Raw genomic sequence first — 72,089 nt, forward strand, 5'->3', positions numbered from 1 at the left:
TCTAACTTGCATCATTATCTTAATATACTTTGCTGAAAAGCATATCTAGATAGGCTCAGTAGCTGCTGATTGGTTGCTGCACATAGATGCCTCGTGTGATTGGCTCACCCATGTGCTTTGCAATTTCTTTAAAGGGACACTGAATCCAATTTTTTTCTTTTGTGATTCAGATAGAGCATGCAATTTTAAGCAACTTTCTAATTTACTCCTATCAGCAAATGTTCTTCATTCTCTTGGTATCTTTATTTGAAAAGCAAGAATGTAAGTTTAGATGACAGCCCATTTTGGTGAACAACCTGGGTTGTTCTTGCTGATTGGTGGATACATTCATACACAAATAAGCAAGTGCTGTCCAAGGTTCTGGACTTTATTTTTCAAATAAAGATAGCAAGAGAACGAAGAAAAATTGATAATAGGAGTAAATTAGAAAGTTGCTTAAAATTGCATGCTCTATCAGAATCACGAAAAAAAATTGGGTTCAGTGTCCCTTTAATAAAGGATATCCAAAGAATGAAGCAAATTAGATAATAGAAGTAAATTGGAATGTTGTTATAATTGCATTCTCTACTACAATCATGAAATACATTTTTTGGGTTTAGTGTCCCTTTAATGTGTTTCCAGTGACTTATTATTCCAGCTTCATAGTACAAAATGTGAGGGGAATTATTTATTTATGTTTTGTATATGAAATAGCTAAATGCACTAATTGAAACCACCACCCATTGAAATAAGCTATCTATAGCACTATAAACAAATGCATCATTATTGTAAACAAAAAAACAATGTTTATAGAGATAATTTGAAAATTCACTTTTTAGTACCTATCCAGACTGAAAACAGAAAGCAGATATACATCATAATTAAACTAAAATGTAGAATACTGTACTTGCAATGGAATACACTTTATTCCAAACTTGGCGTAAACAGTAGCTTGTGCATCCAACTTGCAATGTTTCAAAACAATTGTTTTTTGGCTGCTTAAGAAATAAAGACTGTTCTTGTAGAATGAGCTTAAAGCCTCGGTGGAACAGGTGCATTCAAGCTGTTGAGTGTGAAGTTATGCTAGAAGCTTATGTTTCACTCCACCTTTTGCAGGTGCATGATACCAACAATCTAATGCTAAAAAATATACATTGCATAGATATCTAATGTTTTTATAGGTCTGATCTGATTTGTAAAATTCTAATTAATTTATTTTGTAATCATAGATTAAAGGGACAGTCTACTCCAGATTTGTATTATTTAAAAAGATAGATACTGTATCACCCATTCTCCAGTTTTGCATAACCAACACGGTTATATTAATACATACATACATATATTAATATGCTTGTTACCTCTGTGATTATCTAGTCTCTAAACCTCTGCTGACTACCCTTTATTTCAGTTCTTTTGACAGACTAGCATTTTAGCGAATCAGTGCTGACTCCTAGGTTACTCCACATACCACATGATTAAGGACTTGGGTCCGAAATATTGCATATATATATATATATATATATATATATATATATATATATATATATATATATGTGGAAAAAGATATGTGTAGGTATGGCGCTGAAGGTACACCCTAAAAATAAATCTAAACAAGAGTGTATAACTTGCTGCCTTCGAATGCCTATCCAGTGTGAAATGTGCCCCCAAGTACTATTCACCTGATAGATATAAAATGTAAAAAATAGGGTAAAGGGAAAAGGGAATTTATTCAAATGGCGCAACACTCTGGAAAAGAACCCAATGTGTAGTGTATTCTACAGGAGGGGGTAAGAGGACCATAAAGTGTAGTGTTGGCGCTGCTAGAAAGTATACTAGCACCAGAGAAAGATATTGTTAAAAAATAATAACAATAGTATTGCTCCTACACGTGTATGTAAAAATTTATGCCTCACACTTGTAATGATATAGTGTAAAATAACAAGGGATGTATTAGATCAATGGAGCAATATGTGTGTGCTAGTGCTAATATTAATATTAATGCCGCAGAGCTACTGAAAAAAATTATTCATGTAATTAAACAGTAAAGCATATATAACAGATATTGATATAACACTCTACCGTTAATAAAATAATAACTGAGATCACAAAAATCTGGCTTAAATACTAGCTGATATGACTTAAATAAATATAAAAGCAACAAAATGTCTATACAAATGTGACACAGAAATAAAATTGTTAACGTCCAATAATGAATGTAAACTCCTATAGATATAGATATAGTCCAAATCAAATAAGCAGGACTATAAGTTGATAATTCCTCGTTCCACAACGTTCCCATTGGGAGCCTACTTACACTCCTTCACCTCAATCACATGAGGTAAGTGCCGCGTAGTGTACAGATAAGTCTCCTTCCCGGTGTCGGCTGCAAGATAGAGGTGTGTCTTCTTTCAATACTGATCTCTCATCTCACCGCTCTTTCCCGTAATAAGTGCAATCATGTAAGAAAAAGGACATGCAATAGTGCAACACTGTATAGTAATATCACACTGTTTATTAGAATATAAAGATGTACGCTTACATCAAAAGACCTCAATAATATGAGGTAATTAAAAAACTTTAAGAATGTACTTTTACTCGAATGCGGGAACACGGTGCTAGTAGAATATGCACTGAGTGCAAACATAGCATAAGGTAAGATACAATCCTACACTACACATTAGGTTCTTTTCCAGAGTGTTGCGCCATTTGAATAAATTCCCTTTTCCCTATACCCTATTTTTTACACACACACACACATATATATATATATATATATATATATATATATATATATATATATATATATATATACTTTTGGCTGAATAACGGGTAGCTAACGAATTTTGCACTAAACAGGGTGCAAAACTAACGTAAAAAAAAGTTGCGTTATTTCACTCTCCATATTGCTGCCTTTACGAGTTACTGAAAAGCCTCCTTGTGCTGTGCGATATGGTGGCGTTAAGCTCCATACCGCACAAAATCCAAGGGCTGCTTTGACGTGCTCGTGCACGCTTTCCCCCATAGACATCAATGGGGAGAGAGTGTTAGAAAAAAAACTAACACCTGAAGTGCGGAATGAAAAATCTCCGTAACGCAACCCCATTGATGTCTATGGGGAAAAAAAAGTTATGTTTAAACCTAACACCCTAACCTAAGTCTAAACACCCCTAATCCGGCGCCACCAACATCGCCAATACCTAAATAAAGTTATTAGCCCCTAATTTGCCACCCCCGACATCGCTAATGTGACACATAAAATATATGTGCACAATTGTATAATGTTTTATGCAATTTTCATGTTTCATATTGAAAGATGTTTGTTAAATTGTATTTGTTTTATATGGTGCTTGTAATAATTTTTGTATGAAAATGCAACTCTCTGTTGTGAGAGCATAGGACACCTATTTTGTAATAATTTACTATGAAAATGCAACTCTCTGTTGTGAGAGCATAGGACTCATATTTTGTAATAATTTACTATGAAAATGCCACTCTCTGTTCTGAGAGCATAGGACACCTATTTTGTAATAATTTACTATGAAAATGCAACTCTCTGTTGTGAGAGCATAGGACTCATATTTTGACAAGGACTTATGATCCTGAAGGATTGTGGGAGATCATGCTTGGAGCAATGAGACTGTTTTTGTTTTACCTCATCAGACATCCCAACCTGCAAAAACTCATTTCAGGGAGGTGGCCTCTCCTGCTACTGCGCCCCCCCCCCAGTTATATATTGGACACCTTGAAACCCTAAATAAGATAGACATAATTAAAGTAGCTTCCCACTAAAGTCACATTAAAAAAAAAGTAGCTTTATTACACAACCACATACAACAAACCTATTTTTCTGTGATCGTACGCTTGTTGAATGCTTAAATATTTTAGAATACAAAGTTTAAGTACGTGCAGTAAATAAGGTAGTGTTTTATTTTATTAAAATCAGTGGGACTTTTTGGTTACTGATGCATGCTTTGAGGGTTCTATAACGTCCCAGCAACTAAAGGCATTCCAATGGGCCACATTGGATCATAGTACTTGGAGTTTTTGGGAGATTGCACTCCATTTGCTAGCATCAGGGAGCCGCTATTACAATCAGGGAGACTCCCTGAACTTCAGGGAGACTTGGGATGTCTGCCTCTAACCATTGATGATTCTGTGAAGTGCACACCCATTCTCCTTATTATTTCCTGTTTTAACAGGTATGCCTAAAGAAATACCACACAAAACACTTCAGGTGTAAAAGAGATATTTTATGTACAGCTTTATTACATGTGCAAAATTTCAGATGGGAGAAAATAAGAGAGATATGTTAACATTTCTGTATTTAATGAATTAGTTGGTCTGTAAATATGTCTGAGGTAATCAAAATAAGATTGTAAGGCTCCAGTTACTTCTAAATTATTTTATTAATGTATTATTTATTCCAGTTACTTCTAAATTATTTTATTAATGTATTATTTATTCCAGTTACTTCTAAATTATTTTATTAATGTAGTATTTATTGCAAAATACGTTTTAAATTATTTTATTAATGCAGTATTCATTGGTGTTAAATGCTATATTAATGTTAATATAAAATGTGTATTGGTAACAGCACTGTCTGACATAGAGTCAGTTATTTACAGTTAAATGTACTTTATATGCAGATAATCTCAGATACATTATTGTCTTCTTTTAGAAAAGATTTTATTACATGTCCTATTATGTATGACATTCCCTTGTATAGATAGCAGACATCCCAACCTGCAAAAACTTATTTCAGGGAGGTGGCTTCACCTGCTACTGCGCCTCCGCCCCCCCCCTCCCAGTTATCTATTGGACACCTTGAAACCCTAAATAATATAGAGACTTATCATTAAAGTAGCTTCCTACTAAAGCCACATTAAAAAAAAAAGTAGCTTTATTGCACAACCACATACAATAAGCCTATTTTCCGCTTATTGAATGCTTAAATATATGCTTACCATAATTTTTAGAGGTGAAACTGGGATCACCTGGTGCGGTGCCAGTGGGGGTGTGGTCAGGAGCGTGGTCAAGGGGGCGTGGCAATTACCGGTCCTTTTAAAGTAGTAGCTTTTATGTGTGTAATGTTTTGTGGATACTCTACCCTTCCTCAGTCAAACAAGTGAATCACACAGTTTAAATAGACCATAACACCACCCCCTAGTGAAAAAGGCACCATTACGTTGTCATGGCAAATAAATCATTAATCTAAATCTCAGATGCTAAATAATGCCAAACATCAAGCATAATTATCACTTTCATAATTATCAATTTCACAATTTTTTTTTTTTATTTTTTATTTTTATTGAGGTTCTTTTCAAGGCAAACAAATAGAAATTGTCAATACACAATAACAAGAAGTATGTTTACAGGGTAAACTGCTAACAGATCAAATATAATTAAACAAGTTGCACTTCAATATGAACGGTTATCAATTTCACAATTTAATATCTGCAGTGTAATATGTGTTTTATGTGTCTAATTAAGGAACAGAGCCAAATACTGATAAGGCATAAATACAACATTGAATGAAAGTAAAAAAGAAACACATACCTGCTAAAGCTGTTTAAGAGGCTACTCTATACCATAATGCAGGAAGATTATAGCCAAAATGCTATGCTGCATGAAGTAAAGCAAGATCCAGGCCAAAAATCCTTCCTGTCTGTACTTCCTAGTCATACCCATATGATTCCCCTAAAGGTGTATTACCGGAAATGTCACCAGGGGTCGGGAGGGGGGGGTGTTAATAGGGTTGCCACCTCGGCCATGTTTTCCTGGACACTTATGAGTTACGCATGCTGCAGGGTGTGCAGGGGGGAACATGTATTGTGCTGTTCATTAGCACTATTCATGTGATGTCCAGAAGCACAATACATGTTCCGCCCTGCTTACTCTGCAGCATGTGTAACTCTTAAGTGTCCAGGAAAACATGGCCGAGGTGGCAACCCTAGGTGTTAAATTCATGAAAAATAAACAAAGTAGCACTACAAAATTAAAAAAACCCTATGCTGCTCACTCAGCCTGTATTACTAAATGTAAACTTTGAAGGACACGAATGTTAAAGGGACAGTCTAGGCCAACATAAACTTTCATGATTCAGATAGAGCATGTAATTTTAAACAATTTTCCAATTTACTTTTATCACCAATTTTGCTTTGTTCTCTTGGTATTCTTAGTTGAAAGCTTAACCTAGGAGGTTCATATGCTAATTTCTTAGACCTTGAAGCCCACCTCTTTCAGATTGCATTTTAACAGTTTTTCACCACTAGAGGGTGTTAGTTCACGTATTTCATATAGATAACAGTGTGCTCGTGCACGTGAAGTAATCTGGGAGCAGGCACTGATTGGCTAAACTGCAAGTCTGTCAAAAGAACTGAAAAAAGGGGCAGTTTGCAGAGGCTTAGATACAAGATAATCAAAGAGGTAAAAAGTATATTAATATAACAGTGTTGGTTATGCAAAACTGGGGAATGGGTAATAAAGGGATTATCTATCTTTTAAAACAATACAAATTCTGGTGTAGACTGTCCCTTTAAGCTAAGCAGGGCTGTATGTAACAAAGTACCAGCATCCAACTATGCTGGAGAGCCACAGTCCAGTCATTTTGAATAATGTGTCTAGGTTTCAGGTGGTCTGAAACCCGGACACATGATTTGAAACCTGGAGGTGGCAACTCTACTGGGACAGAATGAACAACTGGGTGGGACACTGGGACAGCGCCTCCAAACCGGGACAATCCCAATAAAAGTGGGACTTCTGGTAAGCCTACTTAAATATTTTAGAATACAAAGTTTAATTACGTGCAGTAAATAAGGTAGTATTTATGTTTAATTTTATTAAAATCAGTGGGGGCTTTTTGGTTAATGATGCATGCTTTGAGGGTTCTATAACGTCCCAGCAACTAAAGGCATTCCTTAAAAAAAAAAAACTTTTCCGGATTTGGGCCACATTGGATCATGGTACTTGGAGTTTCAGGGAGATTGCATTCCATTTGCTGGCATCAGGGAGCCACTATTACAATCAGGAAGACTCCCTGAACTTCAGGGAGAGTTGGGATGTCTGAGATAGGAATGTAAAGTTTGTGAGATTGATTTACATGAAAAGTGATAGAGGAATACTGTAGGGAAAAATTAATATGTGCATGTTTAATATTTATGATAAATAAGCACAAATTACATGTTACTTGGTTATTAAGATTGCAAAACTTTATTGTTTGAATGTAATTGCAAAACTTTATTGTTTGAATGTAATTGCAAAACTTTATTGTTTGAATACAATGGCAAAACTTTTATTGTTTGAATACAACTGCAAAACTTTATTGTTTGAATACAACTGCGAAACTTTATTGTTTGAATACAATTGCAAACAAATATATGTTTAATAAATATAACCACTGAGGATTATGTGAAGTACACACCCATTCTCCTTATTTCCTGTTTTAACAGGTAACATTTAATCTGCTTACTGGCCTCCTGAATGGGGTCTGTAGCACTGACACTAATAAAAGTTATTCTGCCGCTCTCCGACATCGCCACCACTATAATAAAGTTATTAACCTCTATTCCGCCGCTCCCCGACATCGTCGCCACTATAATAAAGTCATTAACCTCTATTCCGCAGCTCCCTGACATCCCCACCTCTATAATAAAGTTATTAACCCCTATTCTGCCGCTCCCCGACATCGCCGACACTATAATAAAGCTATTAACCCCTAATCCACCGCTCCTCGACAACACAAAACTATAATAAAGGTATTAACCCCTAAACCTTCGGCCTCCTACATCACCGCCATTATATAAACCTATTAACCCCTAAACCATCAGCCCCCTTACATCGCAAAACACTAAATTAAGCTATTAACCCCTAAACCTAACACCCCCTAACTTTAAATTAAAATTACAATAAAACTCTCTTAAAATTAATAAAAACTTACCTGTGAAATATAAAAAAACTAAGTTTAAGCAAAAAATAACCTAACATAACTATTCTAATAAAATTAAAAAAAAACTACCAATCAAAAAATCTAAATTACAAATTTTAAAAAAACGAACGCTACGAGAAAAAAAAAAAAATCTAAAATTACACAAAATAAACTCTAAATTACGAAAAATAAAAAACACTAAGCTTACAAAAAATAATAAACAAAATTATCAAAAATAAAAACAATTACACCTAATCTAATAGCCCTATAAAAATAAAAAAGCCCCCCAAAATAAAAACACCCCCTAGCCTACAATAAGCTACCAATAGACCTTAAAAGGGCATTTTGTAGGGCATTGCCCTAAGTTAAACAGCTCTTTTACCTGTAAAAAAAATACAAAGTCCCCCCAACAGTAAAACCCACCACCCAACCAACCCCCCAAAATAAAAAAAACCTAAATCTAAAAAAAAACCCTGAGATACCCATTGCCCCTAAAGGGGCATTTGTATGGGCATTGCCCTTAAAAGGGCATTCAGCTCTTTTTCATTGCCCTTAAAAGGGCATTCAGCTATTTTGAAAAAGCCCAAAGCCCTAATCTAAAAAAACAAACAAAAAAACACCCAAACCCCCAGCAAAAAAACCTAACACTAACCCAGAATATCTACTCATGGTTCCTAAAAGTCTGTACATCTATCTCCATCCAGATGACGAGAAGTCTTCATCGAGGTGGCAAAATCTTAATCCATCCTGGGGGCGTCTACTATCTTCATCCCGGCGGCGCGGAGCGGAGCCATCTTGGAAGCCGAAGACATCCTGCGCAGAGCGTCCTCTTCATACGCTTAGCTCCATACAATGAAGTTGAATGCAAGGTAGCTGTTTCAGACACAATTTAGGGATATTAACTCCACTATGCAGAATTGAGCATAGTAATAAATAACAATATAATGGATGTGGAGTGTGTTTTTTATAATAAAGGATTCAAATAATATCTTTATTGATAACCATAAAAATCTCATAAGAAGAGAGAAAGGATTAAAATGCAAATCCCTTGTATTGTCTGAAAAAGAGGGTTACATTCCTTAATGCCCTCCTGCACATTCGCTAGACCAGTGTTTTTCAACCAGTGTGCCGTGGCACACTAGTGTGCCGTGAGAGATCCTCAGGTGTGCCGCGGCAGACTGACAACAGTGCAGGGGTGTCCCTCTTTCAAATTTTGAAATATTGGGAGGTATGTGACAGGCTCATCAGACATAATTTACAACCATGACATTAACATTCATTCACAGACAATCATTACGATTGTTTGTGAATGAATGTCAATATGTCATGTATAGTTTGTAGGAGGCATGGCATGACAGCAAAGTACAGTGTGTGTGTGTGTATATATATTATAATCTATATATATATCTATATATATATTATATATATATATATATCCTGTATTAGGCTACAATGTGTGATTTTGTAAAATTTTGGGATGGTGGTGTGCCACAGGATTTTTTAATGTAAAAAAGTGTGCCACGGCAGAGAAAAGGTTGCAAATCACTGCGCTAGACAGACAGATAGATACAGGGAATGAAAAGGTTAGGAAAGGGTTAAAAAGTGACCAGGGGCTTATGCCGTAATATGTATCTGTGAGAGGATACTTTATTTCAGTTATAATTATGTTAATATTAAATCAGTCTAGATATTCTGCTTCTAGATGCTGTTGCTTCTAATATCCACTATGAAGAGAAATCCCTGTCAGATATATATATATATATATATATATATTTTTTTTTTTATTTTAAATGTTTATATTGAGGTTCAGGTACATGCATACCAATTGCTTATGTCAGAAAACATACAAAATACAATTGTGGTCGAGAAACATTATATACAGTATACATTTGCTACATGTCGACAATATTACATTACATGCCTCCTGCTGTCAAAACTATATACCCTCCGGACGTCCTCTGAGGTCATGTTAGGAACTCCTATCACTAGAAAGAAATCAATGAAATGCAATGGAAGGTAAATGTGTGCCGTAGGAGATGCCACATAAGGGTCTCAATTAGGGAACCTCAGCATGTTTTTCTTATAACTATATGTCTCAGAGACTTGAGCTTCTGAAAAGCAGAGATATGAAGTAAGAACATATAGGGGGGAAGGGGAATATTGGTAAGGAAGTTTCATAAGACATCTAGAATAATATTTTGGGGGACAGGTCTATAGGATACATTTTCCTTGGTTAACTTTTCGTAAACTCTAGAACGGGGGGGGGGAGATCTATGGCTTATAATATCTAGCTTAAAGTTAGTGCATTACATAGATTTAGGAACTTCTGGACTCACACAAGGTTCTACTAGGGGAACTAGAAACTAATGATTAGGTCAGTATTTCAGTATTTAACCCAGACTATATAGTGGCATATAAGGATATATACAATATGGACCCTGATGATATGATGTTATACATTTTGTGTGAAAAATCCCTAGCTATAATCATATAGCGGGAGTCAGTGCACATAAAAGGAAGGAGCAGTAAATGTGGCATAATGTGAGTAGGAAGACACATATGGTGTTTAGATAGGCTCATCTTGAACTAAATACAGTAGGGTCAGATCTTAGTGTGGACTAATCAATGTGTTTGATGGGCTAACCTTTGATACTTATAAAATATATTAACGCGGAAATATAATCGGCAGTGGGGTGCATCCCTCTAAATCTGAGATAGCCTGTAACAGGTTGAGGGAGATGAATAATGCATTGTCAGTATATTTATAAGAATCTTAGCAGTACTCTCCAAATAATATGTGAGTATATGGCAGGGTTATAACTGAATATATTTAACAATCTTTCTTTAAACTGAACCCACAATCAAATATGCATATACTAAGACAATAAAATTAATATAAATACCTGAATTCTTTATTATTAGTAAATATCTATGAACACATTGAAATATATTTGTAATACCAGAATATGAATCATTATTATATGCGTTTAAAAACTATTAAAATATGTTATGCAAAATTCATAGAAGTTTACCCTTAAAATTAGCCTTACTTACAATAGCCTTTCATTCAGTTAGCACAATGAGATTAAAGATCTTTAACTGCTAACATCCAAGCAATACAATTTTAACAATGCTTATTTAAACAATAGGACAGTATATATACTCTAATTGAAACACTAGAAATGATAATATATTTGTACTAACAATCAAACTCTGAGTTATAACTCTATCTTTGCACAGATAAAACAAACTTAGCATTAAGGATATATGTTTAACAATACACAGACTATGGATATAAACAAAAATACAGACCACTTTCTCTAATCTATCAACTGTAATTTAAACTGCAGTGATTATGCATATATTTGTGTTAAAATATTAATTGCAACCCTTTTTCTTTTTTATATATATACGTTACCAAAATGACCAAAATTGATAGTTCAGTTACCAAAAACTCCTTGTTTCATCTCAGAAGACAGCTAAGTAAATTTTGCAATCAATGAAAAAAGTCAGTCAGCTTGCTCAGAATGATTGTATTTCGAACACCCAGCAGTAGTTATCACTCAGTTAGCAGCCTGTGTGTTTTTCCCTCTCTTGCTTGCCCTTAACGGGTCAGCCTGGGGCTGTCCGACGGTGGCCCTCCACTTCTCGGTTGCAGGGAGAGGTAATCCCATCTCTCCAGAGCTTGGGGCATCCTGGGGGGTTCCTGCTGGCGTTTAACCCCTGCGCCCTGGGCGCAGGGATAGTCACATAATGCAAAGTCCCAAACAAGTCTGCTAAGGCCGGCTCCCAAACAATTGCTGCTCCACAAGTTCCAGTGTCCTTAAGTTCCATGGCCAACCTGTCTCCCTTTGTGACACTCTGTTGAGTACCGGCTGACCCACCCACAAATAAAGCCAGTGCCGGTTTCCCAGCTGTATTCCCACCCCAGACCAGAAGGGGAGGTTGATCCTTGGTGGGACAGGTAAAGCTTGGGTGCCCAAACATGTGGCACCAACTGTATACACTTTTATCCTCCTTGCCCAATGCAACGCCTGCCCTCAGTGAGAAATACTCCAGGACAAGAAAAGGGTAGAGACCCTGCCAAGCTACTGAGGGGAGAGTCCGTCGGTCTCTTCTCCCGAGAAGGAGATCAACCGCTGGGGAGGGAGGTCTGCTACCTCCGCTTCATGGGAAACTGTGCTGCCGCTGGGGAGAGAGACCAACTGTCTCCTCTCTCAGAAAGGGATTCAGCAGCTGGGGAGAGATATCAATACCCGTCTCTCCCTGCAAGGGTTACTCTGTAAGGGGAGGGCGGACGACTACCTCCGGATGGCTCTGCCGCTGTGGAGAGAGACCGACTGTCTCCTCTCCCGGCTCCTGGCTCTGCCGCTGGGGAGAGAGACTGACTGTCTCCTCTCCCAGGAAGGGGTTCTGTTTACGTGGAGGGAGGATGACTACCTCCGCTCCCAGGGGATGGCTCTGCCGCTGGGGAGAGAGACCGACTGTCTCCTCTCCCGGTTCCTGGCTCTGCCCCTGGGGAGAGAAACCGACTGTCTCCTCTCCCAGGAAGGGGTTCTGTTTACTGGTAGGGAGGGAGGATGACTACCTCCACTCCCAGGGGATGGCTCTGCCGCTGGGGAGAGAGACCTACTGTATCCTCTTCCGGCTACTGGCTCTGCCACTGGGGACAGAGACTGACTGTCTCCTCTCCCAGGAAGGGGTTCTGTTTACGGGGAGGGAGGATGACTACCTCCGCTCCCATGGGATGGCTCTGCCGATGGGGAGAGAGACCGACTTTCTCCTCTCCCGGCTCCTGGCTCTGCCGCTGGGGAGAGAGACCGACTGTCTCCTCTCCCAGGAAGGGGTTCTGTTTACGGGGAGGGAGGATGACTACCTCCGCTCCCAGGGGATGGCTCTGCCACTGAGGAGAGAGACCGACTGTCTCCTCTCCCGGCTCCTGGCTCTGTCGCTGGGGAGAGATATCTACTCTCTCCTCTCCCGGCTCCCGGCTCTGCCACTGGGGAGAGAGACCGACTGTCTCCTCTCCCGGGAAGGGGTTCAGTTTACAGGGTGTGAGGATGACTACCTCCGCTCCCAGGGGATGGCTCTGCCGCTGGGGAGAGAGACCGACTGTCTCCTCTCCTGGCTCCTGGCTCTGCCGCTGGGGAGAGTTATTGACATCCATCTCTACCTGCAAGGGGTTCTCTGTAAGGGGAGGGAGGATGACTACCTCTGCTCCCAGGTTTCCTGGAGCTGTTACAGGTGCTGGGCAGAGGCCGGCGGCTCTCTGCCCTGTTGTGAGCACTTCTGCTGGGGTGGCTACCTTTTCCAAGTCTATAAGCTCAGAGCCAGACTGCTGATCAGATCCAGCAGCCCTGGTTCCCTTTTTCTTTGCTGCCACTCCTCCACAGTCAAGCTCCATGAATCCCAGAGGGCTGAACCCCAGATCTGTATGCCCCTGGCACGTTGCTTAGCGAGATCCAGCAGCCTCTTGTATTCCTTGACCAGTGCCTCTTCCTGGTCAATTATAAAATCCAGATCATCCAGCAGCCAGGTCTCCTCCAAGAGATCCAGCAGTTCCTCTTGTAGCCCAGAGATATCCTCCAGACCCTGGTCTGTCTCACTCCCAAACTGTGGGTCCTCTGTCTTTTTTGTAAACAGCAATCCAGGGCCGTCGAAGCCAAAGCCCTCTGTGGGGGAGCCTTCCTCCAACCATGGCTGCGCTTGCATAGCGAGCCATTGGAGGGCCCGATAGCTGTCCTACACCCACATCTCTTGCTGGATCAGTCTATGTAGAGCAGCTAGCCATTCCTTCTTTGGCTGTTCTCCCAGGAAAGGCAGTCTCACGGTCCACCGAACCCGGAAACTCGTCATTCGTGGGGAGGACCTTTTCATTTTCCTGCTCCTGTTGCAGAGCCTCCCACCAGAGATCTCGGAGGGCAAGGTTCCTCCATGCCAGAACATCCTGTTCCGAACAAGGATCATTTGTTCCGGTCAGCATCTTTTGTACTCTTCCTAGGAATTCTGCCTCCATATTTACCGGCTACTGTGGTACGTCTCCTCTGTCAGCAGAAACTGTGTGAAAGAAGCAGATCCCACCGCTGCCAGCCAATGTGACCCCTGGCTACCCCGACTGGGTAGCTTCACCAAAAGGGGTCCTGCTTCCTCCCTGCCGACTGCAGCTATGTAGCTGGCAAGTGACCACAGCCTGTAGCCACCCCTGATGCCTGACAGCACCAGTACTCAGGGTCCCACCCTGTGGCAGACTCCAGCTACCCAGATTAGGTAGCTCTTCCAGCGTGTCCTTCCTCTGCCTGGAACAGGCTGCTATGTAGCTCAGGAAAGTGATTTTAGCTGGAGATCACCCAAATAACTAGACAGACTAGCTTTCAGGTTAAACAGGAACTGATTTTATTGTAAAACATACACTCCTTTTATACACACAGCTCATCTTGATAACACAAAGGACAATCCCACTATTTTCCCGCCATTCCCACCCCTCCAGACTGGCCGGCACCTCCATAGGAGTCACAGTCCCACATAATCTCAATACCTATGGGTGGTGGTTTCGGGGTGATCCCGGTGGAGTGGCGGCACTTTCAGGGTGTCATTGTAAAGTTCTCTGTCTCCAGATTTCACAGTCCAAAAATCAGCATGATTCGTTACTGGGGAGCAGAGTTACAGTCCGTTGAAGTGATGGGGTTAGGGGTGTTCAAAATCCCCGGTTACCAAAGGAGCTACCCTCCGGTAATTTGCCAACCTCTTGTCCTCCCTAGGGGCTACTAATCCCCAAAAAAGCGGAGCTCTGGGGCACATGGTTGCTGGAGCGACCAGGGGTAAAGTTAGTGGGTGTCCTGCTGTCCTGTGGCCGACCGGGAGTTCCAGGAGCCTGGACAGTCTGAGAGGGGTTAGGCGGCTGTCCGTTGTGAGGCGGCCGACCGGGAGTTTCAGTAGCCTGGCCAGCCTAGGTGGGTTTTCCTGGTCATACACAAGCTCTTTTCTAAACAAGTTTGGAACACAAAACCATGCAACCAAAAGCTTCCAGAGATTGTGGTTGCTATGAGGAGCCCAAAACCACTGAGAAACAACAGGGGTGAGGTTGTAGGGGGGTGGGGGGTAGCCTTAGCTGTCTGGTATCCGTGACAGTTATATTGTAATTTAAAGTTATGGGGTGTTAGGTTTAGGGGTTAATAGTTTAATTTAATGTTTTGCGATGTGGGGGGCCGGCAGACTAGGAGTAAATAACTTTATTATAGTGGCGGTGGAATAGGGGTTATTAGGTTTATTTAATAGTCGCAATGTGGGTGGGTGGCAGATTAGGGGTTAATAAGTTTTAAATAGTCTTTGCAATGCGGGAGGGTGGCGGTTTAGAGGTTATTAGGTAGTGTTAGTGTACTTTGTAACAGTTTAAATATGAGTTTTGTGAAACATTTTTGTTGCGCAAAACTCATAACTATTACTCTCAGATGGTGGTATGGATCGTGTTGGTATAGGCTGTAACGCAAGCATTTAAGCCTGAACGTACAACCTGTAATACTGGCGCTATGAAAATCCCACGCAAAAACATCATTTTTTTGAGTGCGGAATGGACGTTGCATTACAGGCTAAAATGCTTGCGGTATATGCGTTACTGTCCATTACGCTGGAATTGCCCCGTAACGCAAAACTCGTAATCTACCTGTAAATTTATATGAGAATTGGTGGTGCTGCTGCAACCTCTTTCATTGCTCTCCTAGGTAACTCCACGGGAGTGAGCACAATGTTATCTATATGACACACATGAACTAGTGCTGTCTAGTTGTAAAAAATTGTCAAAATGCCCTGAGATAAGAGGCGGCCTTCAAGGGCTTAGAAATTACCATATAAGTCTACCTAGGTTTACATTTCAACAAAGAATACCAAGAGAGCAAAGCAAATTTGATAATAAAAGTAAATTGAAAAGTTGTTTAAAATTGATTTCCCTGTTTGAATCATGAAAGTTTAATTTTGACTAGAATGTCCCTTTAAATAAATTGTCTTAGACATCCCCCTGAACCACTCCAGATTATAAAAATACAATCTATTTATCTTTCACTTAATATTAGTCCATCAGAGGGATATTTGTAATAAAGCTTTCCCCCCAGTAACCCATAAACAAATTGGTATAGCTGAGAGCAAATGTTATACCCTTAGAGGTACCTTTTTTATTGAAGATAAAAAAATAATTATATTACAAAAATAATTGCCACAGAACACATACAACTTAAAATGTATTCTTTCAGTTAAGTTTTCTCTTTTTGTTTTTACATCATTAATACATGTTCTCAAGAGAACTCACTCACTTTAAAGATTTCAGCAAACTCAAACTTTTCTTTGGGAAATAATGTTCAATTTAGACTCAATCTCTGGTATTATGGACCTCCCTGATGACTTTACTAAGTTCTTGTTAAAAGTAGGGATTTTTTTAGGCTTTTGTGAAACAGAAATATAATTGTCTTGACATTTTGCAGACTTTTACAGAACTAAATAATAATTTATCTGCTTCTTTTTATGTAACCCATCCTTTTTCAGCTGCTTTTACTGTTAATCTTTATTTCATTAAAGGTTTACAACAGGTTCTTTGTAAAATTATGTTTAAATCTATCTTATAAAGGCAACATCATGCAGTATATATATAGCTAAAGATTGCAGTCTGACTCTGTTCCTGACTTTAGCCTGCAGAGCATCTCCAGCACAAGTGGTTCCAGCTGCCAAATACATTAATTTCCAGGTAACCTTAAAACTTGATAACTATGGGGGCAGGCTTTGGCATACCTTGAATAGAGATGTACCTAGACCTTATTGGGTGACATGGAAAATTCTGTGGCAGGGTCCACAATTTTATCTGCACACTTTCTACCAGTTTGCAATCAGTAGAAGCTGATCCGACATCAAGTTAGGAGAAGAGGGGACTGCTTCTATGCTATGAGTCATGCTCCCCCTTTCCTTAGTCAATGCCAGAGGATTTGCTCTTGTTTACCCTTCATTTGGCTTATTTTTTATATATATATCAACACTATGTGAGTGTGGCCTTCTTGGCCTTCTTGGAAAACCTTACAACATATTGTAAAGGCAAATCAACACACTTTCCTTAAACTGTGGGGTAATTTTAGCAGGGGCACACAGAGGGGCGAGACATGATACAGGTGGAACCCAAACACCACCAGATCTTACCACTAATGACTACAGAGCCAGATTGGACCCCTAGAGTTGCATGTCCTTTCTCTGTGACCCCTGAAGTTACGCCACTGCTTTTAAAGAAGCTCATCTAAGAATACCAAGAAACTCCCTCTCTGGAAATGTTTCAAACAATATATCAGAGTTGATGAACATTATAAAGTTTAATAGATCCCTGAATGATTTACAGATGTAATGCTGTCATCAAATAAAAATAAAAGGGATATTAAAAAAAAAAATATATATATATATATATATATACACACACATACACACACATATATAGTACATATATATATATATGTGTGTGTGTGTGTGTGTGTGTGTATATATATATATATATATAAAGTATAATCATTTCCATGTTTAAACTTTAAAGTATTGTAAAGCTATATTCAATCACAGCTCTGTTCTGCCTATGGAATACATTATATGCTGTTTATGCTGGTCTTGCATTATGTGTGACAAGTATGAGCAGACATGTCCTTTATCAATACCCTACATCACCTCTGTTGGCAGAAACAGAAAATATAGTATAAAGTATAAAATTATGGCACAAAGCACATAACAAAACATAAATATTTCATTACATAAAAACATGTAAACATAATAACTTTATTCATTAAATAAATTAATTTATAAGTACCTTATTGAAGTGTATTTTTAATTATCATTATGTAAGTATTGTTCAGCTGACAATATCTTATTGTAGCTACATAATAATAAAAAAAAATGTTCATTACACTTTCACCACTATCTTAGGCAGTTACCATCAATATTGTGCAAAAGCTTGGAGGCGCTGGTCCACAGAAGAGGACTCACATTCAGGCTCAACTGGTTATTAAGATAGAGTTGGGTGTTCGGTTCCTTAGTAAAAAAAACAAGCATTTCACTTGTAAGGTAAAAAAGGTTTTTATTGCTCATACCCGTTGCTTTCATACCTTAATCATATATATCATCCTATATACCCTATTGCCTTTTAAGTTTTAAGTTTCATGGTTGTATATATCATATTATTCATACCTTTCTCTTATATGTTTAGCAATTGATTATATTAATAATTTGATAAAAAATACTCCATTGGACAGCTACAAACATGTGACATAACCTCCGTACAACGGCCCTGTTTGGCAACTGAACACTGCTTCACTACTCGATTGAGAACATAGTCAATGTAAGATCAAGACGCCTCCTTGATTTGATTGGTCAAATGTTTTCATCAAATTTTTCATTTAATTTTATATGGAATGTTTTCCTATTGCTTGTTTCTTTGAATACATACAACTGTTGATGTACATAATTTCTGCTTGGCAATATTGATTTATATCTATTATTAATATATTTACTCAAAGTTCGTTGGCAACTAGAAATAATTAGAGATAGAGATACGGGTGTAAATCCAGGTATGTCATTTTGTGACGTCATGGATTGTGCTACAATTAATCTTATTTTAAACTGCCTGTGTTAGCGGAAATGTATATGCACTTTGTCAGCATACTTTTAATGATTTTAATCGCTCTTGAGAAAGACGGACTGTTGCCGTTGAAACGCGTGAGCAATAAAAAACCTTTTTTACCTTACAAGTGAAATGCTTGTTTTTTTTACTAAGGAGCAGATCACCCAACTCTTTATCTTAAAGGGACACTCAATCAAAATTAAGCTTTCATTATTCAGATAGAGCATGCAATTTTAAGCAACTTTCCAATTTACTTCCATTAACAAAGTGTGCACAGTCTTTTTATATTTAAACTTTTTGAGTCACCAGCTCCTACTGAGCATGTGCAAGAATAAGTGTGTATGCATTTGTGAATGGCTGATTGCTGTCACATGGTACGTGTATGCATTTGTGATTGGCTGATGGCTGTCACATGGTACAGGGGGAGTGGAAAAAGACATAACTTTTAAAATTGTCAGAAAAAAAAAATACTACTCATTTGAAGTTCAGACTAAGTGCTATTGCATTGTCTTGTTATCTTGCATTTGCTGATTATGCAAATCTACAGTGTTGACTGTCCCTTTAATAACGGTTGAGCCTGAATGTGAGTCCTCTTCTTTGGACCAACGCCTCCAAGCTTTTGCACATTTTCAAATTAGTCAGGGAGAAAACTGAGGGACGGCTGCGGTCACAGCTTCAGAGGAGAGTATTCATTTATTCATACATTTCTTCCAGGGCCGTCTTTAACACAGGGCAAAAGGGGCAGCTGTCCAGGGCCCAGTTTCTGTTGAGGGGCCCAAGAGTCCTTAAAAACAATAAAAAAAAATATTTTTTTTATGGTTCATACCAGACTGCTGATGTGACATGGAGAACACACACATTCAGTCATAATACTGTCACAGTCAAAAGTACTCTGCTTATATATTTTTTTTTTAAAAACTGTGCCAGACCGTGCCGGTGTCATGTGACATGCCAAGATATTGCCATGTGCTGTTTTAGATGTGCACAGCACAAAATGCAAAGCCCTAACTCGGCATCCAGCCATTCCCACTGCATCATAAAAGGTCCTACTGGGGTTACCACTGTTACCAGGTAACTGCTCCGGTGGTAGGGATTGTTTCTGGGTAGGGCTGACTGTAGGCGCATGCAGCAGAAAGCTGGAGCAGCAAGCACGTGAGGATTTGAGCATCTGTGCAGCTGCATAGGAGGATGATGATCTTAGCATTTTGTAACTAAGATCCACTGCTGTTCTCACAAGGGCTGAAGAGTACAGGAAAACTTCAGTTGGAGGAACAGTTTACAGGCTAAACTGCATTAAGGTATGTTCAGTCTATTTTTTTCTAGACAGACTGTGTTATTTCTAGAAAAGGCTGGCAATATCCCTATGAGGGAAAGGTAAGCTGTATTCAGTAAAAGAGGATTCCAAGCTTGCATAAAGGGCTCATAGTTACTGCTGACACTAATAGGAAAAAAAAGTTTTGGTTTAATTACAAATAAAACGTTTTTTGAGGGACTTTAAGGGGTCTTTGTGGCTTGTTTAAGGGTTATTAACCCACATGGCTAGTTTAAGAAACATCGAGTGAGGTGGGTGGGGCCTATTTTCAGTTGCACAGTTTATTTACCTCAGAAGCATCCAGCTACTTTTCCAGAGATTCCTGCTGTATTTGAGGGCTGTAAAGAGGTTTTTTCCCCCACAAATCATTCCTAAAGGGCAGGTAGGCGCCAAAGCATTTCCTAAGTCGTTAGACTTTTCATCCGGGGGAGTGGGAGCTCCATCCGGAGGTATTTGCCCAGCTGACTCAGCTATGGGGCACACCAGAATTGGATCTGATGGTGTCCCGACAGAATGCCAAACTTCCGCGTTACGGGTCCAGGTCCCGGGATCCCCAGGCTGTACTGATAGATGGTCTAGCAATGCCCTGGTCCTTCAATCTGGCCTATGTATTTCGAATGTTTCCTCTCCTCCCACGTCTGGTTGCCAGAATGAAGCAGGAGAGAGCTTCAGTGATTCTGATAGCGCCTGCGTGGCCACGCAGGACTTGGTATGCAGACCTGGTGGACATGTCATCTGTTCCACTGGGGACTCTGCCAATGAGGCAGGACCTTCTAATCCAAGGTCCGTTCAAGCATCCAAATCTAATTTCTCTGCGTCTGACTGCTTGGAGATTGAACGCCTGATTCTATCAAAGCGTGGTTTCTTTGAGTCGGTCATTGATACCCTGATTCAGGCTAGATAGACTGTCACCAGGAAAATCTATCATAAGATTTGGCGCAAATATCTTTGTTTGGTGTGAATCCAAGGGGTACTCATGCAGTAAGATTAGGATTCCTAGAATTTTGTCTTTTCTCCAAGAAGGATTGGAGAAGGGATTATCAGCTAGTTCCTTAAAGGGACAAATATCTGCTTTGTCTATTCTTTTACACAAACGTCTGGCAGATGTCCCAGACGTTCAAGCATTTAGTCAGGCCTTGGTCAGGATCAAGCCTGTATTTAAACCTGTTGCTCCACCATGGAGCCTAAACTTGGTTCTTAAAGTTCTTCAAGGGGTTCCGTTTGAACCTATGCATTCCATAGTTATTAAGCTCTATCTTGGAAAGTTTTGTTTTTAGTAGCTATCTCTTCGGCTCGAAGAGTTTCTGAGTTATCTGCTTTACAGTGTGACTCCCCTTATCTTATTTTCCATGCTGATAAGGTGGTTTTACGTACCAAACCTGGATTCCTTCCTAAGGTTGTTTCTAATAGGAATATCAATCAGGAAATTATTGTTCCTTCGCTGTGTCCTAATCCTTCTTCAAAGAAGTAACGTCTGTTGCACAATCTTGATGTGGTTCGTGCTTTAAAGTTCTACTTACAAGCAACTAAAGATTTCCGTCAAACATCTTCATTGTTTGTTGTCTGTTCTGGTAAGTGGAGAGGTCAAAAGGCTACGGCTACCTCTCTTTCTTTTTGGCTGCAAAGCATCATCCGTATGGCTTATGAGACTGCTGGCCAGCAGCCTCCTGAAAGAATTACTGCTCATTCTACTAGAGCAGTGGATTCCACATGGGCTTTTAAAAATAAGGCTTCTGTTGAACAGATTTGTAAGGCGGCGACTTGGTCTTCGCTTCATACTTTTTCCAAATTTTACAAATTCAATTCTTTTGCTTCTTCGGAGGCTATTTTTGGGAGAAAGGTTCTACAAGCAGTGGTGCCTTCTTGTCCCTCCCTTCATCCGTGTCCTAAAGCTTTGGTATTGGTATCCCACAAGTATGGATGAATCCGTGGACTCAATACATCTTACAAGAGAAAACAGAATTTATGCTTACCTGATAAATGTCTTTCTCTTGTGATGTATCGAGTCCACGGCCCGCCCTGTCTATTTAAGACAGGTAGTATATTTTTATTTAAAAAACATCAGTCACCACTGCACCCTATAGTTTCTCCTTTTTCTTCCTAGCCTTCGGTCGAATGACTGGAGGGTGGCGCTAAGGCAGGAGCTATATAGACAGCTCTGCTGTGGGTGCTCTCTCTGCCACTTCCTGTAGGGAAGGAGAATATCCCACAAGTATGGATGAATCCGTGGACTCAATACATCACAAAGAAATTTATCAGGTAAGCATAAATTCTGTTTTTTTTTTAATTTAGTTGTTTTTTGGGATGTTGGGGTGGAGAGCGAAATTGCATGGGGGGGGGGCCAAGAATTTTTTTGCCCAGGGTCCAGTCAATATTAAAGACGGCCCTGATTTCTTCCATTGTGTTACTACTATATTTTCTTGTACCATCAATATTAAACTATTCATATAACATGGGTTACTTTCTCCTTGGCCATATATCTTTTGCTTCCATGAAGGTCTCTGAAAATTGCTTGCCTAACTTAGGCATTTTTTCAAACTGATTTGCTGACTTCACTTACTTATTTAAATAGCTTTAAGTTAATAGAAACAATCAAGAAAAATAAGAAATCACAGATCAAACTACCAGTTACTGAGCATATAAACTAATATTGGAAAATAAATTCTACATAAATAAATTTCCCTGTGCTCATTTTCCTATACAATACTCACCAATGAAAATAGATCAAACTAACTTTTTATTTAGCAGTTCGGCAGAAAGGGAGAGAAACCTGGTTGGTGCTAGGGACGTGAGACTATTGGTTCTTGCTATAATGTGCTTCTACATAGCATGAGTCGGGTTATCTCTCTTTGACAAGAATTTTGCAAGATTTAGATAATTATTAAACCCCAACATATTCTTTCATGATTTGGATAGAACATACAATTTTAAACAACTTTTCAATAAATTATATTATCAAATTTGCTTCATTATCTTGTTATCCTGAGTCATTATTAAACCCCAACATATTCTTTCATGATTTGGATAGAACATACAATTTTAAACAACTTTTCAATAAATTATATTATCAAATTTGCTTCATTATCTTGTTATCCTGAGTCGGGTTATCTCTCTGTGACAAGAATTTTGCAAGATTTAGATAATTATTAAACCCCAACATATTCTTTCATGATTTGGATAGAACATACAATTTTAAACAACTTTTCAATAAATTATATGATCAAATTTGCTTCATTATCTTGTTATCCTTTGCTGAAGGAACATCATTGCCTTGCTGGCAGCTAGCTGAACACATCTAGTTAGTCAATCACAAGAGACAAATGTGTGCAGGCACCAATCGGCAGATAGCTCCCACTAGTGTGGGATATGTGCATATTATTTTTCAACAAGGGATACCAAGAGAAAGAAGCACATTTGAAAATAGCGGTCAATTAAAAACTGTCTTAAAATTACATAATCTATCTGAATCATGCAAGTTTAATTTTGACTTTCCTATTCCTTTAAAAGTATAACTACTGCTCTACAATCACTGCAACATTATGACAGGAGTTTGCAGAGGTAAAAAGTAACTACTTTAAAGTGTCCATCTGAAGGTGAATATTAGTATACTGCAGCACAAAGCATCTGTTTAAGATAGAAGAGTGGGTGCAAATTTGTTAGCAGTATATGAAAAATGAAACAAAGACAGTTCTCTTCTTCATGTTTATTAGACAATATGATGGATGTTATAGGAGGATTTCTAGGCCGACTGATTAGATCACATTAAGATTTATATTTCGGTGAAAGTCACTCTGTGATTCATTACCTGTAAAGTATTATAATTCATAAAAATGTTACAGGTGCAGTTTAATGGGAAATTGGAAGAGGAGGAGTGCACATTTGCATACCTTATAGAAGATGATTGATAGACAGATAGATGGATGGATGAATAGATAGATAGATGGATAGATAGATAGATAGATAGATAGATAGATGGATAGATGATAGATTAGATGATATATAGATAGATAGATAGATAAATAGGTGGATAGATGGATAGATAGATGGATGGATAGATAGATAGATAGATAGATAGGTGGATAGATGGATAGATGGATAGATTAGATAGATAGATTAGATAGATAGATAGATAGATAGACAGACAGACAGACAGACAGACAGATGTATTAAAATACTCATATTCATCACAGAGATCCTTTAGATCTATGAATAAATTGAATTTATATAAAATTTGATTTGGCAAAGAATTTTGGGACTTGAAACCAATTGTTTTTTCTTTTTATGACTGAGACAGAACATACCGTTTTAAACAACTTTCCAGGTTACTTCTATTTTCAAATGTGCTCCTTTGTCTTAGTAACCTTTGTTGAAAGAGCAGCAATGCACTACTGGGAGTTAGATGATCATATCTAGTTAGCCAATGACAACAGGAATATATGTGCAGCCACCAATCAGCAGCTAGCTCCCAGTTGTGTTTTGCTGAGCCTACCTAGGTAAGCGTTTTAACAAGTAATACAAAGAGAAAGAAGCAGATTACAAAATAGATATAAATTGAATAGTTGTTTAAAATGTCATGCTTTATCTGAATCATGAAAGTTTAAAGGGACAGCCTACTCCAAAGTTGTTATTGTTTAAAAATATAGATAATCCCTTTATTACCCATTCCCCAGTTTTTCATAACTAACACAGTTATATTACTACACGTTTTACCTCTGTGATTACCTTGTATCTAAGCCTCTGTAGACTGCCCCTTATTTCAGTTCTTTTAACAGACTTGCATTTTAGCCTATCAGTGCCCTCTCATAAGTAACCACATGGGCGGGAGCACAATGTTATCTATATGGCACATATGAACTAACACCCTCTAGCTTTGAAAAATATAAAATGCATTTACATAAGAGGCGGCATTCAAGGGCTTAGAAATTAACATATAAGCCTACCTAGGTTTAGCTTTCAGCTAAGAATACCAAGAGAACAAAGCAAATTTTGATTATAAAAGTAAATTGGAGAGATGTTTAAAATTGCATGCCCTATCTGAATCATGAAAGTTTAATTTTGACTAGACTGTCCCTTTAGTTTTGACTTTCCTGTCCCTTTTAAAGTGACATCAAAGTAAAAATTAAACCATTTTGATTTAAACAGTCTAAGATTTTATAAAGGATAAAAGGTAGAGAGGGGGCGCACACTACATAAAATATTAGTATATATAGCAATACTATGAAGAACAATACATATAAATAGATGACAATATATATATATATATATATATATATATATATAAATAATGAGGTAAAAATAATACACTACTGTGCACTGTCCCCAAATATATTATGGTATCCAACTGGAACAAACAGATTCAGTAATGTCCAGAAGTGTCCAACATTGGCCAAAATCTCCTCCTCACAGACTCATCCGGTTAAAACTCACGTGTGGATCAACATATTGAAATGAGAAAATGTCGTTAGCCAATTCAGTACTCACATTTAGTATAAGTACACTTATGTACTAGTAGAAGCAAGCTGATAGCTCTGGGTGTATCAGTTCACCCTCTTCTGGCTCCACCAAGGTATTAAGCCCACTTCGAATGCAGGAATCTCGAGGTGCTCAGGTGCAAATGGTATCAAAAATGATACAGACAAAAATCAAGGTGCTCCCACTTTACTATGTAGTTAAAAAATATTATTTATTAAAATCAATTTAAAAACATTCAAGTGGTGGGTCAGGGCGCATGCACAATATACTCCCTGCATATGCAATGCATTTCTCGGCTCCAAAGATAGACATTTCCTCAGGCATAAAGTACCTTGTTACAAACAAACCATTTAAAAGGTAAGTGCAGCCAATCATTGAAATCATGACGCCTACTAAGGGCGTGCGAACACACCTGAACATCTAATTTAGCAGTGATTGGTAAACACAACAATGTTTCACCAAATGTCACATTGAACAAATATCATATTAAACATATCCCAGAGCAAGTTTTACAACATATGTGCATCATCCATAACATAATAGTAAATACTAGAATGTTGATCCTTTAACAGTTTCTCCATCTCATATAATAATGCATTTTCAAATAGGGCACTTAAATCAACTATAACCCTTGTATATTGTTTGGCATTTTGTATAAAAAAATCTATATTTCAGTTCAAATGATATAAAATCATTTATAGCCCCCAATATCGCCAAGAAGTTGATTTGAACTGACAGTCCGCTTTGTTATTATAGTGTATTACCTAGTGTTTGTGTTAGACGTAACTCTCGCTCTAAAACATAAGTGAAGTGTAATAGGATAATCTCCTTACCTTTACTATCCTCATTGGCGTTACCTATTACTGACACAACAGAGCGAGTTGTTGTCATAGTTTTGACAATGAAATAATCTGTGTGTGAACTATAGTAAATGACATAAACGTGACAGTACCTCGTGACCTTAACTAGCGAATCAGTGTATTGATATACCCCTTGCTGGCATTGTCTATCATTGACTCAGCGCCACAAGTTCTGTTGTTGTCATGGTATTGACAATCCAATATTTTGTACGTAAACTAAACTGAGTTGCGTGAACGTGACGACACCTCGTGATCCTAACTAACGAATCACTGATTCGGTGAATGTATCCTTTTTTAGGGGTACCACCAGTGGCCAACAGTGCGCCAGAGGCACAAGCATAAATACTCAGCTATTATCTGGGGGTAGAGAAGTACCAAATGGAATAATGAATGTTAATAATGATACTAATCAAATTCTCTCCCTACAGCCCAGCAACGGAAAGGCCTGACTATGATGACAGATGTCCCCAGACTGGAAATATTAATTAATCTCTTCTTTTGCAGTTGTCCCTAAACCTTATTCCCACAGATGCAGTACACAGGAATCAAATATACATTGGCAATGATCTCTTGCCATACAAATAGATTTGATTAAAGGGACACTGAACCCAATTTTTTTCTTTCAAGATTCAGATAGAGCATGTAATTTTAAGCAACTTTTTAATTTACTCCTATTATCATTTTTTCTTTGTTCTTGTCAGGGTTTTTTCCCTGTTGTGTTTGCCATGTGCTGCTGGCAGCCATTTTACTCACCTCTCTTCCTGTCTTGGTGCATTGTGGGGGATGCTGCTCATTGCCTGCACTTCCTTTTATGGCCAGACTGTTGTGCATCATCCATGTGAGACAGGATGCGGTCTCAGAATTGTGATGTCATCACTTATTATTTAAAGGGCCTCTGTTCAGTATGCTTTGCCCTTGCGTTGTCTCAGACCTGTTTGTGAGAGCTCCTGTGTTTTACCTGGCTGCCTGACGTCCTTCCTGGTTCCTGATCCCTGGCTTGTTCCTGACTCTGCTGTTTTCCTTGTTCCTGATTCCGGCTCGTCTGACTATTCGCTTTGGCTCCTGACTCGGCTCGTCTGACTACCAGCTCTGGTTTTGACTCCTGGCTTGTTATTTTGCACTTCTCGTCTCAGTCTGATTCCTGGCACCCTGACATTACGCAAGGGCCATGAATCCTGATGGTGCTAATAATCCACCTTTACCTGCCATCATTTCCAGGATGGATGAACAGGATCACCGCTTGGATCAATTTGCACTAGCCCTGCAAACCCTGCTGACTCGCACTGCACATTTGGACCAAAGTGTCCCGCAAGTTATGGCTGCTCCTGTTTCCGCTGCTGCACCTATGCCTACCAGGAGCATGTCTAGTTCTGCACCTCTACCTCAGCGATATGGAGGCGATCCTATTCAGTGCAGAGGGTTTTTGAACCAGGTGGGCATTTACTTTGAGATGTTACCTCAGGCATTTCCCTCTGACAGAGCTAAGGTGGGATTTCTCATCTCGTTACTCTCTGACACAGGGCTAATCCTTTGTGGGAGACTAATAAACCTGTGATTTCTAATTACCCTGAATTTGTGGCCTCCTTTCAAAGGGTATTTGATGTTCCGGCCCTCCTCTGCTGCTAAACGACTCATGTCCATTCAGCAAGGTACAAGATCTGTTGCTCAGTATGCTATTGAGTTCCGTATGCTTGCCGCACAGGTAGGTTGGAACAATGAAGCCCTTGTTGCCGCCTTCTTTCATGGGCTCTCTGATGCAATCAAAGACGAAGTTGCTGCCAGAGATTTACCAGAGGATCTTGAGGCATTGGTGTCTTTTTTGATCCTAATTGACATCAGACTCAGAGAGAGGCCCTATTTCAAGGAGCACTTGTGGAAGCCTCCTGTTCCATTGTCTCCTACGTGTTCGTTCCCACCCATGCCTCCCTCTCCTCCCATGCCTCCTGGTCACCAGGTACTGCTGCGCTGATGCAGCTGGGATTCATGCGTCTCTTCGCGGCGGAGAGGGCCTTTAGGAGGAGGGAGGGGCTCTGCCTCTATTGAGGGTTACAGGGCCACCTTTTGAAGTCTTGTCCTACACCGCCGGGAAACACTCACACCTGTCGGGGGCAGACCTTGGGTGGCTTATCCTCGTCCCCGGAACCACTTAAGGAGAAACCTTTGGTCACGGTTGTCCTTTCCTGGGTGGACTCCTCCATAGTCACTCAGGCTCTTGTTGACTCCGGTGCTGCGGGCTATTTCATTGACAGTGCTTTTGTATCAAAGCACTCCATTCCTGTTTTGCCTCGGTCCATTCCGCTTGCTATTGAGGCTATTGATGGCAGCGCCTTTAGCCCACACTCGTTACTCACGAAACTGCTCCGTTGTCCATGGCTGTTGGGGCTCTCCAGTTTGAAACCCTCCAGTTCCAGGTGATAAACTCTCCGCATTTTCCGGTTGTTCTGGGTTATCCCTGGCTCCAAAAGCACAATCCCAGTCTCGACTGGCGCAGGTCCGAAATGTTGTCATGGTCCCCGCAATATATTTCCACTTGTCTTCGGAAACCAGTTAAAGTCTTGTGCACTTCTTCGGTATCTCAATTGCCAGAGGAGTACCGAGAGTTCCTAGACGTGTTTGACAAGGTGCGTGCCGGTACGTTGCCTCCTCACCGGTCTTACGATTGTGCCATAGACCTGCAACCCGGAGCCATTCCTCCTCAGGACCGGGTGTACCCTCTGTCTGTTGCAGAGAATTGTGCTATGGAGGAGTATGTTGCCGATGCTCTGTCGTGGGGGATCATCTGCAAATCCTGCTCTCCTGCAGGGGCTGGCTTATTCTTTGTGAAGAAAAAGGGTGGCGAGTTAAGACCATGTATCGATTATAGGGGTCTTAATCATCTTACCATTAAGAATGCTTGCCCTATTCCGCTTATTACTAAACTCTTTGACTGCCTCAAGGGAGCTACGGTCTTTACTAAACTTGATTTGAGAGGAGCGTACAATCTCATTAGGATTAAGGAGGGCCACGAATGGAAAACAGCATTTAACACCAGGAGCGGGCATTATGAGTATCTTGTAATGCCCTTTGGCCTATGTAATGCTCCTGCTGTTTTCCAGGAACTTATTAATGATGTCCTACGAGATATGTTGCAACAGTGTGTTGTGGTGTACTTAGACAACATCCTCATACACTCACCCACACTTGAGGCTCATTGTTCTGATGTTACACGGGTACTTCAGAGACTACGTGAGAACGGCCTGTTTTGTAAACTCGAGAAATGTGAGTTCCATCAGACTCAAGTAACCTTCCTAGGTTATGTTATCTCCGTTGCAGGGTTCTCCATGGATCCTGACAAGTTATCTGCAGTTCTGCAGTGGCCTCGCCCAGTTGGTCTTCGGTCTATTCAACGTTTTTTGGGGTTCGCCAATTACTATAGAAGGTTTATTAAAAACTTTTCTTCCTTGGTCAAACCTATCACAGACATGACCAGTAAAGAGAATGATACACTCCATTGGTCACCTACTGCCATTAAGGCCTTTGATAGTCTTAAGACTGCCTTTGCTGCCGCTCCAGTTCTGGCTCATCCTAACCCTGTCCTGACTTTCGTTCTTGAGGTCGATGCATCTGAGACTGGAGTAGGTGCCCTCTTGTCTCAATGTCCTACGCCTGACGGTTCTTTGCATCCTTGTGGTTCTTCTCTAGGAAATTGTCTCCAGCGGAGTGCAATTATGAAATTGGCGACAGGGAATTACTGGCTATAATTTTAGCACTTAAGGAATGGAGGCATCTTCTCGAGGGTACTAGCATGCCAGTGCTCATTCTTACTGACCACAAGAATTTAACTTATCTATCTGAAGAAAAACGTTTGTCGCCCCGACAGGCCAGATGGGCGCTATTTTTGTCTCGGTTTAATTATGTGGTCTCCTACCTGCCTGGTAGTAAGAATGTTAGGGCTGATGCCCTCTCTCGACAATTTTCGCCTCTGTCCAAGGAGGAGTCTGTACCTACTCCTGTTATACCTCCTGACCATATTTTTGCTACCATACGTACTAATTTGACTTCTCCCTTGGGGGAGGAGATCCTGGCTGCACAAATCAATTCACCTCCTGAGAAACCTAGTGGTAAGTGTTTTGTTCCTGAGAATTTTCAAACTAAACTTTTGCACACTTACCACTATCCTAAAGCCACAGGTCACCCAGGCAAGAACCAAATGATTTGGTCTGTCACTCGACAATTCTGGTGGCCAGGTCTTCGTTCTGATGTTGCTGCGTATGTTGCCTCCTGCTCAGTTTGTGCACAGAGTAAGACTCCTCAACGTCTTCCTGTGGGTCTTCTTCAACCTATTGCTAATGGTGAGCGTCCTTGGACACATCTTTTGATGGACTTCATTGTCGAGCTCCCTGTTTCCAATGGCAATACTGTTATCCTTATGATGGTTGACCGTTTTTCTAAAATGTCACATTGCATTCCCTTGATGAAGCTGCCTACTGCTCAGGAGCTTGCTTCAATTTTTGCCCGGGAGGTCTTCCGTTTACATGGGTTACCCAAGGAGATAGTGTCGGATGGGGTAGCCAGTTTGTCTCCAGATTTTGGCGTTCTTTTTGTTCTCAAATGGGGATCCAGCTTTCCTTCTCCTCGGTATATCACCCTCAATTCAATGGGGCTGCGGAACGGTCTAATCAAGCTCTGGAACAGTTCCTCCATTGCTATGTCTCAGATCACCACAATAATTGGTCTGAACTGTTACCTTGGGCAGAGTTTGTGCGTAATAGTGCTATTAATACTTCCTCCAAGTTATCCCCATTCATGGCAAATTATGGGTTTCAACCATCCTTGTTGCCCGATTCATTCATGTCTCAGGGTATTCCGGCTATGGAGGAGCATCTCCGGCAACTCAGTTCCACGTGGGTGCAGAATAAGCATTGCCTTTATCGTTCTATGCAGCGCCAAAAGTTCCAGGCTGATCATAGGCGTCTCCCCGCACCTTCCTACCAGGTTGGTGAGAGAGTTTGGCTGTCCTCCCGCAACTTGAACCTTCGTGTGCCTTCCAATAAATTGGCTCCCCGTTATGTTGTTCCTTTTCGAATACTCCGACGGGTTAATCCTGTGGTTTACGCTCTTGACCTTCCTCCTGCTATGCACATCTCCAATGTTTTTCATGTCTCCCTCTTGAAACCATTGGTTTGTAATTGGTTTACCACTGTGTTGCCTCGTCCCTGTCCTATCCTTGTTGACAACCATGAGGAGTATGAGGTCAGCAGCATTATTGACTCTTGTATGTCCAGGGGCCGTGTACAGTATTTGGTTCACTGAAGGGGCTACGGTCCGGAGGAGCGTTCTTGGGTTCCCTCCTCGAATGTTCATGCTCCTGCTCTCCTCTGTGCCTTCCATGCCGTTTCCCCAATAAGCCTTTTGTCCTCCCGCGGGGGAGGGGTCATTGAGGGGAGGGTACTGTCAGTGTTTTTTCCCTGTTGTGTTTGCCATGTGCTGCTGGCAGCCATTTTACTCACCTCTCTTCCTGTCTTGGTGCATTGTGGGGGATGCTGCTCATTGCCTGCACTTCCTTTTATGGCCAGACTGTTGTGCATCATCCATGTGAGACAGGATGCGGTCTCAGAATTGTGATGTCATCACTTATTATTTAGTTGAAATAATTTTTATTGCAGAACGTGTAGAAGAATATATCACATAACATACATTTCAAGTAGATCCCTCTCCCCTCCCCTCCTACATTTAGAGATCTCCATCTCCATATACATTTTCTTTGGATGTCCTTATAGTCTCTGCATATATAAGTATATTTTTCAACAAGAAAGAAGAATGAGCAGCATTGCAGAAAAAGATCTCTTATAATCCAAACTTCCTCCTCCTTTCTCTGTAAGTGTTAACTATTTTCTCCCATGATGGTAAACAAGCAAACTAACAAAACAAAAACAAAAAAAAAGAAAAAAAAAAACAAAACAAAACAATTTTTTGAACAATACAATAAAACCTGAACATCAACTTGCCTGTCTCATTGGTTTGCCCGCTGCGGATCCGAGGAGGGCCCCCCCCCCCAAGCCGTCCACTGATCAGTCCACACAGTCAGCGTCTCATACCTCCTTATGAACCTTGTTCCCTGTCTGTGATTGCTTTGTTTGGGTCTCATGTTTTAGTATATACGTGGGTTTAGTATCCCTTCAGAATCCAGTATTCCCATATTTTCAGAAATTGATTGTGATTGGACTGTATGAAAGATGCCGACTCAGACATTTTGTATGTGTTTTTAATTTTTTCCAATACCTCCCCCCAAGCCGGTGTCCCTGTTTTCCAGTATCTGGCCACGCTTATTCTGGTAGCTGTGCATAGTGTGCGTATAAATGTATTTATAGCCTTATTATATGGTTTGACCCGTTCATTTAACAGTGCTTGAGACATGGACAGGTTTATATTTTCAGACAATACCTCGCTTATCAGCCTAGACAATCTAATCCATATCTGCTGTACCTGTGGGCAATCCCACCACATGTGTTTATAGGTTCCTGTCTCTACACAACCTCTGTAGCAATAATTGTTGCCTTTTTGGGTGTAATGTACTGTGATTGTTGGGGTGAGGTACCACCGGAAGATGGTTTTGATACAATTTTCTTTGAAGTCTGCGCTCAAAAGGCCTTTCCCTGCAGTTTGGAATATTGTCTCCCATTCCTCCCTTGACTTTATTGTATTTGTGTCTCTTTCCCATTTCTCCATTAGGGATGTTTTAGAAGTGTTTTTAGTCGACTGTATCGTGATATATATGTGGGAAATAATTTTTTTGTGTCTTATACTGGAGCTAGAGTATCTTTCTAATGTTGTTAAATTCTGTCTACGACTTTGTGATATGAATTTTGTGATTGTTGATGCTATCTGTAGATACAAAAACCAATGTAGTTTTTCTGGTAATATCTTTTCCTGTATCAGTTGGAATGTGGCAATACTACCGTTATGTAAGAAGTCAGCCACCCTGTAAAGCCCCTTATTTTCCCACTTCCCAATCTGTCCGTGAAAGTCCTGTCCAATAAGTGTTTTGAGTGGTCTTGTTAGAGAATTTGTCGGAAATATCTGTAAGGTCGTCGATAGCGTATTCCACATCGTCATCATCTCTACTGTCACTTTCGAGGCTTGTGTCTTTTTAGAAATTTGTCCTGGCTGATCCCACAATATATCATCCGGATATTTGTAGCCAGCCATCAGAGTCTCTATTCGCACCCACACTAGTTCATTTGGCCTTTTACCCATTAGTGTGGTCTGCGCCAGTCTTGCTGCCTGGTAATAATTTAATAAGTTTGGAACCCCCACTCCACCTAGTTGTTTGTGTTGTGTTAGTATTTGAGATGGAATTCTAGCCTTCTTGTTACCTCTAATAAATTTAATTAGATCCGATTGTAGTTTTTTAAGTTCCACTAGAGGAATTTTTATTGGAAGGGCCCTGAATAGATATAATAACCGAGGGAGAATGTTCATCTTAATGGCCGATAATCGGCCGTACCATGAGAAGCCTCCAGCCCTCCAAGTGTTTATCTCTTTTCTAATAGTCTTATATAGGGGGACGTAGTTTAATTTATACAGTTCTGTAGTGTCACTTGAGATTTTAATACCCAGATACTTAAGTGCCTCCTTTACCCATTTAAATGTAAAATTGATGTCAATAAGTTTTTTTGTGGGATTTGGGAGTGCTATTGGTAGAGCTTCACTCTTATCTAAATTGACTTTGTATCCTGAAATATCAGAATAGTCTTTTAATATTCGGTATAAGTGCGTCAGAGACGTCAACGGTTTAGTCAGGGTAAGAAGGACATCATCTGCAAATAGGGATATTTTAAATTCCTCTCCACCCACCCTGACCCCGTGGACATCTGGGTCCCGACGAATTGTCGCTGCTAGTGGCTCTATACACAATGCAAATAGCAGTGGCGACAGGGGACAGCCCTGCCTTGTGCCATTGCGAATGTTAATAAGTTGAGATTGATAGCCTGCTGCTCTAATATGTGCTGTAGGGTGGGAATATATGCTCCTAAGCGCTTGAATAAATGGGCCGCTAAACCCCATTCTGTCTAGTACCTCAAACATGAAGTCCCAGTCTATCCTATCGAACGCCTTCTCCGCATCCAATGATAGGATCAGAGAAGGCGTTCGCATTCTGTTAAGGTAGTCCACCAGGGAGATCATGCGCCTCGTATTGTCTGGGGCTTCTCTGTCCATAATAAACCCCACCTGATCCGGATGAACCAGATCAGGTAAGTGTGTTTTAAGACGGTTTGCTAAAATTTTGGTGAGGATTTTTATGTCTTGATTGATTAGGGATATGGGTCGATAACTTTGACACAGTTTAGGATTTTTACCTGGTTTGGGGATTACCACTATTTTGGCCTGTAAAATTTCTGTTGGGATTTCTTTGCCCTGTAGGATGTCATTACAAAATGTCACTACATGCGGGATTAGGGTTGTTTTGAAAAGCTGATAGTACTCTCCCGGAAACCCATCAGGGCCTGCCGCTTTACCTGGTTTTAATTCCTTAATGGCCATGAGTACCTCCCTGGTCGACACCTTCGCATTCATTTCATCCTTAATATTTTCAGTAATGCGTTCGAGTGCAGCAGTGTCTAGAAATTTGTGTAACAGATTTTTTGTGTGATCATTGTGTACTGTTTTTTCCCCATCATAGAGGTGTGCGTAATATTGCGCGAAACTATTCGCAATCTCTTGGGGGTTTGAAGTGTATGTACCATCTGTTAGTTGTTGATACGGTATTGTGATAGATTTTGTTTTCTCCCTAAGCTTATGCGCTAAGTATTTGTCTGGTTTATTGGAGTATAAGAAGTATTGTGACCTTAGTCTGTGAGCTGCTTTTAGAGATGCTTTGTTCATAATAGTTGCTAATTCCGATCTTTTAGTTTGGAGTTCTAGAAATACTTCTGTTGAAAGATTTTGTTGATGAAGTGTAGTGAGGGTGTCTATCTGGGTTTGGAGTGAGTCGACTAAGTGTCTGTTAGCCTTATTAAGAATAGATTTTTCTTTAATAAGTAGACCTCTAATAAATGGTTTGTGTGCTGCCCATGCGTTAATCGGGTTAGAGGTGGTACCTGTGTTTAATTCCCAGTACTCCGTTAATGCTTTAGTCATAGAGTTATGTATGCCTGGGTTCTGTAATACAAAAGAATCATACGTCCAGGACCGTGTCGGGCTAGTATGAAATGTATCTTTAATGTGTACTTGTACTATAGAATGGTCTGACCACGAGCATGCGTGTAATGTAGAAGACACTAAATCCGGGATCCAAATCTGGCTCAGGTAGATGTAGTCTAACTTAGAGTAAGACCTATGTGCATGGGAGTAATAGGTATAGTCTGCAGTTCTACCGTACAAAGTGTCCCAGGAGTCTATTAGGTTATGGGATAAGAGAATCTCTTTTATTTTTTTAACTAAGGAGTTGTGTCTCAACTGCTTCTGAGTCAGCTTTGAATCTTTCGTGTCTTGATGAGCATACATTGAAATATTAAAATCCCCTCCTAGCAATATCCTAGCCTGTGACCATTGAGTTAGTATATAAGTGATATTAGCAAAGAAGGATGTTCGTGTTTCATTTGGTGCATATATATTACACAGGATTATTTGTTTATCCCGCAGTCGCCCCCGCAATACCAGAAACCTTCCTTCTGGGTCTTTGATAGTCTGTTCAACTATAAACCCTAGAGATTGATGTATCAAGATTGATACTCCCCTTTTTTTCTTATCTGTAGTGGAGTGGTAATGTTGCGTATAGCATCATGACCAGTATTTCGGTACTATTTCTTTAGTGAAGTGTGTTTCCTGTAAAAATATAACGTTGGCCTTTAGACTAGCATATTGGCTTAATGCCGTTCTACGTTTAATGTCTGTGTTAAGGCCTCTTGTGTTATGTGAAATAAGTCTTATGTCCCCAGTCATTGTCTACATACCTGAGTGAGGGGCCCCCCTCCCGGATCCGCCTTCATGTGCCATACCTTCAGCCATAAGAGCTGCTTATGTTTGCTTCTTTTTTGGATCCAATCCCTAGTACAGGCGAAACAATAACAAAAAATATAAACAAGTGTAGAAACAAAAATCAAAACAAAGACAAGTCTGTCTTCAAACAGTAATACATTTAACAGATGTTGTAAAACTAAGAGCGACAGAGAAAATCCCCTCCCCCCCCCCCTTTGATGAAAACAACAGTCTTTGGGTATTTTGCACCCCTACTGCCAGTTAGTAAATATTAAGCAAAGAAAAGTCCTGTTATAATGCTTTTCTGCATGGATTCTTACTTAACTTAATCCCATCATTTCTTACCCTCCCCTATTCATGTCAAGGGGCATATTAGGTAAAATACATTTCCCCTCTGTTAAGTCTCTTTCTCAGAACTTATTTTAGTGAGGAGTCTTAAAAGTACATGTTCTTTCCTACATATCATTGCGAATCTGCTACCTGGTTGAAAATGATGTAGCAAAGGAAAAAGGTATTATCTCACCCATCCACACTATCCAAGTGTGGGACATATGTAGCGAATCCTGGATGAGATGGTATAAAAGGAGCTTCAAGACTTGGCCTTCCTTTTCGGCACTCTTGTCCATCTTTGTCTTTGTGGATGGTTGGATCCAGAGGACTGTTGCAGTGATTCTTCCACAGTTTGCATCTGTGGTACTTCCGGAGCTTCCAATTGGAGATTGGTGCAGATCGCCGGAATTTCTGTCGGCTCTTTAAGGTTTAGAGTTCTGCCATTGTGTAAGATATACAAGCTGAAGGGGAATCCCCAGCGGTATAGTATTTGGTGTTTCCTCAAGAGTGTGGTAAGCGGTTTTAATTGGCTTCTTCTCTGTAAAGTTTTGACACATAGGTCTTGAAAGAATTGGATTACTGTCCCTTGAAACTTAAAAGTAGGGTTTTTTCTTGCAGCTGCAAGTATTGCTTCTTTTTCTGGGAATCTGTAAAATTTAATAATCACATCTCTCGGTGGAGCATCTTCTTTTGGCTTGGACCGTAACGCTCTGTGGGCTCTTTCTAGCTGAAACTTCCCGTCTTCAACCTCACCAGTGATTGCCTGGAAGAGCTGATGGAGATAGATAGGTAATTCATCTGCCATTACAGACTCTGGGATCCCTTTCAACCGTAGATTGCATCTGCGGCTCCTATTTTCAAGATCTTCTAATTTGTCTTGCATATCCTTCATTTCTTGCTGTTGAGCAGATAGATTGTGCTGCACCGTTGTCAAATCATCTGTAATAGTGGTCTCAGATTCCTCTAGGGTGGCTACTCTAGTTCCCAGTTCTGTGATGTCTTGTTTTATCTCTGCTAAACTGTTGGTAAAAGTGTTCTGGAATGCATCAAATTTTTCCCAGAGCTTGTCGAAGTTCTTACTGAGGTCTTGTTTGGACACTAAGGCTTTGAGGTCAGCTCTTGTGGTAGGGATCAAGTCATCGTCGTTAATTTGTGAATCAGTTTCAGAGTCCATATCTTCCTCTGTAATGTGGTTAGCAGTTTCTGAAAGTTTATCTCCTTTGACAGGTTTAAAAAAGAGGTTTGCTGCTGGTGTTTTGGGCCCCAGAGCTGCTTTATTTTGCTTCCTGGCCGACATAGTGGTTTTTAAGATATTAATCAACAGAGTAGTATGTCTACCTTATTCTTTGTATATGGCTGCTTTTGGCAATAGTAACAACAAGGAACTAGCGTATTAGTTATATTTACTTTTTCTTTGATTGACTCTAGGTTGCAAAACAGTTGTGAATAATGTGTTTGTTAAGATATAATCGCTGTCAGGCTGCCCTGGTTGCTATGGGCTCTTTTTGGTCAAATATCTTTATACTTCAGGGTCTAACATACATCTTAGCTCCCAGAGTAGTAGAGGTTTACATGAATGTCAGCCAGAGTCCTTTGCCTTAACAGATATAGTTAATAGCTTTATTGCATTGCAGCTATGCATAACATTTTAGATACAGCCATGCAGCTTTTGAGAGTCTCTTATTTACATATATATTCTTTTACAAACAGATTTCAAGATATCCTTTTATACTTGCATAGTAGTGTCAATATTATGAGTTTTGCCAATAAAGTACAGTTTCCTGCCATACATCTCGCTGTCTGCAATCTGTTTATTTAGATTCTTATGTGCTTATATTATGGGTTTTCTGCTTGTGGCATTGGGGTATCTTTCATATGTAGGGACCCATTTAGAGTTATAAGGTGTGCAGCTTTTTTGTAATGTATGTCCGTTTATAGTATCTGCCCCATATTGTTATGTCTCTTAACCCGCTTTCATTATCTGTTTAGCATTTTATCCCCAAGAATCTTGACCTAAAAAGCTTCTTATTGTTTGCTTGTGTGTCCGATCGTGCTTTTATGGTTGGTTTGGTGTATTTATTTACCCCTCATCCGCCTGAATCGATCTGTCTCACAGGCTCTGTTCCGTGTTAGCGGTATTCCCTCGTGGCCAAGATGGCGACCGGCTTCTCACAGCCTCCGCTGCATAATTGCTTAGTGCACTTGTGGGTATCCGGCACAGCTTGTAGCGTGTTTGATCTATGATCACCTCACACTCACTGACTTTTTCAGTCCGGTTTGCGACTTTTCTTGCCCCTCAAAAGATCACATTTGGGCAGTATTGCACGGAGCTCCTAGATTACGGCTCCATCTGCTTTCGGCTCCAGGCTCCGCCCCCATCACTTATTATTTAAAGGGCCTCTGTTCAGTATGCTTTGCCCTTGCGTTGTCTCAGACCTGTTTGTGAGAGCTCCTGTGTTTTACCTGGCTGCCTGACGTCCTTCCTAGTTCCTGATCCCTGGCTTGTTCCTGACTCTGCTGTTTTCCTTGTTCCTGATTCCGGCTCGTCTGACTATTCGCTTTGGCTCCTGACTCGGCTCGTCTGACTACCAGCTCTGGTTTAGACTCCTGGCTTGTTATTTGACTTATTGGACTTTTTATTATTTTTTGCTATTAATAAAGGTGTGATTATTTTTGCACTTCTCGTTTCAGTCTGATTCTTGGCACCCTGACAGTTCTCTTGCTATCTTTATTTGAAAAAGAAAGCATCTAAGCTTTTTTTTTTTTTGGTTCAGCACTCTGAATTTATCCACCAATCAGCAAGAATAACAGGTTGTTCACCAAAAATGGGCCATCATCTAAACTTACATTCTTGCATTTCAAATAAAGATACCAAGATAATGAAGAAAATTTGATAATATGAGTAAATTAGAAAGTTGCTTAAAATGTCATGCTCTATCTGAATCATGAAATAAAAATTTGGGTTCAGTGTCCCTTTAACCTTTGCCTCTGGAGCAGGTTAAAGGGGGACCCTGAGGTATCTCAGGATGAAAATGCAGCCCTGAAATCAAACCAGCAAATGCCATATGCTGTGAATATGCAGGTGTCTAATGATACTGTAATCCCTGCTGGGGCTGATAAATTTATCTTACCCTTACAGGTAAAAATAGGTCAGAAGTTAAAAACTTCTGAAGCGCTAATATGCATCTCCCAGAGAATGCAAAATCTGGGTATAACAATGACCCATACTCCTATGGTAAATATTGGAACTATTCCAATTCATGTAATTGTGCATAACATGACCCCACAGGATATCACCTTATCCAAAGGAGCTGTCAGTATATGGCCAGGTTATAACACTATAACACAGGTTATAATTATTCTTTAACCCCTTGAGTGCCAACGACGGCTCTGAGCCGTCGCCGAGTTTCCCACTCTGGTGCTAATGACGGCTCAGAGCCGTCGCTAGCACTCTCCCACCTTGAGGGAGATCTGGGGGCTCCCACCCGCTCCTACCCCGCTGGGGCTTCACATTTTGCGCGGTGACGTCACGCGCAATGACGTGATGACGTCACCACTCAACTTTATTAAAAATTTACAATACAAAGTATAGGGAATGGGGGCATGCTGCTTAGACACCTGTATCTCAGACATCTAAGCAGCTACAGACCCCCAAGACCCACCGTTGGAAAGGTAATTGCCTAAGCTTATGGATCTGGAAAAGAAAATACAAAAGTTTAAAAAAAAAAATCACCTTTGCACCCAGGTGGGAAAGTACTTAGCACTCAAAGGGTTAAAATAAACCCACAATCAAATATGCATATACTAAGACAATACAATTAATATAAATTCCTGAAATCTTTTTATTAGTTAATATCTATAAACACATTGAAATATATTTGTAGGAACCAGAATATGAATCAATATTATGCACGTTTGAAACTATTAAAATATGCTATGCAAAGTTCATAAAAGTTTACCTTTAAAACTAGCCTTATTCAAAATTGAATTTCATTCAATTAACACAAAGAGATTCCAAGATATTACCTACTAACATCCAGACTGGTACAATTTTAACAGTGCTTAGGTAAACTATAGGACAATATACACTCTAATTGAAATACCAGAGATTATATACATATTCTATATGTGAACAGTTAGTTTAAACTACACAGGCTATGAATACAAGGTTAAAATACAATTTATTTCTTTAAGTCTGCTACATACAGCAACAATGCATGTTTGTTTTAAATGTTTTGCATACAAAAAGGCAGGCTAAAAGCTATTCAAGACTATGAAACACAGTTTAAAATACAAACTGCTCTCTTTAATCTATTACTTACAATTTGACTATGGTTTTACCAATTACCTTTGAATACTTTACCCAGATAAAACAAATCGATATCCAATATTTCTCAACAGGTTCAATCTCACCTCCGAATACCAAAAATTGGAGTATTGTTGCATATGGAGAATAAAAGTAGCTGTTTGCTTATAATAACTGCAGCAGTTATTCGTCCAGGATTTTAGCAAAACAGTTTACCAGCCAAAGTTAGCAAGAGTTAGCCAGCAGCCCCCTTTCTCTCTCTATGCTTGGGGTTAAATCATCTGATCTCACCCCTCCCCTTTTTTGATCAGTACCATCATTGGTGAGATTGGAAACGCCCAACGGAAGCTTGTCTCGGATTGACCCTTTGAAACTGAACATGGATTTGTTCATCTGGGAAGTATATTTTAACAGTCAAGTTTTTTTTTTTAATACCGGATTTTGGCCATAGGGGGGCAGCAGACAAACAAACAGATTCATTTAACCATTACTAACATTTTTAACAATTTAATACATTTTTATAAAGTGATCAATTCATTTATCAGACCATAACTTTTTGCATCAATCACTTACAACCTAAATTCCAGACAGGGTAGTATCATGTCAATTTCTTGATTATTTTAATATGAAACATCAAATTCTTTTTAATATTATATTACAGTAAAGTAATTTATATTGCTAACTATTCCAAAATTAATAGAATTTAAAATCCTGATATATATATTCATACAAATACAGCATGTTTTATATTCAGTAATGCACTGTATCCCAACATGAATATAATAAATTCCATATTTCTAATAAATCCTGAATGCATGAATCTTGTCTATGGTCCATATTCATAGGACATCTTGTTATTATATGTCTGCAAAATAAAGAGATACAGAGGTTATTATTCCATACAGATTAATATTTCATATCTGTATATCTCTCTTTGAGAGGATAAAATACACCGGATATCATTTAAAATATCAATTAGATATGTTCTTCTTAGATGCCTGGAATGAAAGAGATAATTGTTAGAATGCTCATTTTAAATCCTAAAACATTATATGCTTCCAATATATATATATATATATATATATATATATATATATATATATATATATACACACACATTCATTTCTATGCAGTGTTTAAAATTATACAAAAATCCAGCAGATTATACATTGTTATATAGTTATTTAAATTTTCAGGCTGTATAAAAAAATGTTTTGAATTCAAGTAGTTACACTATAACATGTGTCTTTGCTGGTCAATTTTCATTGTCTCCATACACGGCAGGGGTAATTAAACAAGTCTATGCTAATCACTATGTAGTCAGAATTTCACTTGATTATCTGATTTATGCTCAGAATGCTGTCTCCATACATTCCAGGATGTGTTTGACCATCGGTCCTTGTTTGCTAATTTGGTTGTTACCCCCTACAGGGCTGTGAGATTCAAAAGCTATGTTATCTTTTAATTTAAGCTATAAAACGCTGCTCTTTCTCAATATCACTTTTATAACATTCCTAAATGACTTTGTGACCCATCCTGTGTGATCACAGCAGTGGGGGAGGATTGAATTTGGTTAGTCAAAGTATTCAATGTTTTATGAATGAATGAATCATTTGGTACTGATTAGCCAAATATATAATAATATATATATATTAATCTTTACATATACCTTGACATAAATCCCCCTTCCAATTTTAAATGTGAGTGTGATGTAGGACACATGTATTTAAATTGGCTTAAAGTTAATGGTATTTGGTGAGGATGTTGACCGTACGCATCATAGACAGTCTTCTATGTAGAGAGTCCGTCATTTTTGAGCCTTCATGCTTATAAGCTAGGCATCTTTAAACTACAGTATGTCTTTAGTGTATTTGGGGATATGACACTTCATTCTCCCTCTATGACTTGTAGTTGGGACCTAGGATGACACACTCGCAACTGATTGATATGGACCCATTTATCGATGAAACTTTCATTTTTGGGGATCCGTATTTTATAGGCCACGTTTTGAGATCATAATAGGTTTTAGTGGCAGTTGCAGCTTTCTCTAAGTTCCTTAGCAAATACAAAGGCATATTGCAGATGTTTTCTTAGGTTCTCCACCTATTGATGTGTATTGGCAGCGTTTATCAAATTTTTGTCTGATGTACGGTACAGTAGATGTTGAGGTAGAACCATTCTTCTACCAGTCATCAGTTCCAAAGGTGACATCTTGGTAGCACTACTTGGAGTTGCTTTTAATGCCATTAAGACTAGAGGTAGTTTTACATCCCAGTCTTTACCCGTTTCACTCACAAACTTTTTGAGGATTTTAACAATGGACTGGTTGTAACGCTCTACACCACCACTTGAGGCAGCTCTATAAGCAATATGGAGCTTTCTTTTTACCCCTAGTATTTTCCACATTTTGGTCATCATTTCGCTAGTGAAGTGGGATCTCCAATTTGATTCGATTCTTTGGGGTAAACCAAATCTGGAAAACACGTGAAACTGCGCATGTTTCAGCATTTCAGCACTATTGTTAGGTGCACTGATGCACTCTACCCATTTAGTGAACAGGCATGTCACTGTTAACATGTATTTGTTACCTCTTGATGACCTAGTTACTGGACCAATTAAATCAATATGTATATCTGACCATGGCATTACCATCCCCCTTTTCCTCAATGGCGTTCTATGCGTTGGTGCAGTGGGTTGGAACTGTGGGCAGATTAAACAACCTTGACAGTAGGTTTGAACATCTTTCAACATGTGTGGCCAAAAAGCGTAGTCACGCAATATTTCATACGTGAGTTTGGCACCACGATGACCAGATGTTGAAGCATTAGCTACCATAGGATATGCTCTGGAATCCAGTTATACTTTTGGATTCCAAAATAATGTAATCGGGCTAATACCTGAAAGGTACTTAACTGAAGAACAGTTAATAGAACAATCCTTTGCATCCATGCCAGAAGGATTATTTACAATTCAATCTACTTACCCTTTCAGCTCAGAAGAAGGCATCTGTAAAATTGAAGAAGCCTCCCTGGTATTTGATCAACCGATCATAGAGCAAGAATACCCCAATACCCAGAATCCTGGAGGTAATGTAAATTATAATCAAGGGGACCTCACATCTAGGCTTGAAGAAGCCTATGAGATAGGACAGCCTGAAACCATTCCAGGATTTCAGCAAATAGTCAAAGAGCAAATATCCTTATCTAATGGCTGTTCCAGTGATGATGAACGCCAACAGCTACGAGAACTCCTGATGGAGTACAAGGATATTTTTGCTAGAGATTCTTATGACTGTGGGACTACAGACCTACACATTGCAAGAATCCAAACAGATACCAATGCAACACCTGTATTTGTTAAACAGTACAGACTCTGTTTAGCCTAATATGATTCTCTTGCAGTAATCATAAGTAACTTACAAGAAAGGGGTATCATCAGACAGTTGCATAGCTCTTATAATAATCCTTTTCTAGTTATTCTTAAACCCAATGGACAATGGTGTTTGTGTGCTGACTTAAGACAGCTAAACAAACGGGTGAACATATCTGGTTGGCCTGTGCCATACATTGACCAGTGCCTAGCGCAGATGCAGGGATCTAAGATATTTACTGCCATTGATTGTGCGCAGGGATATTGGACCAAAAAGGTACATGAGGAAGACCAGTATAAGCTAGCGTTTTCATTCCAGAAGGTCCAATACGCATTCCAAAGACTTCTGTTTGGATACATAAATTCAGGACATGAATTTGCAGTATTCATGCATAAGGCTAAGCCTGATGCACTAGAAAGGGGAATGCTATCCTATGTTGATGATGTGTTAATCAAAAGCACAGACTTTGAAAAACACATCACAGAGCTTAAACGTCCTCAGCCAACTTAAAAGGGCAGGTGTCAAATTATCCCTACAAAAAGCTCAATGGTGCGGTACTCGAGTAAACTTCTTGGGACATGAAGTTACTTCTGTTGGGTTAAATTCCCAGAAGAAAAAAGTTGAAGCCATAATAAATTTGAACCCCACTAACTTAAAGGAATTAAGATCATTCCTGGGTATGACAAATTATTCTCGCAAATGAATTGATAATTATGCAGAATTAGCTAAACCACTGCTATATCTTCTAAAGAAGGATTTAGTGTGGAACTTGAGTGAGGCTCAAGAGACAGCCATAAGAGAGCAGAAGAGAAAACTCACTCAAGCACATGGCTTAGCTTACCCTGAAGGCGGTAAACCTTTCTAACTAGAGACAGGTTACACAGATGTAAGCATGAGTGCTGTTTTATACCAAAAACATGACAATTTAACCAAAGTTATTGCTTATGCGAGCAAAACTTTATCCCCTGTAGAAATAAAATGTAATGATTGCGAAAAAGCCCTCTTATCTACTGTATGGGCTCTACAAAATTTCCGCAGCTACATACAAGGCAAGAAAATTATTGTAGAAACGGCCCACCAGCCTTTGCTTTATTTTCAAAGTGATAAAATAAGATTTTGGAACTTCTCCAATAGTTGCATAACAGCTTGGACTTTTTCCTTACAAGGGGCTTGCTATGCTCCATGACTGTATTGCTAAAGATCATGGGGAAAAGTTAATAAAAGATGATTTCCTGGAGGAACAATTGCTTTCCCCATATAAAATATACAATGAGGACCATTGTCAAACATTAACTTGGGTGTATGTTGATGGATGTTCTTACCATGCCACAGTTGATAATAAGCGCAGATTAGTCGCTGGTATTGGTATAGCTTGGGCAAACAGATTCCCAAATACTTTTGTAGGGTTCAACATTGGACCAAGATCCAGTCAAGTTGCAGAACTAACTGCTATTTTAAAAACCATTGAAATGGCTGTTGAACAAAGTATTCATGAATTTGTGATCATTACTGACTCAAATTATGTGCATGACAGTTTTGTTGAATACCTGCCAACATGGAAAAGAAATGGCATGCAGAAAACTAACAACAAACCAGTCATGGTAAGTTGTTCTGCGTGATTGATAAATTAGTGGTTTCCAATGGGTTAACTATAGACTGGAAAAAGAGCAAGGGTCATTCCAGAATTCAAGGTCCTGATAAGGAAGGGAATGATCTTGCAGATTCATTAGCCAAAAAAGGAGCCATAATTGGCGAGCTCCTTAATATTGACCACTTAATGGGTGCAATTCACATAGAAGCCTTTACAAGAAAACAGGCTAAACAACAAAATGAGCCTAACCTGGTACAATGGAGTCAGGATTCTCCTAGTGAGGACCTGATCACTAGTCAAAAAGAAGACCCCATTATAGGTATTTTCAATAAACATATAGGAAATCCTGAAAACAACCCCATGTCAAAAGATGACTGTATTGGTAAGGAAGATCTTAGAATCTTAATTAAGTCCAAATCACAATTCAAATTACAGGATGGTTTGTTAATTAGAACAGGTATCCAACAATGGGTGGTACCTACCCAGTTCAGGGGTCTCATGCTTCAACATGCCTATAATGCTCCCGCATCTGGCCATCGTGGTGCCAAATTAACATATGAAATATTGCGTGACTACGCCTTTTGGCCGCATATGTTGAAGGATGTTCAAACCTACTATCAAGGTTGTTTAATCTGTCCACAGTTCCAACCCACTGCGCCAATGCATAAAGCGCCATTGCAGAAATGGGGGATGGTAATGCCATGGTCAGATATACAAATTGATTTTATTGGTCCAGTAACTAGGTCATCAAGAGGTAACAGATACATGTTGACAGTAACATGCCTATTCACTAAATAGGTAGAGTGCATCAGTGCCCCTAATAATAGTGCTGAAACATGCGCTGCATTGCTCATTAACCACAAGTTTTCCAAGATTTGGCTTACCCGAGTGACTCGAATCCGATCAGGGGACCCACTTCACTAGTGAAGTGATGCCAAAAATGTGGAAAATACTAGGGTTTTAAAGAAAGCTCCATATTGTATATAGAGCTGCCTCTAGTGGTGGTGTAGAGCATTACAACCAGTCCATTGTCAAAATACTCAAAACGTTTGTGAGTGAAACAGGTAAGTACTGGGATATACTCCAAGTAGTGCTACTAAGATGTAACCTTTTGAATTGATGACTGGTAGAAGAATTGTTCTATCTCAACATTTACTGTATCGTACATCAGACCAGAACATAGAGAAGGCCGCAACTGCCGCTAAAACTTATTATGACCTCAAGACTTCCAAAAAGGAATATGAAATAACTTTGGAAGGGATCAGGTTAAGGAGAAGAAGTTTCTTCCATCATGGAATGGTCATTACTGACAAAATATCCCTAGTTGCCTATAAAATTAGGATCCCTAAAAATTATACTTTCATGGATAAATGGGTCCATAATAATCAGCTGTGAGCGTGCCATCCTAGGTCCCAACTCCAAGTCATAGAGGGAGAATAAAATGTAATTTCCCCAAACACACTCATGAAGTGTTGTAGTTTAATAGATGAATAAGATATCTGGCTAAAGAGCATAAATATGAGGATTGAAGAATAATGGACTCTCTTCTGGGAAGACTGTCTATAACGCATATACTGTCAGTACACTCACCAATTACATGGGTTTTAAGTCAATTCCAATACATGTGTCCTAAATATAGTGGAATGGAAAGGGAGAATTATGTCATGTTAAAGGTTAGTGACTTTGTAAATCTACCAATTACTAATTAATTTATATATATATATATATATATATATATATATATATTCTCTTCGATATAAAAATGTCTTGACATCTATAATGATACAGTTCTCTCTACCAATAAACCTGAAATGGGTGATATTGACCCCCCTTACTGATTAAGATACACTGCACAGAAAGAAAGTATGTTTACTCAGACCTTCTGCTGTTTAGATGTACACTAACCAGGACTTCTAAAGCGAAAATGTGGTGTGTGTGTTCCAGAGAGCAAACATGTGTCCCAAACTGTAAGAGATAATGTCACGCCTCAAAAACCTTTGATCACGGTCTCAGAAAAGAGGTCATTTCAATAGAGTTTTTGTTTTATGGTTTCCCCAGATAAAAATCTTTAAATTCATTTGGCCTAAGAAACCTATTACCTAGATCACAGGAACCCCTGTGGACCGCAGCCTAGAAGTCTTTAAGTGATCACTTCTTTGAAGCACAAGCTTCCAGGAAAGGTAAACATTTACAGTTAAGTGTTAATTATTCCTTGAGCCTTCTCAATACACAGATTCCCAGACTGGGTGGCAGCTTAAATCTTAATATCAGAACGAGAAGTTAAAAATTCATATAAAAAAAATTAAAATGTAATATTGTTCAGATGTTTTATATGTACATCAGTATTGTAAAAAATGTATATTTAAGGCACTTGGGAGATGTGTCTGTGGTTTATATAATATACTCAATATTAAAGTGATATCCACAGATATACAATATATTCCTGGCAAATGAAATAATATAAATATATATAAATAAATCTATAATGATATTGGTTCCAACAGAATTCCAAGTGCAGGTACGTATGGAATATGGAAATGACTCGAAAATGTGGCGATATAACAGCAGAATATTAAATAGTCAATAATTATAATGCTCATCTATATCTGTCATGATTTAATTGCTGAAATCAGAATTCTATTGGAGATATGTATGGCATATAGAAACATGACAGCACATCTCTTAAGACATTATCAGTAGGAAGTATATATATATATATATATATATATATATATATATATATATGTATATGTATATTATATAGATTTAATATCATGCACAGGTCTAATATTTAAATGTATAAGAATACATACTAAATCAATATACTCATGCTTAGTCTTAAAATTACATGCTCAGTTAGATTAGATGAGCCATATATTGAACATATAGTTTATTAAAACTATGAAATTATAAATGTATTGAATATACATCTCTATAAAATATATATAGTTGAAATGCTGTTAAGGTTTTGCAAATAAAGCTACATTTGAGTTGCCTGTTGCCCCCGGGATCCGATATGAGGTATTGCAGCCAAAGATATTCAATTAGGGAGAATTGAATTACAAAGTGGCATTTCCCAGTAGCCAATCAGAAGCTCAGACTCAAAGGGCATACCCAAACATTTCACTGGATGATTAGAAAAAGAGGTGGGTTTTATCACAGACAAAAACACTTGCGCAGGAAGTAATCGGGGTCAATGCTGGTTGATGTGCTTAGCCTGTCTTACTGGCTGAATTGCTGCCTGGGAAATATACATCTTTGTGAGACATATCTTTGTGAGACAAATTTTTGATGGGAAACTCTTTATACCGAAAGAGCAAACAAAATTGGGCCTAATATTCACTTCCAAATTTGTGCATATTCTCTTATATGACAGTGAAAATAATTCTGATTGAGGACTGAACTCTCAAATATTGGTCATCTGGTAATGTATTAAGCGATTTGATGTTGTTATATTTTTAGTCTTTTAAAGGGACAGTCAACACCAGAATTTTTGTTGTTTTCAAAGATAGATAATCCCTTAATTACCAATTCCCCAGTTTTGCATAACCAACACAGTTATAATTATTCACGTTTTACCTCTGTAATTACCTTGTATCTAAGCCTCAGCAGACTGCCCCCTTATTTCAGTTATTTTGACAGACTTGCATTTACGCAATCAGAGCTGTCTCCATGGTAAATTCACGTGCATGAGCTCAATGTTATCAATATGAAACACGTGAACAAATGCCCTCTAGTGGTGAAAAACTATCAAAATGCATTTAGATTAGAGGCGGCCTTCAAGGTCTAAGAGATTAGCATATGAACCTCCTAGGTTTAGCTTTCAAGTAAGAATACCAAGAGAACAAAGCAAAATTGGTGATAAAAGTAAATTGGAAAGTTGTTTAAAATTACATGCCCTATTTGAAACATGAAAGTTTTTTTTTGGACTTAACTGTCCCTTTAAAGCAAAGATATTCTTTATTGCTGTAGTTTAATTGAACCTGGCATTTAAAGAGGTACTTTATAGTTGCAACGCTAGTATTAATTAGACCAGTGTACTTCATATATTAAATATATTAGTGCTAAATAACATTATTAGGAAGAGGGGTTTTGCAATCCATACTTCTAAATTAATTTTCTTATTTACTGTGAAATCTCTTAAGAATCTGACATAAATTGGCTATTGTGTTGATAATATATAAGTCTCTCTGGTTGATTACTTGAAGTGATAAAAGGCTATTTTTGGCTAGTTATTGAATAACAATCTCCAACAAATTCCATTAGATTTATTGAATTTGAGCTAAGATTCTTATTATAATATTGGGATATATTTTGTTAATCTAAATATTTCTATAGCCTGCTTAATATTTTAAAGTTGTGTTGATTAATTGATATATATAACTGGTCATAGGTGATATTCAGTTACTACATAAATATAGTCAATGTGTTTATAGAGATTAACTGGTTAGAATTTAAGAATTAATTTAATTTGAGATTAAATATTAATGTTTATAATAATGTTATTGTCGTAATTTCTAGAAATCTCAATATCATTAGGGAATACATTACAGAGATTATACAACGTTTCACTGGAGTGTATTGACAAATTCCACTATATTAATTGAAGATATTGCTGATGATAATTTTATGATCGATTATTAATATTCATAATTCTATTAATCAGAAATATTGTTACATAAATATACTGTATATAACACGTCAAAGGTTACTGCTGAGATAGAAATAAAAAATATGGTAACCTAGGATATATAACAAGATAGAACATACAATTTTAAACAACTTTCCAATTTACTTCTGTTATCTAATTTGCTTCATTCTCCCAGTATCCTTGGTTGAAAAGCATACATAGATATGCTTGGGAGCTTGGAGCATGCTGCTGATTGGTGGCTGAACTTGTATGCCCATTTTCATTAACTTACAAATGTGTTCAGCCAGCTCGCAGGAGTGCATTGCTGCTTCTTGAATAAAAGATACCAAGAGAATGAAGCAAAATTGATAGAAGCACATTGGAAAGTTGTTTAAAAATGTATAATCTATCTGAACGATGAAAGAAAAATTTTGGGTTTCATGTCCCTTTAAATCAGTTCTCTTAGTTTAACCTCTTACTAGGGTAGCCACCTCAGCCATGTTTTCCTAGACAGTTCTGAGTTAACATGCTGCCATATGTGCAGGGCGGAACATGCATTGTGCCTTTGGACAGCAATATTCATGTTCCTCCCGGCACACCCTGCAGCATGTGTAACGCATAATGTCTAGGAAAACATGGCCGATATGGCAACCCTACCCCTTACTGGTGCTGGTTAGTGAAGATCTTCATCTTCATGCTGGGCACTGCCATCATGTGCCCTGGGATAGCAGTGGTGCAGATTCACAGACCAATGACTTCAGTTTAGAGTGCACAATACAGAGCAGGAGCTCTATATTTGTGCATAGGCTGCTTTACTTTTGTATATTTGTAATTAAACTTTTAAACTCTGTTAAAGGACCAGTAAATACAGTAGATTTGCAGAATCAGCACATGCACAATAAAAAGACAATGCAATAACACATAGGGGCCGAATTATCAAGGGCCGAATGGCCCTGAATACCCCTGTTTCCGAGCAAGTCTTAAGACCGCTGCTCCTTAACTCGTCCGCCACCTCTGAGGCTGCGGATATCAATCCGCCCAATCGCATACGATCGGGTTGATTGACCCCCCTGCTAGCCGCTGATTGGTCGCAAATCTGCAGGGGGCGGCATTGCACAAGCAGTTCACTAGAACTGCTTGTGCAATGTTAAATGCCGACAGTGTATGCTGTCTGCATTCAGCGATGTCTGACAGACATGATATGCTACAGCATATCCTATCTGCCAGACATTGATAAATCGGCCCCTTAGTCTGAACTTCAAATGACTGATTTTTTTTCTGACAAATTTCAAAGTTATGTCTATTTCCACTCCCCCTGTATCATTTAAGAGCCATCAGCCAATCACAACACAAATGCATATATGTATATTCTAATAATTCTTGCACATGCTCAGTAGGACCTGGTGACTCAAAAAGTGTAAATATAAAAATAATGTGCACATTTTGCTGATGGAAGTAAATTGGAAAGTTGTTTAAAATTACATGCTCTATCTGAATTATGAACATTTAATTTTGACTTGAGTGTCCCTTTAAGAAACTGCAAAAATGTAAACTGTCTGCTACCTTTTGTGCAAGCTTAATAGTTAAGTGCAAGGTACAGCTGTCAAAAAGCCACCAACGTCATTCTGTCACACAACCCAAGAATACATGAGTTCTAAGATGGTGGTGCCACGATATGGAGCTGACCCAAGCAATAATAGAACGCCCTTGAATAGTTGAAAAACAATATCATAGTGAGTAGTTACCATGCTACCGTAGTTGTACCCAGCAGCTTAATGTCCCTTTAATGTATTTTTTTTAAAATAGGTTTTAGGTCCCTTCACTATGGAAAAGCTGTGTAAGCATAATTAGGAGAATAAATTACACTCCCAGTGGTAGGTTGGAAAGCCATTAAAGTAATCTGTTTTATAGTACACAATCCCTTTAAATCATCATTTTCTGTTTTTAATTCAAATTAATATGTACAATGAACATAACAAATAAACAAAGTTAATTTCTTGTTTTCTTCCACACGTTTCTATGATATTTTTATTTTAAAGAGATGTAAAAGGCAATGCTATAGCCAAGCATATTACTTTAGAAGCCTTTTATTCTGAGAGTGGCACCTTGTGCAAGTTCCAGGGCGCTCACTTGTGAGTATGCATTGTGCACCAGATTGCCTGTCAGTCAGCCTTGTGCATGAGGGAGTACTTGCCAATCACTGGGGGAGTAGACTCTGAGATTGCCACTTGACGGAGCATTAAATTTGCTTATCTCTCTGGTAAAAAAAACTGAAGCACCATTTATATCACATAGTAATTTACAATGGTGATGAACAGCCCTAGCATCGTATTGACTTTTGTGTCTCTTTTAAGCAGTTCATCAAAAAAAAAAATTGTTGTGGATTTCAAATAAAACTTTTATGTTCTTTTAATACATTTTAAAGTGATAGTAAATTGTGCATGTTTGCTATTAATAGTCTGATAGAATTACTTATGTAACATATATATATATATATATATATATATATATACAGTATATAAATTAATGTTGTTTGTAATTTCTAATTTGTTCTATATTATATTATATGTTGTTGTGATGTTGTTGTTTTTCACTGTCACCCAATCAGAAGAGATGTATATGTGTGTAGCCACCATCAGCAGCTAGCTAGACGGCAGGACCACTCTATACGTTGGGTTTCATGTCATATATGATTGAGCACGAATGCACTACTGGGAACTAGGTAAACACAGTGAGCCAGAGACAAGAGGCATATATGTGTGCAGCCACCATTCAGCAGCTAGCTGGTCTTGAGAATACCTAGGTATGCTTTTCAACAAAGAGTGCATTTATGTATAGAGATGACAGGACCACTCTATACATCACTACACAACAGAAGAAAAAAAAAGTCAAGGGGTAGGAGCAAAAACATAAAAAGGAAAAAGGAAAATGTATTTTTAATACATATAAAGTCATATTTTGTTAACAAAATACAGCAGTTTAATGAATTAGGTATACACTGGTAAATTTTATACATTCTTAAAGGGATATTAAAGTCAACATTAAACTTGCATGATTCAGAGAAAGAAACAATTTTAAGACACTTTTAAATTCACCTCTATTTTAAAGACTTACTTTGTTCTCTTGTTATTCTTTGTTGAAAAGGAATATGTCTATATCCTACACTACTGGGAGCTAGCTTGTGATTGGTAGCTACACACATTTGTCTCTTTTAATTGGCTCACAAGATACCAAGAGAATGAAGCAAATTTGAAAATAGAAGTAAATTGGAAAGCTGTTAAAAATGTTATGCACTATCTGAATCATGAATGCAAACAATGTGGGTTTCATGTCCCTTTAATTTGCCATCACTTTAAGTTTAAAGTAAGATACCATGATCAAAATGGAACCTTTTGTCCTACAGCATAATGTGTGACGCCGTAAGATGGTTATGTTCCTGCACCCTGGTTGAGAATCACAGATATAGAGGAATATGCACAGGGCCGCCACTAGAAATTTTTGGGCCTCTGACTTAACCATTGATCAGCCCCCCCCCCCTTTGACATGTGCAATTTTTGACCAAGTGACTAAAACGTATATGCACTTTATCCTTAAGTGTAGTCAAACTTGGATATGTTGTAAAGGTAGTAACACACAAACACAGAAACGCACGGACACACTCATACACTGCAACACACACTCACACATAAGGATTCACATATAGACACTCTAGCAGATACGCAAAGAAACACACTCAGACACAGACACACACACAGACACTCAGAACTTGTTTACATTGACCTGACAAGTGTTGAGGTAAACTACAGTTTTGTCAAAAAAGGAGATTTACAAAACAAAATATGGAGTTCTGATTATATTTTTGTCAAGGAAGATGCCAACTAAATGATGACAACAGCATGCAGTGGCTGAAAGGAAGGGCCCTGAACTGCCTAAACAATAATTTAAAGGTTAAATGGTGGATTGGTGACTTACTGAAAGGTCTCATTAGTCTCAAAGTCTGTAGAAAGATGTGAATAATCAGTAGTAAGGTCAAAATGTCCTAAAAAGGAACAGACAATGGACACACACACACAAACTCAAACACAAACTTGCACATACATCCAAGGAAACACCGACAGAGACAGCCTCAGAAAACACAATAAGACATACACACACACAGAGACAACCACATAAAACACAGAAAGACATAAATAAACACACACCCTCACTGAGACATCCACAGAAAACACACAGACATACACACACTCTCACAGAGACACCCACAAAAAATGCACAGACATACACACACCCTCACAGAGACACCCACAGAAAACACACACCCTCACAGAGACATCCACAGAAAACACAGACATATACACCCACCCTTACAGAGGCATCCAGAGAAAATACACAGACATACATACACACCGCCTCACAGAGACACCCATAGAAAAAGCACAAAGACATACTCACACAGCCTTACAGACATCCACAGAAAATGCACAAAGACATACACACCCACCCTCACAGAGAGACCCACAGAAAAAAAATACATACACACTCATAGAGACACAAACAAAAGCACAAAGATATAAACACAGACACCCACAGAAACACTCACAGGAAGTAACATTTCTGCACATTGCATCCCTAAATCAACAGTGTGTGACATGCATGATAAAAAAAATTGCAGAAATTAAGAGATTACTTTTTAAAGAATCATATTTGTAAATGTGCAAACAAAAATAATCCTATGAATTCAAAATTGTACATTAATGATCTGGGTAGATGGCTAGATGAAAAAAAGTACTTTTAAAAGGTTGACATATGTTTGTCCCCCCCCCCCCCCCATTTTCCCCAACCAAGAGCACCACTTAAAATATAGTGTACAAATGTTCCCATCTGTCAGCTTTACTTATGGATTTTGAAAATGCTTTACTCTATATGGTCTTGGTAGAAGCATAAGATGTGGTACTCATACAATTAGATCTGGTTAAATACAGGATTTAGGCTTGTTTGTATGTATTTCAAAATTAAGTCAGCTGTAGTGTAAACTGAACAGTTTTAAGTTAACCTGTCTCATTTCAAACACTGAGCAATCAGTCTGAGAGTATAACATTTTATGCAGATGTAAAAATCTTAGATAAAATGCCTCCTTGCATCTGGAAAGTCCTTGCATAAAGGGTCAGTAAACTGGAATGTAATATATATATATATATATATATATATATATATATATATATATATATATTATATATATACTGTATATTAATAAAAAAAAAAACGCATATCTTTCAAAAGGGCACCTACCATTTGTGTATTGATGAGGAAACATTTCTGCATGGCTTTAAATATATAATTTCAACAGCATTGTCAAATATTCATAAATACACTGCTGCTAAATAAATGTGTTTTTCTGGACCCATGGCCCCACCATACAACTACTACCACACTGAAGTTACAATCCGAAATTGCACAAAAGAAATAAAAAACATTTACTAAGTAAGTCCTAGCTCCTCTGCAAATGAAAGTGATCTGCCATCTGACTCAGGCACACTGTACAAGCAAAGTGCCAAGCCTGTCTCACACTGTGCATAGTGGTTTAGTCAGTGCACACTCAAAAAACCTCTCAAATACAAATACTTTACTCCTTGTAATAACATTTCTCATGCTCAATTAGCACTCTGCTGTAGTACCCACTGGTGGCTGCCAAAATTTAAAAAAAAATATATATATATTTTTTTAGTTTGTTCTTGCCTCATGGGGCCCCCCCAGGCCCATTGGGTGCCTGACAGGAGTCACCCCTGTCACCCCCTGATGGCGGCCCTGAATATGCATATAAAATAATGTTGTTGTTTTTTCTCTCTACAAGGCACCATAATGCACTTAAAGGGACAGCAAAACATTTTTTTGCTATCTTGTAATAAATTAAGATAGTGGATGAATTTGAAAATATTTTGAATGTAAGAAGACTTTGTTTGCTGTAAATATGTTTCAATAGCCAAACTCCACCCACTACTTGCCTTTTTTGGAGGAGCCAATCAGGACTTACTACTGGAGTAGACAAATGCCAGCCACAGTCATAATGTTAACACAATTGTGATTCTCTACTGGAGCCAATTAGGGACAGATATGAAGCAGGGTTAAGCTTATGAAGCCTGATATGTTCCCTTCCAGTTGTCACAGTGAATTGACAAGATGCTTAAAGAGACATGAAACACATTTTTTCATGACTCAGATCGAACATGCATTTTTAAACAACTCTCCAATTTACTTCTATTATCAAATTTGCTTCATTCTCTTGTTATCCATTACTGAATGAGCATTAATTCTACTGGGAGCTAGCTGAACGCATCAGGTGACCCAGTGACTAGCGGCATCTATGTGTGTAGCCACCAATCAACAGCTAGCTCCCTGTAGAGCATTGCTGCTCCTGAGCCTACCTAGGAATGCTTTTCAACAAAGGATTCTAAAAGAAATTAGATGATATAAGTAAATTGGAAATGTATTTAAAATCACATGCTTTGAATCAAGTAAGTTTAATTTTGATTTTACTGTCCCTTTAAATATTTTATATTAAAACTCAACATATTTACTGTTTCTTTAAAGGGAAATTAAACCCACAATATTTATTTCATGATTTAGGTGGAACATACACTTTTAAACAACTTTTCAGATTACTTCTATTATCAAATTTGTTTCATTCTCTTGTTATCATTTGTTGATGGAGCAGAAATGCACTACTGGTTTCTAACTAAACACATGGGTGAGCCAATGACAATCGGTATATATATGCAGCCACCAATTAGCAGCTAGAACCTAGGTTATTTGCTGCTCCTAAGCTTACCTAGATAAACATTTCAGCAAAGGATAACAAGAGAAGGAAGCAAATTAAATAATAGAAGTAAATGGAAAGTTGTTTAAAATTGTATGATCTGTCTAAATCATGAATGTCTAATTATGACTTTACTATCCCTTTAAGTATCTCTCACCTAGATTACGAGTTATGTACGGTATAGGGAAATTAAAGAACGCAACAAAAGTTGCGTTATTTAACCCCCTATAGCGCAGCCATTACAAGTTTTTAAACAGCCGGCTTGTTGCTGCGATATGCTTGCATTGAGCTCCATACCACACACAATACAAGCGCTGTTTTGACGTGCTCGTGCACGCTTTCCCCATAGACATCAATGGGGAGAGCGGGTCAGAAAAAAGCCTAACACCTGCAATCGCGGAATGAAAAGCTCTGTAACACAGCCCCATTAAAGTCTATGGGGAAAAATAAAGTTATGTTTAAACCTTACACCCTAACATAAACACTAACGGCTAGATTTAGAGTTTTGTCGGTAACGACCCGCGTATAAAACGCTGGCTTTTTTTTGCCCGCACCTTTTAAATACCGCTGGTATTTAGAGTTCACAGAAGGGCTGCGTTAGGCTCCAAAAAGGGAGCGTATAGCATATTTACCGCCACTGCAACTCTCAATACCAGCAATGCTTACGGACGCGGCCAGCTTCAAAAACGTGCTCGTGCACGATTCCCCCATAGAAAACAATGGGGCAGTTTTAGCTGAAAAAAAACCAAACACCTGCAAAAAAGCAGCGTTCAGCTCCTAACGCAGCCCCATTGTTTCCTATGGGGAAACATTTCCTATGTCTGCACCTAACACCCTAACATGAACCCCGAGTCTAAACACCCCTAACCTTACACTTATTAACCCCTAATCTGCCGCCCCCGCTATCGCTGACCCCTGCATATATTTTTTAACACCTAATCTGCCGCTCCGTACACCGCCGCAACCTACGTTATCCCTATGTACCCCTAATCTGCTACCCCTAACACCGCCGACCCCTATATTATATTTATTAACCCCTAATCTGCCGCCCCCAACATCGCCGCCACCTACCTACAATTATTAACCCCTAATCTGCCGACCGGACCTCACCGCTACTATAATAAAGTTATTAACCCCTAATCCGCCTCACTCCCGCCTCAATAACCCTATAATAAATAGTATTAACCCCCAATCTGCCCTCCCTAACATCGCCGACACCTAACTTCAAGTATTAACCCCTAATTTGCCGACCGGACCTCACCGCTACTCTAATAAATGTATTAACCCCTAAAGCTAAGTCTAACCTTAACCCTAACACCCCCCTAAATTAAATATAATTTAAATCTAACAAAATAAATTAACTGTTATTAAATAAATTATTCCTATTTAAAGCTAAATACTTACCTGTAAAATAAACCCTAATATAGCTACAATATAAATTATAATTATATTGTAGCTATTTTAGGATTAATATTTATTTTACAGGCAACTTTGTAATTATTTTAACCAGGTACAATAGCTATTAAATAGTTAATAACTATTTAATAGCTACCTAGTTAAAATAATTACAAAATTACCTGTAAAATAAATCCTAACCTAAGTTACAATTAAACCTAACACTACACTATCAATAAATTAATTAAATAAAATACCTACAATTATCTACAATTAAACCTAAGACTACACTATCAATAAATTAATTAAATACAATACCTACAAATAAATACAATTAAATAAACTAACTAAAGTACAAAAAATAAAAAAGAACTAAGTTACAAAAAATAAAAAAATATTTACAAACATTAGAAAAATATTACAACAATTTTAAACTAATTACACCTACTCTAAGCCCCCTAATAAAATAACAAAGCCCCCCAAAATAAAAAAATGCCCTACCCTATTCTAAAATTAAAATAGAAAAGCTCTTTTACCTTACCAGCCCTTAAAAGGGCCCTTTGCGGGGCATACCCCAAAGAATTCAGCTCTTTTGCCTGTAAAAAAAAAACATACAATACCCCCCCACACACATTACAACCCACCACCCACATACCCCTAATCTAACCCAAACCCCCCTTAAATAAACCTAACACTAAGCCCCTGAAGATCTCCCTACCTTGTCTTCACCTCACCGGGTTCACCGATCGGTCCAGAAGAGGGTCCGAAGTCTTCATCCAAGCCCAAGCGGGGGCTGAAGAGTGACGTCCATCCTCCGGCTGAAGTCTTGATCCAAGCGGCGGCTAAAGAATTCCATCTTCGGGCAGAAGTTTTCATCCTATCCGGGCAGAAGAGTAGATCCGGACCGGCAAACATCTTCATCCAAGCCGCATCTTCTATGTTCTTCCATCCGATGACGAGCGGCTCCATCTTCAAGACCTCCAGCGCGGATCCATCCTCTTCTTCGAACGTCCTAAACCAGAATGAAGGTTCCTTTAAGGGACGTCATCCAAGATGGCGTCCCTCGAATTCCGATTGGCTGATAGGATTCTATCTTCCAATCGGAATTAAGGTAGGACAATTCTGATTGGCTGATGGAATCAGCCAATCAGATTCAAGTTCAATCCGATTGGCTGATCCAATCAGCCAATCAGATTGAGCTCGCATTCTATTGGCTGTTCCGATCAGCCAATAGAATGCGAGCTTAATCTGATTGGCTGTTCCGATCAGCCAATAGAATGCGAGCTCAATCTGATTTGCTGATCCAATCAGCCAATCGGATTGAACTTGAATCTGATTGGCTGATTCCATCAGCCAATCAGAGGTTTCCTACCTTAATTCCGATTGGCTGATAGAATCCTATCAGCCAATCGGAATTCGAGGGACGCCATCTTGGATGACGTCCCTTAAAGGAACCTTCATTCTGGTTTAGGACGTCGGAAGAAGAGGATGGATCCGCGCTGGAGGTCTTGAAGATGGAGCCGCTCGTCATCAGATGGAAGAACATAGAAGATGCGGCTTGGATGAAGATGTTTGCCGGTCCGGATCTACTCTTCTGCCCGGATAGGATGAAGACTTCTGCCCGAAGATGGAATTCTTTAGCCGCCGCTTGGATCAAGACTTCAGCCGGAGGATGGACGTCACTCTTCAGCCCCCGCTTGGGCTTGGATGAAGACTTCGGACCCTCTTCTGGACCGATCGGTGAACCCGGTGAGGTGAAGACAAGGTAGGGAGATCTTCAGGGGCTTAGTGTTAGGTTTATTTAAGGGGGGTTTGGGTTAGATTAGGGGTATGTGGGTGGTGGGTTGTAATGTTGGGGGGGGTATTGTATGGGGTTTTTTTACAGGCAAAAGAGCTGAATTCTTTGGGGCATGCCCCGCAAAGGGCCCTTTTAAGGACTGGTAAGGTAAAAGAGCTTTTCTATTTAAATTTTAGAATAGGGTAGGGCATTTTTTTATTTTGGGGGGCTTTGTTATTTTATTAGGGGGCTTAGAGTAGGTGTAATTAGTTTAAAATTGTTGTAATATTTTTCTAATGTTTGTAAATATTTTTTTATTTTTTGTAACTTAGTTCTTTTTTATTTTTTGTACTTTAGTTAGTTTATTTAATTGTATTTATTTGTAGGTATTGTATTTAATTAATTTATTGATAGTGTAGTGTTAGGTTTAATTGTAGATAATTGTAGGTATTTTATTTAATTAATTTATTGATAGTGTAGTGTTAGGTTTAATTGTAACAGGTCAGTATTTATTTTACAGGTAATTTTGTAATTATTTTAACTAGGTAGCTATTAAATAGTTCTTAACTATTTAATAGCTATTGTACCTGGTTAAAATAAATACAAAGTTGCCTGTAAAATAAATATTAATCCTAAAATAGCTACAATATAATTATAATTTATATTGTAGCTATATTAGGATTTATTTTACAGGTAAGTATTTAGCTTTAAATAGGAATAATTTATTTAATAAGAGTTAATTTATTTTGTTAGATTTAAATTATATTTAATTTAGGGGGGTGTTAGGGTTAAGGTTAGACTTAGCTTTAGGGGTTAATACATTTATTAGAGTAGCGGTGAGGTCCGGTCGGCAGATTAGGGGTTAATACTTGAAGTTAGGTGTCGGCGATGTTAGGGAGGGCAGATTAGGGGTTAATACTATTTATTATAGGCTTATTGAGGCGGGAGTGAGGCGGATTAGGGGTTAATACATTTATTATAGTGGCGGTGAGGTCCGGTCGGCAGATTAGGGGTTAATAATTGTAGGTAGGTGGAGGCGACGTTGGGGGCGGAAATATAATATAGGGGTCGGCGGTGTTAGGGGCAGCAGATTAGGGGTTCATAGGGATAACGTAGGTGGCGGTGGTGTGCGGTCGGCAGATTAGGGGTTAAAAAATTTTAATAGAGTGGCGGCGATGTGGGGGGACCTCGGTTTAGGGGTACATAGGTAGTTTATGGGTGTTAGTGTACTTTAGAGCACAGTAGTTAAGAGCTTTATGAACCGGCGTTAGCCCATAAAGCTCTTAACTCCTGACTTTTTTCTGCGGCTGGAGTTTTGTCGTTAGATTTCTAACGCTCACTTCAGCCAAGACTCTAAATACCAGCGTTAGAAAGATCCCATTGAAAAGATAGGATACGCAATTGGCGTACGGGGGGAACCTAAGCTACCCATTGCCCTAAAAAGGGCATTTGTATGGGCATTGCCCTTTAAAGGGCATTTAGCTTGTTTACGAATAGTCAAAACCCTAAACGGAAAAAAAACACCCAAAAACCCTTAAAAAAAAAACTATCACTAACCCCCGAAGATCCATTTTCAGTTTTTGAATTCCCGCTTGAACGATCTTCATCCAGGCGGCGAAGTCCTCATCCAGGCGGCGAGAAGTCTTCATCAAGGCGGCCTCTTCTATCTTCATCCAGGCGGCGAAGTCCTCATCCAGGCACCGAGAAGTCTTCATCCAGACGGGCTCTTCTATCTTCATCCAGGTGGCATCTTCTATCTTCATCGCGGCAGCGCGGAGCGGGTCCATCCTGAAGACATCCGGCCCAGAGCATCCTCTTCATACGGTCGCCGCCGATGAAGACTTCTCGTTGCCTAGATGAGGACTTTGCCGTCTGGATGAAGATAGAAGAGGCCGTCTGGATGAAGACTTCTCGCCGCCTGGATGAGGACTTCGCCGCCTGGCTGAAGATATAAGAGGCCGTCTGGATGAAGACTTCTCGCCGCCTGGATGAGGATTTCGCTGCCTGGATGAAGATCGTTCAAGCGGGACTTCAAAAACTGTAAGAGGACCTTCGGGGGTTAGTTATAGGTTTTTTTAAGGGTTTTTGGGTGTTTTTTTTTTTTAGTTTAGGGTTTGGGCTATTCGTAAACAAGCTAAATGCCCTTTTAAGGGCAATGCCCATACAAATGCCATTTTCAGGGCAATGGGTAGCTTAGGTTTTTGTTAGAGTTAGGTTGGGTTGGTTGGGTGGTGGGTTTTACTGTTGGGGGGGTCTTTTTTTCAGGTAAAAGAGCTGTTTAACTTAGGGCAATGCCCTACAAAAGGCCCTTTTAAGGGCTATTGGTAGTTTATTGTAGGCTAGGTTTGTTTATTTTGGGGGGCTTTTTTATTTTGATAGGGCTATTAGATTAGGTGTAATTCTTTTTTATGTTGGATAATTTAGTTTGTTATTTTTTCGTAATTTAGTGTTTGTTATTTTTTGTAATTTAGTATTTTTTTTGTAATTAGATAGTTTGTAATTTTTAGAGTAGTGTTAGGATTTTTTTAATGTGTATTTTAGTTCAATTTTTTTTGGTAGTTAGTTTAATTTTAGTTTAATACTTATATTATTTTAATTGTTAGTTTAAACTTTTTTTTTAATTTGACAGGTAAGTTTTAATTTAATTTAAGATAGGGAAATTGTAATTTTAATATAAAGTTAGGGGGACATTAGGTTTAGGGGTTAATAGTTTAAATTAGTTTATTGCGATGTGAGGGGCTTTCGGTTTGGGGGTTAATAGTTTAATTTAGTATATTTCATTGTGGGGGGGCTTGCGGTTTATGGGTTAATAGGTTTATTATAGTGGCGGCGGTGTAGGGCTTAATAACTTTAGTATAGTGGGGCCGATGTGGCGGACGGCAGGTTAGGGGTTAATAATATTTAATAGTGTTTGCGATGCGGGAGGGTGGTGGTTTAGGGGTTAATAACTTTAGTATAGTGGTGACGATGTCGGGGAGCGGAGGAATAGGGGTTAATACATTTTATTAGTGGCGGCAATGTCGGGAGCGGCAGATTAGGGGTTAATAACTTTAAAATAGTATTTGCAATGCGGGATGGCCTCGGGTTAGGGGTTAATAGGTAGTTTATGGGTGTTAGTGTACTTTTTAACACTTTAGTTATGAGTTTTATGTAACAGTTTTGTTGTGTAAAATTCATAACTACTGCTCTCAGATGGCGGTACGTATCTTGTCGGTATAGGCTGGAACGCAAGCTTTTTAGCTTCACTGCAAAACTCGTAATGACTGAGCTATGGAAGTCCCATGAAAAAACGTAATTTTTACGTTTGCGGGACTGATGTTGCATTACAGGCTAAAATGCTTGCAGTATAGCTATACCGACAAGATAATGGCTGCGGTGCTATTTTAACGCTGCAATAACCATTTTTTCAGCATTAAAACACGAACACACAACTCGTAAACTCGGTGTCTGTTATGTAAAGTAAAATTTATTTTGCTATCCTACTCTCCAGCTTTACAGAATAGCTCTGTACAAATAAACTGGGGATTATTGATTTCCGGGAAACTTCACATTAGTCTTGGATTTGGTGTGTTAAAATTACTGTTACTTCAAAATAATGCTGAGTAGTTTTGTGATATTATTCTGCTATTAGAATTACATGAGTTAGCCATAGCTAAACTATGAGGGATTCCTAGGATTAAACTATGTCAATATAAAGAACTGTGGAGTAATCCCACAGCAGACTTTCATATGCAATACAACAAATTGATTGACTCAGCCTCAAAAAATGGTCTAATTAACATCATGGAAAAGAAGTTCTTGACTATTACGCACCCAAAGGTGGCAACATTCTATTTAATTCCCAAAGTACACAAAAATAGCCAAAAACCTCCTGGCAGACCCATTGTGTCGGGTAATGAAAACCTAACGGAAAAGGCGAGTCAATATGTAGATCAGAGGCTGAGACCTTTCTTAACACAGCTATCCTCTTATGTAAGAGACACTATGGAAGTGCTACAAATAATTCAGGACATTAACATTTCTAAAAACACTTGGCTAGTTTCCTGTGACGTGGAATCCCTGTATACCAGCATTGATCATAAATTAGGATTACATGCCATTCAATATTTTCTCAATATGTCATCTGATGAAAGCCCTGACCACAACTTATTTACACTCAATTTGCTCAAATTTGTGCTAACCAAAAACTATTTTCTCTTCAACAATAAATTTTACCTACAAACCCAAGGGACCGCCATGGGTACGGCCTGTGCTCCCACTTACGCAAATTTATTCTTGGGGTGGTGGGAGCAAACCATGGTATTCGGTGATACAAATGATGAGTACTTGAACAAGATCCCGGTGTGGATTCGATACATAGACGACATCCTGTTCCTTTGGGAAGGTACTGAAAAAGATCTTGATATATTTCTATTCAAGCTAAATCAGAACAACTTGAACATCCGATTAACTCATCATAAGAGTCAGACAAATATCTCCTTTTTGGACTTATTAATCTGTAAGGAAGAGGATGGCTCCCTAAGCACAGACCTGTATCGAAAAGAAACAGCAACTAACAATGTCTTATTTGCTACCAGTGCCCATGCACCGAACACTACAAAATCTCTACCAGTCGGGGAATTCTTGAGATTAAGGAGAAACTGCTCACAAGACAATACTTTTAAAATGAGAGCCGCAGAATTGGAAAATCGTCTACTATTAAGGGGCTACAGCAAAAGATCTATTCACAAGGCAAGAAATCGAGCACTAAAGACCGCAAGATCAGAACTATTGAAAACAAAAACCAAAAAAGGTGATAACAAAACCAGATTAGTACTGACGTATAATCAGCATACGCGGCAAATTGTGAATATAATTAATAATAACTGGCATATACTACAAGCTGATCCCCACCTAAAAGACCTAATAGGTGATAGGGTACAACTCAGCTATAGGAGAAGCAGAAATCTAAAGGAAATCCTTAGTCCCAGCCATTTTGTACAAAAAAACATGAAAACCAGACCGGCAGAAAGAGGGTCATTCTTATGTGGCAATTGCTCCTCCTGTGGCAATATGATCAAAAAGAAATCTATCACTGACAGGTTTGGCAAACATCACCACATCAAGAGTTATATTAACTGTAATTCAAGTGGAGTTATATATGTTCTCCAATGTAAATGCCCCAGAATATATATTGGCATGACTACGAGAACCATACATACCAGACTGATGGAACATCTGCGAAATATTCGCAATGCCCCCAAAGATCTATCGAAAGATAAAAAAATCACATCCGTAGCTTCTCACTTCTTTAAATACCACCAATCTAAAACCTCTGAATTAAAATGCTTTGGAATCCAGAAGATTTCCTTAGGACTAAGAGGGGGCGATCTTGAAACAGCACTACTTAAAGCGGAAACGAAATGGATATACTTAATGGACAGTGTATTCCCTAAAGGCATGAATGAGCAAAACAACTACTCTATGTTCATATAAAATGAACAAAAAGATCACTAGAACTATGAATCTTGCAAACCGTGGAAATAAACTACAGCAAGTATATAAAACAGTTTAGGTACTATAAATTGACATCTAATCTGTCATCTTCTAAGATTTCAATCTTCATAAACCTTTGCTCAAATAAATGCAAAAATAACATAAGAATAATAGGATGATTTAAACATAATAAAAGTTGTTAAATCTACATAAATCGATTTCATCCAATTATCTTTACTTAAAAATATATGGAATGACATTTTCCAATTTTGATCGTAGAATAAGACACCTCCATCAATAATGATGGATCCTCACATTACTCCCTCAACACTTCTTGTTTACATTTATATTTATTTTCAAATGTAAATGCACTATATAGCACCACTTTTTAGTTACCTCAACAAGATTTTGTTCATATTGAGATCACTACTTCACTTGCACATGTATGTTTACTAATGAATCCATTAGTCACTGGCCAGTATACACATCCAATACTTCCAATCCCCAGTCAGTCACACTGTGCAACACATTCACATTTCACACTTCTCATTCACTTGTCACTATCCCAGTAACATGAATACACACTTAATGTTTCACCTAGTACATAACAGTGGCTAGGAGTTTATACCTCCAGTAATTGTTCTCCAACCACAGTCATGTATGATCACTTGTATCTAGTGACCAAGAGGCACGGTCTGAACTAGATCTTAAAATGTCCTTTAATTATTATTATTATGAGTATTTTTTTCAGCAAAATATCCACATCATGTGTTCACATTTCTTCACTGCCTAAGAGCAATCACAATTAATCTCTCGACAAATGTTTAATGTAGTTTACGTAATATGTACTTAATTTTAAAAGTTATCACTGCACACAATCAGAAAGCGATTATTCTATTCCTCAATCCTCAATGACCAATATGAGTCTGGCAAGAACACTCTGGCTTATACAAATCCAAAGTAGTTCCTATATTAATTTATTTATTTTGTCTTACCATGTACAAATATTTAAAATATCGGAATAATAAAAATGTGCATAATGCTTTTAATAACAGTGGAAGATTCGAATCCTCTGATTTAACTCTAAACCACGAGATGAGAATTCCTAAGTGTATAAACTAATTATTGATAAAATGTATTGATGCTTCATTATTTCCAGAAGATGAAATGTGGAGCGTATTGGGAGTAGACTTCGATATATCTCTGTAAATACTCTCGATCTCAGAAAGATAAAATAAAAACTCCTCTCCAGCTGTATATTTTATTACAGTTTAATAAAATCATGTTACATACTGTAGTAATATTCAGGATGGAGCGCGACACGGTTTATCATTCGCCTACATAGGGCATCACTTGCCGATGTCCACGGCAGTCTGATCACGCCCCCCATAGTCCTCAAAGCTCTATGATTGGTTCCAGCTAAGCCAATGGGCTGACATCCATGCATTTAAATACCCTCAGACGCCGGCGCGCGTCACCTTTGAAAAAGCCGAAACGCTATCGGCGAAACATGTTAGGGAGGGGTATTTGTTAAATACCCTATTTAGTTGTTTTTTAATGGCATAACGTACTCGAATCTATCTATCTAAACAGTGGCAGCTTGTTAAAACTTAGGACTTCATTAGTATCGGTTCACAGTGATGGTGGCATATACTGGGGGCTAGCTATTTGACTAAGTATAACAGCCTTAACGGCTAGGTGCTCATTTTGGCTGCTTTCAGCCTCAATAACAGCCCAATAAGTATGTATAACTGATAAATTTAAATGCCCATTTACAGGCATATGTGCATGTGTGTGGACTGTTAGGAATTATTAATAGAACACGGGGAACATTGCTAAAAAAACCTTTTATTTAAAAGCACTATGATTTGCAAACTCTGAGCCAAATAGTGAGCACAATATCTATAACAGTGCTTCCCTTAAACCAAACTGAACGCTGTATATATCTAGGATCAGCTATTGAGAGAAGCTTACATGATAGCTTTGCATGTGTCTCACAAAGTTGATAATCTAAACGGCTAATTGCAGATATATGCGGATGTGTGTGGGCTGTCCAGAATTAAAAGGATAACATTAAAAATCTATATGTAAAACAGCACATCCTTCACACTCCAAACGAATACCGCACACTGTAAAGGCTAACTAGTAGGGTGAAGCAAACTTGACGAATGTGTCTCCTATAACCCATATTAATTATTATACTTGCAATAATACAGCATAAATAGTGACATCAGCAACCAAAAGTCGTGCATCAATATATGCAATTGGTAAACGATCATATAGGCAATATTAGCAACTTAATGGATGTATAAGACTATTAGATATAGCAGCCAATTAATCCAGTACAATAACATATGCCACTAAATACAATTCTCTTAATTATAAGAGGAATCATCCATCAGTGAGAACTTTGATTACAGTTATTAGAGTTTATAATTAATAAAAGAGAAACATTATTATTGATTAAAATATAGACTCTTATTACTATTTTCTCAATTCAGTTATTCCTAAGTACACCAAGCACCGTAGCATGATATACAAATGATTAGTGAAGTCCACCCCTTACGGTATCCCCTGAGACAAGTGCAATCTATCACAATATTTAAAATTATCTCTCTGATAAATAAGTGGATATACTAATAACTACTACTATGGTGGGATAGTTGTTACATCCAAGGAAACTAATGTGAGACAGAAATCCATATCTACATATAGATATAAGTTTACCTACATTGTTCTACCCCACACCACCTATTTATCATATGGTCTCTTAATTTCATATAACTTTAATAGCATGAAGGAATTGTGATTTTCATGCAGGTGCGCCATTCTGATGGATAAAAGGACAGATATAATCTGACACACTTACTATACCATACTAGTATATCACTGCAGTACTGCAGGTCCTAAGCAATTCACTCTCCAGTAATTTTAAGCCACTCTTATTATTTGTCGAGTTGTTATGTGTTTTTAAAGTGCACACACTCACACATTATATATTTTTATCTTGTTTAGTTTCAATAAAAGTTATATTTTAATTCTTCTTTTCAACCCACTGGCCTTGATTGGTAAATATTGAAGTTTTCATTTCAATTTATAACTCTCCTTTCAGGAATTGAAGTGCTACACAAGTGCATTCTTTTAGTCTTCACCCGCCTATGGGTTTAGACTATATCTGCAATCTGTATGTCAATTTCCACCCTGTAGAATCGACCAGTTTGCCAGAAAATGAGCCAAGTCTGTGTTAACTGGGTTTCCTGCCAAATGCTATCTTCAAGAGAGAAAGAATTAACTCACTTCATACCTATTCAATTCAATAACAGACATTGTTCAAGCTATCCCAGTGCTGATAAGAGCACATTGCTGTCTGTCACTAGGCAACTGAGCAAATGGTTTGTAGCCTCTGTACTAGACCATATAGTGTGATAGGGATCAGCTCACTTAGTGTTTGCATTCTGAAGCTGAGTGTAATTGTGGTGCTGGAGTCACTCCAGCTAGTGCCCTGGTATAGAAGCAGTATAGAAGCATGCAGATATGCTGCCTGTGCAATGCAATAAAAAATGTTTTCATTTTCACATAGGGAAGCAATAATGACAGAATTCTGAACTGCAATTAATAGAATCCTTTGTTAAATGGTCATTCAATTCAATTTACATATAAGTATATGCAAAATGAAATGTGTTGATATTATTAAACACTATGATTTTTTTAGCACAATTTATAAGGTTTTGCAAATCAAGTGCAGGTCAGGGATACACTCCTTGAACAGCTTGGTGGAATTACTGTTCCTAGTCTCTTCTGCTGTTGCCAATTAGAGACATATGAACCAGGGGAGAACTGAGCAGTGGTGCAATAGGACCTGTACTGAGGGCCTGACAGATAAAGTGGCCCACCAGTGGCACAGACAAGGGGACCCCTGAAGGAGCTCCTGGTATCCTTCTAATGCTTACAGACACAACTGGCTAAATAAGCTACAGCAGCATTGACAGCCTCCCCCCCCCCCCCCCAGTTCAAAGATTAGCAAAAGCAACTGCCATGCTGACAGCTGCACTAGCTGGGGCTGGTGGCAGATGATCCAGAGCTAGTACAGAGCAGTTCAGGGTGGACGGAATAGGGGCCCTGTCCCTGGTCTGGGGGCCCTGTGTCTGGCCCTGGAGTGTGTACCTTGTGCCTAATAAACGGTATGTTGCTCTTGGGCCCTGTAGTGTATTGTCTGTCCCTGGAGGGTGGAGGGCCCTAGAGAAAGAGTCTGTGGCTGTGGGGGCCATGGAGAGTATGGTCCCTATCCCTTGAGTTTGGGGGCCCTGGTGTAGATGAGGTAGGCAGGCAGTGAGGGAGAGGCATAGGGGGCAGGATGAGGGAGTAGTGGGAGCTTACCTAATTTTTGGCCAGGGGTCCTGGCTGGTCTCAGTCTGCCCCTAATATGAACTTACAAATAGGCCTATTCAAACTTAGCCATATAGCACACCCCCTAACATGTGTGGCTCAGTATTAGGGACTCATGAGGTTGAGGGGGGCTGTTGACATTGACAGGGTTATGGGGATGTCTGGCAGTTAGTGGGTGTATGTGGGCAGTTTGTAAGGGAAATTCTGCAAATAGGAACATATGGCTAATTTAGATGGGGACAAAGCTCAAAATTAGGGATTGTCACTCTCAAATAGGGACTGTTGGGAGGTCTGAATTATAGAGCCGTATTACAAGAGGAGAGCAAACATGCACATGGTATAGAGAAATCCATACCACTTCTATTTTTGCACTGAAATTACTAGTACATTGTGATAGCACAAACAAAGCACCAAAAAAAACCTAAGCACTGTAAACCCCATTGTAACCACTATAAACCCCATTGTAACCACTATAAACCCCATTGTAACCACTATAAACCCAATTGTAACCACTATAAAACCCATTGTAACCACTATAAACCCAATTGTAACCACTGTAAACCCAATTGTAACCACTATAAACCTAATTGTAACCACTCTAAACCCCATTGTAACCACTATAAAGCCTATTGTAACCACTATAAAGCCCAATACTATGCTTTATGGGTCATATCTAATAAGCACTTTACATTCTGGCCAATTGCACTCAACGCTCACTCACTCTAAGTTGTATCTGAGCCTGAACTGTGTCTCTAAAACCGACAAACCAATTGCTCCTGAAAATCAATTGAAACACACCAAGCAGGAAGTGACAACACCTTGGCTGGGTGTGGTGAATTCACAAAATGAATTTCACAGTCTCTCAAGGCTAAGGACGACTCACAGATCCACCATGCGACAAGCTAACTGATCTGACACTGTGATAGTTTTTACAATACAATGAGATTAGTATGGCTGGAACCTAAAGTTGGGACTCCAGCATGCACCATTGTTTTTTAACTATACAGTACAGAACTATACTGTACTGTAATATCTGTAATATATGTAAAATAAAAGCCTGTCTTGGAGTAAAAGTATTATTATAACATTATAGTTTTTATGTTTATTTAATTAATTGACTTTTATTTGTGTCTACTTTAGAACCAACCCCACACTGTTAATTTCTACCGTAAAGGGATTATTTTTAGGTTAGGACAGGGGTGGCCCATACAGGGGGTATGGTCAATGGATGGGGCATAAAAGGGGTGGGGAATAAGTCACCTGGGCTGAGATACACAACAGATGCTAAGGGTGTCCCTGCAACTGACTCACTCATCTCTCCGTTCTTTAGTAAATCAGCTTCATTGAACTACATAGGAATGGACAGTTTTTTTTAGTTTAAATGGATAGCATGTAATTTTAAAACATTTTTAAATTCACTTCTGTTTTCAAATGTGCTTTGTTGTCTTGGTATTCCTTGTTAAAAATGAATACGCACATATCCTACACTAGTGGGAGCTAGCTGCTGATTGGTGCTTGCAAACATTTGTCTTTTGTGTCTGGCTAACTAACGGCTAGATTTAGAGTTTGGCGTTAGCCGTCAAAACCAGCGTTAGGGGCTCCTAACGCTGGTTTTGGGCTACCGCTGGTATTTAGAGTCAGTCAGGAAAGGGTCTAACGCTCACTTTGCAGCCGCAACTTTTCCATACCGCAGATCCCCTTACGTCAATTGCGTATCCTATCTTTTCAATGGGATCTTTCTAACACCGGTATTTAGAGTCGTGGCTGAAGTGAGCGTTACAAATCTAATGACTCCAGCAGCAGAAAAAAAGCCAGGAGTTAAGAGCTTTCTGGGCTAACGCCGGTTCATTAACTACTGTGCTCTAAAGTACACTA

The sequence above is a fragment of the Bombina bombina genome, chromosome 1, assembly GCF_027579735.1.
Source record: "Bombina bombina isolate aBomBom1 chromosome 1, aBomBom1.pri, whole genome shotgun sequence".
In the NCBI taxonomy this organism is placed as follows: Eukaryota; Metazoa; Chordata; class Amphibia; order Anura; family Bombinatoridae; genus Bombina; species Bombina bombina.